Source organism: Salminus brasiliensis, chromosome 6 (assembly GCF_030463535.1).
Source record: "Salminus brasiliensis chromosome 6, fSalBra1.hap2, whole genome shotgun sequence".
Classification (NCBI taxonomy): domain Eukaryota; kingdom Metazoa; phylum Chordata; class Actinopteri; order Characiformes; family Bryconidae; genus Salminus; species Salminus brasiliensis.
The window spans coordinates 15,585,783-15,652,220 of NC_132883.1; the positions used below are offsets into that span (position 1 = coordinate 15,585,783).

General features: G+C 39.6%; 5 protein-coding genes across 7 annotated transcripts; all 5 read right to left on the reverse strand.

The window, feature by feature from the left end:
- Positions 1 to 347: 347 nt before the first annotated feature.
- On the reverse strand, positions 348 to 9,345 carry slc17a9a (solute carrier family 17 member 9a). The gene is made up of 13 exons (XM_072680937.1): positions 9,215 to 9,345; positions 8,300 to 8,497; positions 6,665 to 6,804; positions 5,488 to 5,587; positions 4,984 to 5,108; positions 4,278 to 4,392; positions 3,964 to 4,060; positions 3,279 to 3,366; positions 3,066 to 3,100; positions 1,575 to 1,690; positions 1,107 to 1,162; positions 724 to 753; positions 348 to 603 (listed from the first exon to the last, which is right to left on the reverse strand). Exons 1-13 carry the CDS (start codon positions 9,343 to 9,345, stop codon positions 434 to 436), a joined length of 1,401 nt encoding a protein of 466 aa, XP_072537038.1. The 3' UTR covers positions 348 to 433.
- Positions 9,346 to 9,605: 260 nt separating this feature from the next.
- Positions 9,606 to 14,168, reverse strand: gid8a (GID complex subunit 8 homolog a (S. cerevisiae)). Of its 3 annotated transcripts, none has more exons than XM_072680933.1 (5): positions 14,122 to 14,168; positions 12,643 to 12,807; positions 12,214 to 12,410; positions 11,909 to 12,106; positions 9,606 to 10,854 (listed from the first exon to the last, which is right to left on the reverse strand). In XM_072680933.1, exons 2-5 carry the CDS (start codon positions 12,761 to 12,763, stop codon positions 10,681 to 10,683), a joined length of 690 nt encoding a protein of 229 aa, XP_072537034.1. In that variant the 5' UTR covers positions 12,764 to 12,807; positions 14,122 to 14,168; the 3' UTR covers positions 9,606 to 10,680. The 3 variants fall into 3 exon arrangements, with proteins under 3 accessions (XP_072537034.1, XP_072537036.1, XP_072537037.1); XM_072680935.1 differs by lacking the exon at positions 14,122 to 14,168 and adding an exon at positions 13,794 to 13,864; XM_072680936.1 differs by lacking the exon at positions 14,122 to 14,168 and adding an exon at positions 13,598 to 13,715.
- Positions 14,169 to 18,279: 4,111 nt separating this feature from the next.
- Positions 18,280 to 20,660, reverse strand: LOC140556844 (uncharacterized). The gene is made up of 2 exons (XM_072680938.1): positions 20,085 to 20,660; positions 18,280 to 19,679 (listed from the first exon to the last, which is right to left on the reverse strand). The coding sequence occupies exon 2, from the start codon at positions 19,581 to 19,583 to the stop codon at positions 19,053 to 19,055; it is 531 nt and encodes a 176-aa protein (XP_072537039.1). The 5' UTR covers positions 19,584 to 19,679; positions 20,085 to 20,660; the 3' UTR covers positions 18,280 to 19,052.
- A 13,343-nt stretch (positions 20,661 to 34,003) lies between these two features.
- On the reverse strand, positions 34,004 to 42,406 carry ythdf1 (YTH N6-methyladenosine RNA binding protein F1). Its single transcript, XM_072681825.1, has 6 exons — positions 42,043 to 42,406; positions 41,223 to 41,247; positions 40,094 to 40,173; positions 37,763 to 39,409; positions 36,060 to 36,104; positions 34,004 to 35,896 (listed from the first exon to the last, which is right to left on the reverse strand). Exons 1-6 carry the CDS (start codon positions 42,067 to 42,069, stop codon positions 35,870 to 35,872), a joined length of 1,851 nt encoding a protein of 616 aa, XP_072537926.1. The 5' UTR covers positions 42,070 to 42,406; the 3' UTR covers positions 34,004 to 35,869.
- A 4,476-nt stretch (positions 42,407 to 46,882) lies between these two features.
- Positions 46,883 to 61,990, reverse strand: nkain5 (sodium/potassium transporting ATPase interacting 5). Its single transcript, XM_072680939.1, has 6 exons — positions 61,755 to 61,990; positions 56,348 to 56,485; positions 56,089 to 56,169; positions 53,591 to 53,788; positions 51,645 to 51,705; positions 46,883 to 49,738 (listed from the first exon to the last, which is right to left on the reverse strand). The coding sequence occupies exons 1-6, from the start codon at positions 61,806 to 61,808 to the stop codon at positions 49,725 to 49,727; spliced, it is 546 nt and encodes a 181-aa protein (XP_072537040.1). The 5' UTR covers positions 61,809 to 61,990; the 3' UTR covers positions 46,883 to 49,724.
- Positions 61,991 to 66,438: the final 4,448 nt, after the last annotated feature.

Below are 66,438 nucleotides of genomic sequence, written 5' to 3' on the forward strand. Positions count from 1 at the left end.
CGTATTTAAACACCTCCCACATTCCACCTACATGCTTCTTCTGGAAGAAATTTTAATCGGATGTAAAATTTTATTTTAATGGGTTTTTAATCCACTCTTAAGCAGTGGGTTGTTTCTGGCAGTGTACAACTGCTGAAAGGTTTCATTGGAGCCTCGGTGGAGGACCCTCTACCGCCGTCACCTGACGAACCCCAGAGAAAACTTAAACAACTTAAAACAGCTGTTTTCAGGTTCATTACATCTGTTCAAATCCAATGAAAGTCCACAGTTCATTTAACACTTTATAAATAATGGAATATGTTTTTTGAATCACCTGTTGCCACCGTTACCATTAAATCACAGTCCTGGTTTCAAACCCCAAGACAACCCCAAGACAGCTGTATAAAAGTGTGAGATACAGTAAATTTTTGCTACTGAAACAATAATACTGTGTTTAGATCTTCATCACGTCGGACTGATCCGCTTGGTCCAAGCGCTTTGCTTCACCAAATGCAAGGAACGCAGCAATCCCAGCGATATTCACCAGAGAGAGAAGAGTGAACACAATCGCCCATGACCCAGTGACCTCGATCAGATAGCCAGATGTATAGACCAATAGCAGACCTGGAGAGACGGCACACATTTGAAAGGAAAGGATGAAAATCACATTCAAGTTCTGGATCGAGTAAGGAGTTGATGTCACTTAACCTGCTTGGTGCATGTTTTTCAAGACCTTTTACTTACCTGTAAAGGCAGCACACGTGTTCATAATACCTGTGGAAAGATTAATGGGAAACACGAAATACATAAAACCAAATATAAAATGCATTGAAGCAGATGACGGTGCTAAAAAGACATAAATATTCAAGTAGCATGTAATAACACATTGTTTCTGTCCTGCAAAAACACCATTTTCATTTCTTATCACTTTTTCATTTTACACAATGAACAGACAGACAGAAATGCCTTGAAATCAAATACTTTTCCATTGACATCCATTGAAACCTTTATTAAAAGTGTTTTTCCTTCTCCTGTAATGTTGTTAAGATACATGTTGTTTGCATGTTAGTGACAAAACACACACCTACTGCACATAATAATTGTAAATTGCATAAAGACAGACTGACCGTAGAGTGCTCCAGCACATGACGGGGCTAAATCATGCACATTCACTGACACGCCACTAGATGGATACAGAAATTCGGTTATTGTTCATCATATAACTAACCTTTACACATATTTACCTTGTCCTCTGCTGGACGTGCTGCACACTCTCTTAATATATACCTCTTAAATATAATTTGTAAAATCGTAATAGTAACGTAATAGTAATGCATTTTTATTTATTTTCCACTTGGCTAAAATAACATTTTTACCACTCCTCCATGCAGACTTCTTTCTTTCTTGTGTTATTTCATCTTTAGATTATATATTTATATTTATACATTTCCTTTTTTAGTTAATTACATCAATATTATTGTTTTTGTACAATGTATTCTATTGGAATGTGTCCAGAAATATGCCTAATTGTGCAAAGTTCATTCATTCTGTTCAGTAAAACAGACACAAAATTGTCACATGTGGTTCCAACTGACCTGTTATGGAAGGTGGACAGGCCTATGGATGCTGAGACAAAGACCATAGCGTGGAGGAAGGCAGTAGCTTTACACAACAAAATGGTAAACATGCTGGCAAGTCCCATTGAGCAGAACTGAAAAAGACCATTTAATGAAATGTGTACAATTAATGTAACTGATAGACCCATTGTCCTGTACCAGACACTATGAACCCATGGTTACTAGTAAGATGATAAGATGACATAATGCAATCTGTATGCAGACAAATGTATAAATAAATAATCCATGTATGTAAATATCTACATAATATGGTGAGCTTAATCAGCATATTGGTGAAAATTCTTTACACATGGGGTTTGTCATAATGAATTAAAATCTTCTGCCTCACAGCTGACTGGTCATGGCAAGACACCCGGCAGATTTCAGCTAGACATAACTTGCATGCAGGAATTTTAGGACTTGCAGGCTGTTAGTACTTCTAACCATAAATAAATGTGGATATATCTAAAAACTTTCCCCTGATGCCAAATGATGTCAATCATCCATGATATATGTTTGTTGTCTGTAGGTTTTTCTATATTTTTTTTTTTTCAAATCTAGCCATGAGGCTAATGTGGCTAACAAGTAATGGAAGCACTTCATGCGGTTTGATTTCATACTGCCTGATGTGATGGTGAAGATGAGACAGAGAAGTACCTACATCATAATTTTTTTGTATAAAAAAAATACAAAAACTGTAAAATTCCTCGAGAAGCAAGTGTAACGGTCAAAACAGACCTAAATACAAGCACAAAGATTTTCCCATTGTATGTTGTTAAGCAGCCCCCTATGATCCACTTTTTAACCAAGAAAACCAAAAATTTACCCACACACTCCTGATCAAGCAGAGAAAATGGGTTTTGCAGATTGTTTTCCTAATTTCAGCTCATTTTCAGCACATTCCTTCACAGCGTAATGAAAAAGTTAATTCCAGTTGAAAAATGGCAAGGGTGGCATTAAAACATAGAATTACAGCTAATTGCAGGAGTCTCAAAGCCAATGCATTAGAGTTGGTGGCCCTGCATGAAGCTCACCTAGTGGCTGTAAGATTTTGTTAGCTACATTAGCCTCATTGCTCTTGTGCAATGAAAAACTTTGAACTTAGGATTGCTGATTGAGTAATCAGTTACATTACATACATCAACTGCCTGAATATCTAGGTTTCTGTGGTAGTACAATGCTTGCAATTAATTGCAACAGTGTGTCAATATTGTTGAGTTTGGGGTGTGTTGCAGAGACTAGGGCACTTGCGTCCTAATGGACCAGAGCACTGCAAAGCATTTGTCCTCGATAAACACAACCTACAGCAACCCATCAGGAAATTAGACAGGTTCAAGCCATCAGCTAATTACAACTCGACTGTTGAAACAGTTCAAATAGTGCCAATCTCTGCAGAAAGCAGGAACCCAGTCACCTCTTGTGGGCTAGAATGAATAATACAGGAAAGTGAGAATGTCTAATGTTATGTACCTGCATGGATTTCCTGACAGTCACTGTGGCAATTCCTGTGGTAAAGACAAACAGAATCATTATAACGGAGCTTAAACACACACACACACTATTTTTTGTTTTAAAGCAAGGGCTTTAAAGCAAGGGCTTTATTATTATTTTTTTTTAACAGCCCATGCTTTAAAACAAAAGATATACATGTACTTCAGATATTTTCTAAAGGACATGATTTACCTTCTCTGATGAGATGATCTGATATGATTCCACCGAATAAGGAAGAAGGTATGGCCATGAACCAGGGGATCACATTAAACACCCAGCCCTATACTCCCATACAGCACACAATGTTTAACTTGTTACAATAAGATACATAAGAACAGTGAACTCATAATTTACACAAAAGCATGTTAAATGATATTCTGAAGAAAAACAAATAACCAAGGGGGGGGGGGGGGGGGGGTGACTTTACACTAGGGTTAGGGAACATTGCAAAGAGGATTTGAGCGCATAGACACTACTCCAACTCATCAAATGGTGCTCAATCATCACAGAATGCAGTTCCTTTGCTCTATTGTCCAATCATGGGATAATCTGCACCTTTGCTGAGGCATGGTTTTGGGCATAGTGACCTTAGGCTGTGCAAATGCTGCAGAGTGTTCCATTCTATTGGCTATTGTGGGTTTTTTTTATGGAAATTATACAGAACAAGCTGTTTGCACACAAATAAGCATGTGTGCAGACCAGGTACAAATTCAAATTTAAATTCAAATTCAGTCATCATAAGAAGCATCTGGATACTATGGACATATAGTATACAACGATATGGGCCAAGCAGGTCACTATGCTGTACCGAGCTGAAACCACAGCAGTGAAGAGCAAGACACTGTTCCTTTGAAGCCTGTTACAAAGACCGAGTTACCTTTGCATGAGGATATGTGTCTTTGAAGAAAGTTGGTAGCCATGACATTAATGTGTAATAGGTACTGCTGTAGCAAAGATGTGCAAAGACCATAGCCCTACAGCAGAGGGAGAGAAGAAAAAGGGGGCAAATTTAAGAATTACACACGTGTACATACATACAGTATACATACATACATTATATAAAATGTTTTAGCCATATTGCCAACCCAGTGCATCTGCACCTATGGGTGTTGGGTGGTCATCTCCACAGCCATGTAGCCATAAATTCAGTAAATGAAGGCCATGAACACGTGCTTAGTTGTTCCCGCTTACCACACACAGGGCTGTTTGAACAGATGAAGCCAGGAGATCTGTAGGGATTTATTTTCAGATGCAGACACAGGGGAACTCCACAAAGAGGTCAAAGAGTCAAATGTGATTACTGGTCCTGTATGTTTTAATAAGACACAAAGACACACACACAAACATGTGTAATATTAATTAGCTTATTACTGCACCTCTATGCTGTATCAGTGAACTAAACTAAAATCTCACAATAGTCAAATTACTAGTTCACTCAAAGAATGACTTATAATAATCTAAATGTAAAGGATAAATACAAAATAATCACTGGCTGCGAAATGCAATTAAGTTTAAGCCACTTTTACTCAATAATTAAAATAAACGATAATATATGTGGTCACATGACAGGGGGACACCGTGAAAGACAATCTATTTATGGGTCCCAGATCATGGAAAACTTTTTAATTTAGGAAAGTAAATTTCATTCATGATTCACTGTGAAACTTAACACCAATAAATGAAATTGAAGCCTCTAATACAGCCTGTTTCATTCAGTTTGCAATCTCACAAAATCGTAATTATTTACATGTATTTGCCTATTCAGCCTACTGCAGCTTTGACTCCCCCCCCCCCCCCCCCCACACACACACACACAATTTTCGTTAACATTTTAAAGAGTGTTTCAGTCCAGTTCAGACTGCTTTTTAAACATATCCCCTTAAGCACTGGACTGTACCTCTAAGTAGCCATCTCCATACGCAGAAGACCCAAAGTGCAGCAAGGAGAGCAGGTCCATAGAACACATATTCCCAGCCATAACACTCCAGCATGACTGAGCCCACTCCACCTACCAACAGCATCCTGATACAGCAAAGGGGCAAAAGCATTAAAGCACCTATATCCTACTATTTAAGTTGTTTATGTAAAAGTGCCTTAAAGACTGGTGTATGTAAATGACATCGATTCTCATTGACTGCCCTCTTTAATTAAAGCAGTGTATAGGGACTTGATTTGTGACAACCAGAAGTGGCACAGTGTTTAATTAAACCGCTGCTGTTTAGTGGGTGTATACAGATGTGTGACATCACCAATATGATACATTCATTCAAAACACCAACATATTTGTACTGATTTTATATTTCACACCCACATCCACACCCAGATGTGTCGATCTATGCACAGCATGCAAATAAATGTTTATTATGTGTGGGTTTGTTTCTGGTCATTTCTGTGCACTCACCCCAGGTAGCAGCCACAGCCCAATGTACTGTTCAGAAAGCCTCGCTCACCCTCAGATACTCGCTGTGCACAGATGCTTGTGAGGGAAGGATAGTGCACACCTAAAACACAAGGAAGAGGAACACAAAGTGTTTAATTAAACAAACAATACTCTACTAAGATAGAATAGGCTTATAGAACTCTTTGGTCTGTTTATGGTACACGAAACATGTACTAGCTTTCAGCACCAGCTAAATACTCATCCCTACAATTATACAACAGTTATTTCTGGCCAGGCAAGCTGAATGATTGAGAAACATTAAAAACTACAAACAAATGGTTTGTTGACCATGATATTACTGTGCTTGATTAGTCAACCAACTCTCTAGATCTAAACCTCATAGAGAATTTATGGGATATGGTCAAGAGGAAGATGAAAAACACCCGATTCATCAATACAGAAAAGCTGAAGGCCACCATCACAGCTACCTTCAATAACATCTTAGCAGTGCCACAAGCTGATGGCCTCCAGGAGCTTCAACCAAGAATTAAGCATATAAATTAACATACTTAAGTCAGACATTTCTGTATTGCACATGCTTATTTGTTTGAATTTTTATGAGCTATAAGTCATACTGATAAGTAAACCAAAAAAAGCCAGACATGTCACTTCATGTGTAATGAATATTAAATACATGACAGTTTATCCTTAAATTAAATTCTGCACAAAACTTAATTTTAAAATGTACATTTTATTTTTTGAGATACACTAATATATTTATGTGCACCATAAACTGCAGATATAATTAATTGCAGTTATTTAGAATGAACAAGAGCACACTTGGAATCAAACCTTTAAGACAATGAAAAGATGGTCCATTATAAAACCAAAATGTACGAATTTCTATCTGACTCTCAGGAACCCCACCCCATTAATTGCACTACTCAGCCCCTGGCCAAAAAGTATGTCAGGCACTTATTCTTCCAGCTTGTTCAAACATGTGTGAAATTACATTACAGCCACATTAGTGAGCCTGCATCTGTCTCTTCTCCCCACTCACTCAGCCTTGATTTCTGTGAGCTAAATGGTAAATTATACGCATTCTTGACACAGTCTTGTGTCAAAAATGTGATTCCATCTCTGTTCTCCTACTTGTCTTTTCTTTTTTAGGTTTTCGTAGGTGTCTCTAGATGCTAACCTTGCAGTACGCCCATTAAAAACCTGGCGACAATCATGGTGAAGAGTGGGGGGAGTCCAGTGTTGGCCAGTAAAGGAGTGATGGCTGTCACAGCGGCCCAAGAAGAGGTGGATAGTAGCAAGACTCTTTCTCCACCAATCCTGGCAAAACATTGAACAAGTCATCAACTAAATTCTTCATATTTTGGTGAAAACTTTTGAATATTAAATATTCTCACAGTTACATTTCAGAAAAGCAGTGGTAGGTTACATGTACATAATCTGATAAGCCATAACATTAAAACCAATTGATTAATATTGTGTAGTCTCCCTTGTGCTGCCAAAATAGCTCTGACCCATCGACCATATCAGCTTTGGGCCATCATTATCCTGTCACCAGTTCACTGGATGTCCTTTCTTAGAGCACTATTGGTAGACACTTACCCCACATGACCTGCCTGGTATTTTGGTAAGATGCTCTTACTCAGTTGTCCAGCCATCACAATTTGGTCCTTGATACAGTCACTCTGATCCTTATGCTTGACCACTTTTCCTGCTACCAACACATCACCTATCAACTGATCTCTTGCTACCTAATTTGAATATCCCACCCCCGGACAGGTACAATTGTAATGAGACAATGTGACCTCCTTTCAGTGGTTTTAATATTATGGCTGATCGGTGTAAGAAAAAATAAACATCTAAATATGCATTACTAATATTTTAATGAGTACAGTAGTACAATTAGTACAGTAATTAGTAAGGACTGTACTAATTATAAGTAAGTAAGAATCTCTACACAAGTACATTCATGAGGGAAGAATTCATGGAGGAAGAATTTCTTACACTAAGAAATTCCACTACAGTTCTTAATTACTTATGACTCAGCACTTTGTATTTGAACTATTCTGCTTTTTTTAATATATATAAAGTGGACTTTTACATGTACTTGACTCCTTATTTCACTAAAGTAACAGTATTTGTGTTACATCTACAATTAAAGGTCCCATGTTGCCTCAGTTTTGTTAAGGCCAAAAATGTACCTTTTACTCATCTTTATTTAAAAATATCCTTACTTGTTGGCATAAAACAACCTTCAACTAAGACTTTGGGTGTAATGTTTAACATTTAGCTTCCTGTTCATCTTCAAGTTTCACTGTGTACTCTGTATATAGTTGAAATAACAATAAAAACCCACTTGACTTGATTGGCTTGAAAAAGTGTCTTCCTTGCTACCGAGAAAAAGTGTTGTTTCTGCTAGGTGTCCCAAAACCTGCAGTGTATTTAACCACAAATGAAGATAAAGGTAATAAAGGTAATTCTGTCCAATAAACGTCCAGTTTACAGTGTTTATCTCAGAGGTTAAGGTCTTATTTGCTTATGCAGAGAGCCTCATTTTAGGCACAAAAATTTGTCAATTTTTTTTTTTGATATTCAAAATGACCTAAATGGTCTAAAACTGAAATATATAGAAGTTATATAACCACTTAAATGTTCACGCTCATAAATACATACTCTTATAAGTACATATGTTCTTTAGCAGCTACTGAAACTGTGGAGATAAATAACCAGATAAACCTGCAGTTCAGTGGCTTCAGTAATAGGTAACATCTTGAAAACCTTGCTCAATTGATGCACATTGCCTAATAGTACTGACCTATCACTGGCATGGCCTCCTATCACTTGGGTGAAGCAGTAGCCCCAGAAGAAGGAACCCAGTACTAATCCGGTTTCTGTCTTGCTCCATCCAAATTGCTTTGCCATTGTAACAGCGCAGACTGGCATAGCCATCCGGGCCCAGTGGAGCAGGCAGGTGACCAAAAGCAGCATGAGAGTCCATGTTCGAGCAAGTGGCCTGTAAAGCAGTGGAACATAGACAGATTCACTCCCACTAGGTTAACTATAATGTTATTAATTCCTTGTCAATTCATTGTAGATGACGACAGCTTGTAACATTTGGACTGAATGAAGACCACTTAGCATTCTTTTACTAAGTCAACAACCTGTTTTTCTTGACAGGTTTCAGAGCAACCCAAACAGGTCCCTCCTTTGTATTAAATAAGAGTAAAAAGAAAACACAGACAAGTTTCTATCCAAATCATTTGTACACCAGAAAGGGTGTTGTTCATTTGGTAATGCGTCAGAGTTATCTACATTCAACAGACTTCAGTACATTCTATTTCTTATTTGAATGGTCACCATTGACATTAAGATTAATGAGTTTATGATGTGCACAAGGTCATTTGGTTGGCATATATATAAAGTTTGCATACACTCTTAAAAATAAAGGTGACAAAACTGATCTACAGCAGTGGTGCTCAAACCGGTTCTCAAGCAGTCCAGATCTTTGCTACAACTGAACTCGAAACAAAATTGAGTGGAACCAAAAAATGTGGACCATCTGAGGATCCCTGAGGACCAATTTGAACAACCACCTTAAAAAAACCTTTCCAGGAATAGTTGAAGTACTTTCTGTCCCTGTGCAGTTTTACTCTGAATGTGAAAACATGCAGCTCTACATGGTTTATAGGCAAATATTGTTAACATGTGAAAGTGCAAAAGTGCAGCTTACCTTGACCATATACCTGAACTGACATTGTTCGTTTCGGTCTTCTCAAGGCCGGCCGCGCACACATAGCTGGAGGGCTTTTTCACATTGTCCCCTTGTAAACTGAAGCTGACTGACTTCTCTTCAACTTCCATTCAGTGCGAACACTTTTCTCCTTCATGAAGTAATTGCTACAAGACTGAGGGTCCAACTACTAAAGAGCATGGATCGGAATGAAGATCCGACTTTATAATGCTGCAGGACAGGACTGACAAGTATGACACACAGGGCGGGGAGGAAGAGGGGGGGAAAAAAACAGGCTTGGCATCAAGCTTTGGTGAACCTACTGACTATCCACCATAAAGGTGGTGATTTACTTGATAGTGGATACAACAGCTTGAATGGTCAGACACGCTTTTGTTTCAAAAGAAAAGTTTTTATTGTACCTGTAAATCTGACTTTTAAAAACAGGAGGGACTGGGGAATGTGCTCTTCAATAAATAATGCTATAAATGACAATAATATCTAGTATGAATAAACTATGAACTTCAGCAGCAGTTAGAAATGTAAAACAAGAAAAGGAGGGGACACAGCCAAGTCATACAAGGCATGGTGGCTTTGTAGTGACTGAAATGACAATACAAATATGTGCATGTAAAGTTAAAATAGCTCATGATGTGGACGTCTAAAAAGACCATCCAACACACCCATCCACCTACTTGAAATATTTATACGCCTATATCCCCCATATGAGTAGGCCTGTTTCCATTCAAAGTGGAAACGCAAGGCTAGAATTCTTTAAGCACTCTGTAATGCAAAAAAAAAACAAAAACAAAAACAAAAAAAAACACAACCTAGCCTACACAAGGCACAGCATGAGCACAAGTCTATCAGTTATGGGGAGAGGACAAACCAAAAGACCTCATTCAATTCAAAAGGACCACAACAACAAATCAGTCATAAAACACAGAGACAAATTTGGTGTTATTTTCCCAGAGCGAACCAAACCAACCCATTGTTAACAAAGCTAGTTTCCCAATCCTGGAAACATTTACAAAGAAAAAACACATTTTAAAGCTTAACACTTTCCTTAAAATCATGAGCTGATTTTACCCGTCTAACCTATGGCCTAACTTAGACATTAAAAAAACTGCATTAATGAATGTGAAACGAAAAAGTCAATACTTAAAATCAAAATGAGGTGGATATCCACAAATCAAGAGGTCAATACAACAGAATTATTTAGCAAACCTGCAAGTGGGTGGATGGCAAATGTATTTTTTTTTCTGAAAGCATCTTATAATTATTTCATAATTAGCATATCTGCTCTCAAAAATAATACCATATACAGTTGATTAGGTTACTTCTCTTGTATGCGCATCAAAAAAAAAAGTGTCTTATTAATATTCATTTATATGATTTACATATATGGTCCAGTCACTGACCGCTTATAAATAAGGGGGGGCATTGGTGTCCATGTTTGTCAGTTTCTACTTAGGGTCCTCGATTGTGCCCTTGCTAAGGTCCGTCATTTTGGGATATTTGACTTTCTTCTGGTCCAGTTCGTTTTGCGCCCATAACAAGAGCTTCAGCAGCTTTGCCAGTTTTGGTGTCGACTCTCTATTCTCGTAGTCCAGCACTGCCTGGTTCACCTCACTCCAAACCTATAAGAGGAGACAACAGGATTACAGCAGGCTTACAGAAAAAGAACACAATGATGCCATCTTGTGGACAAGAAGTGGAACTAGTCTTCACTTCTGTAGTTTATTCACATAACCTAGAATGACACAACTGCTTATTATATCCAGCAGGTTTAGGACACACAAGAGCCGGACTAATAACTGTCAATACTACAGTTATACAGATTTATGTATTGGCAAACCTACAGCCTACTAACTACTAACATTGATGTACATTTTGATTCTCCTTTAAAAGATTAATCATTTATTAATCAAATTATAATCTAATCTAACACTATTTTTCTGAACTATAAGTAGTATAGGCTGTATAATATACAATGTAAAAAATGTAATAAGCACAATCATACTTTGTAGTCATACTATTGCTTTCATCATTGGAATTATGGTAACCATATTTTGCCATTTTAACAAAAATTTACAAAAAAAAACAAAAACAAAACAACCTCTTATGTTAAAGTGAAACAGATATCTACATATGAATGTCAAGTAAATAAAACTATGTATCGTAAAGTAAGTGATTGCATAAATATTCACACCCTAAAAAGTGACTGACCTAATTCAACAGAAGTCCAGGCAGTTGGTGCTAGTAGTCAAGTAATTGGGCAACAGTTGCCATATGCAGAGTCTTTTCCCTTTAACTCTGAGCAGTCATGGGTGTCTTGCCAGCCTATCTTACTGCACTGCACAGCCATTTAGATTGTGAGGACAGTTCGCTCTAGGCTGATTTGATGTGCCATGTTCAGTTAAATGATGGATTTAACTAAACTCAAGGGGATGTTCAGGGAGATGGAATTCTTTTTTTATATCTCTCCCCGACTTATACTCTTTAATAAGGGGGAGATTGCCTAAACATGCTAAAACAATAGCATTGTAATATCACCATGAATCAAATCATAAGGTGTCTAAAGATCCAACTGTTTATAAACTAACAATCAACTAATGTTGCAAAATTTGTGTGACGATCAAATTGATTCAAAGACATTTTTAATATCAGATTTATCTCAAACAGCACTGTTACCTTCTGCCGCTGCATCATGTTCAAGAGGTCTCCGAATGGTGACTCTTCAGGGTTGTCAAAAGCCAGCAGGGCCAAAGTTCTCTCCATTTCTGTCAGACACTCCCTGCTCTCCTCGCCCTGTTCCGCCAGCTGTGACTGTGCAAACTCCAACGCCGCCTCTGTCTCCCGCAGACGGATCAGCTCAATCAGATGCTGCTGCTGCAATGAGGAGGATCCAGCAATACCATGTTAACTACATGTCAGTATTTCAGACTTAGTTGGAGTGGATGTCTTCCCAGCATGACCACACAGAACAATGTGTTTACCTGAAGGTGGAAATACAGGTATCGGTTGGTGTCCAGGAGTTCCGGATGAAGGCTGTTGATGAGGGAGATGGCCTCCTGAATCTGCCCTTTTAGAATCATCTCCCTGATCTTTATCCTTTCGTCTAGCGAGTCCAGATCCACACTGGGCTCGATACCGGACTCCATCCGGAACTTCTCTGCAGCCTCCTTAAACCCCTCTAAACGAGACAGAAAGGAGCTTGTTTTAATTCAGGCATGTTCATTACGTTACCAGGACGTTGTGAGTTTGTGTAGAAACGGACTGGCCGGAAGAAATGTATTATTCCTCATCCCATCTCTGTGTGCAAAGTCAACATGTGTTAGACCCTAGATTAAAAACATCTCAATAGCTACATGATAAAAGGAGACTTGCATATCTACTCAGATAAAATCAGTCACAGACATACATACCCGTTACTAAATAGTTCATGATGAGGCGGTTCATATCTGCTCTCTGAATGTGAACATTGTTCAGTTTTTCCATCCATTCCTCCTTCGTGATCTCCTCAGGCTTTTCTGCGTAGCTCATCATGGACACGTCGCTTGAGGACCTTATCCGCCTATGAAACTGAAACTCTGCAAACAGTTCATTGCAGAGGTGGAGGAAAAAAATACAGAAAACTGTGCTTAATAATAATTAACATTTAATATCATATAAAGCTAAAAGCAATATCCACAGTTAAACAAACCGGCATATATAACGGTTTAACTTGCACATATATCTTATGGTTTAATGGTATTTATTATGGTTTAAAAACTAAAATATAAAAAAAAAAAAAAGTTTAGGTTAAAGTTTATTTATGTTGTGTCTGTGAGGCAATGAATAGTACAATACTGACATGAAGACAAATTAGCATAGTTGTGTGTGAAGTCATTTTACACTGGATCTGATGGGATTTTTAAAAAAAAATACATATTGCAAAACCACTGACTCCGGAAGAAAGGTAAACAGGCTTTTAACGAGTGCTTCAAACGTCTAAATTAAAATGTATTAAAATAAATGTAAGTGCAAACATAATTCATGCAAAACTACTAAAGTATTCATTTCTGAAATAAAAAAAATATTGATATGATTGATTGATATATAAGCCGTTCTGTCAATTTAATAAAGCCTGTCCTTAGTTTGAAAGGGACGCTGTTGTTAAACTGAGGGAACCACTGACTAATTCGAGGGACTGGATTGTTAAACTGAGAGGAAAAATTGATTATTTTTAGGAAACGTTTTAAATACCTAAACATTGTTTTTCTACCTTGATACTTTACAGGGTTCGTAAATTCAATTTAACAATTGAGTAGCTAGAAAGTAAGTAATTTTCCAAAGTAATTGATCAATATAATAAAAAAAACGGATGATTTACAGGCATACCAGATCTCAGCAGGTGAGTTAATGACTTTGTAATTGAAATAATTGATTTAGTGTAGCGAGGTCTAATCCCTGCAGGTTGGTGGTATCTGCCACCACGCCACAGCTGCTCTGCAGCGTTAGTGAATGAATGAGCTCTCAGTGCACAGTTCGTATTTTCGCGGTTAAGCTGCTGAAGTAAACGCAGAGTCAGACCTACCTGCTCAAACCTTTTTAGCTAGCTAGCTTAAAAAACAACATATGCTTTTAATACTTCTACATTTCTAACCAAATGCCATTAAAAAAGCGAAGCCTACGTTAAAAATAAAAAAATCTCTGTTGTGAAAAAGCCACCACCGCGGCCTCGAGAGAAAGCAAAACATTGAAGCCTGAAAGTCGCGTGCGGGCTTTTTTCGTGCGCTTTAACAGACACAGACATTTCTCGAATAGCTTTACAAAAATATACGTGCAGAAAAATGATGTGAACGTCTGCTAATTTTTTTGCTGAGAGAATCTACACAACGCGTCCAGTTTTATAAAATACTTACAAATAATTCTTCTCGATGGCACCGGGCCTGATACGGAGATCACGCGAGAGAAGACGGTAGCTCGTAACGAGACTTAGGGAGAGCGATGTGATTGGTTAGAGCAATGATGTCATGGTTGCTGTGGCAGAGCAGCTGGGGTTGCCAGTTAAACGCACAAAATCACGGCGTTTAAGAAAAATCAGTGATGGCAAATGTTAAAAGGAAACAAACAAAACTATAAAATAAAATACGATTTTTATTAGTTTAAACAAACGCGATGTTTTCCCTGTGTTAAAATTGTGGGCCAAACATCACATATGTGGGTTAAAATGCTCACAAGGGGACATGCTTTTATCAACAACACGGTTTCAGCTGCGTCGCTGCAGTCTTACAATCCGTCTGAATTTCTGTAGATACAACACAAAAATAAGAGACTGTAAGACTGCACATTTCTCACTGGTTCCCAATTTCACACCATTGTCTTAGCTTTATTACTTTACAAAAACAAACGATCCCGTAATATATCCTCTACTATTTTAGTTTCTATTACACACAGTGCATAATCAAGCAGTAATAGATTTTACCGTATATAAATGGCTTGTCTGTTGGACAAAGCATCTTTGGGGATTGTTTTGCCTCTGGATAGTAAGAGTAAAGACAAATCATAGCCTAAAAGCATTAGACCATAAGAGGATTTCTACTCTAAAAGGATGTAAAAGAAAGAATAGAAATGTTCAACCAGTAAGAGGTGGATATTAAAATGAACTGTATAAAATAAATAAATAAATAAAAAAACCCTATGAGACTGTTTATTACTGTACTCTCTTAAAATAGGGAGTTGTACAAGGGTTGTGAATGGCAATAGCTAACAACCATGAAAACCATGAGCACCATTAGAATAAGTGGCATTTAATATAAAGGGCCACAGGGTCACAAAGTCTTCTTCTTCTTTTTCTTATTATTATTATTCAGTATCAGAATCTCTTTATTTCACCAAGTATGTTACACATACAAGGAATTAGTCTTGGTGAGAGCAACACGTATGACAAGTAACAAAAACACAGAACACAGATTATTTACAGTATTAAACTAAAGGAAAATTACACTAAACAATAAATAGGATAGGGGATAAATTAAAAAAAGTAAAAAGTACTAAAAGGTAATAAAGAGCTGAAGAAGCTGAGAGATGTGAAACAGATTTAGTTGAACAATTTTATTATACATAGAAAGTTACAGATGACCTGAATATTTACAGTTATCTGTACAGGTGTGCAAATAGTCATAGTGCAAATAGCAGAGTGCAGAGTGTTGTTGTTATTGTTGGAATTAAATTACAGAATCAGTGTGAAAAGGGATCAAAACTCATGAAAATGACATGTGCTAATGTATAATAATAATTTTGTCTGTACTAATGATATTTGTAGGCTATTCTCAGCCAGTGCACACCGTTTAGTCCATAATGATGCACAAGCACACACACAGTGACAGCTGATGTCTTATACACTCTCACCTTTCTAAATGAGCTTAAATTCACCCAATCCTCTTATTACACACACACACACACACACACACACACACACAAAGAGAGACAGAGAGAGTTGATCCAAAACAAGCACTAAAATACAGTGAGGAAAAAACAGGCTTATGTCCACGAGCCTGACACCTTTATTCCAGGAGAGATCTACTAATGCAATCCCTCTATAAAAACCCATGTAAAAACACGGCGGGGATATAATTTTAGTATTGCTCTATAGTCCATGGTATTACTGAGATCATCTATTGTGTTCATCCTGAGAATAAGACAAAACAAGGTATTAACTTCTGCACTATATATTAGTCCCAGACTGACCCAATGCTTTGTTTTTTAGTGTTTTCAGTTTGATGATAATGCATACTGTATGTCACATTTCATTCAAAAACAAAAACACCCCCCCCCCCCCCACACACACACACACACACAAATAAAAACCAATTGTTGGTGTATTTTAGTCAACAATACAAAGCTACATGTTGGGTTTCAGTAGTAACAGAGCGCTTTTTAAATAATGTGTAGTGGACATTTTAGACCATTAAATGGGTGTTTATAATGTCTCTTGGTGAAAGCTAGCATTCCAGATAATATTTTAATGTTAAAATATTTGTGTATAAAGAATGTTTTATGTATATATAAATAATTTGTGATAACATTTTACACAATACCTCAATTTTCATCAGCTTTTTCTTTTATTTTTTTTTAATACAGTTGTCATACAAAAACACTTTTACATCTTTTACAAAAACCATGTATCTCCAAAATGTCAACTTTACAAAAGAAACAAAATGAAAAACAATTCTTAACTTTCAAGGAAAGTCACTGTAAAAAGATTTTATTCCATGTCATTTTGGAGCATTTGTACTGGTCCATTCATCATCAGAATTCAGGAAACAATATGTTAAATTAAGCAAATAATCAGTACTTTTCCCTAGGATATGCAAAAGTGTTCTCTGTAGAGGATATTTTCTGTTCTCTGTAGAGGAGTTTTATTTAAACGAACTCACTAACCCAAACTTTCGCATACAGCATAAATAAGACACACTTAAACCCATACTATGTTAGGGTGAAGGTAAAGCTCTCTGCCATTATTTACTATACTTATAATGATATATATAAATCAACTCAATATCATGGTAAGATGCTTAGGTTTTCTTTTACACAATTTAAAAATGAAAACAAAAATAACACCCCTTCAAACCTCAACTAACTAAACCCCAAAGCTTTTTAAAGGATATTGATAAAGTGGTACACTCCATTTTTAATTTGAAGAAACAGGGGCAGGGGTTGGCATGACCAAATGATAATTATTAATTTTTCTTATACATTCAAGCAATGAAACATACGATAACATACATGTATCATGTCTTAAAAGATCATGACATATCAACTCAATAACAAGAACGAATACAGGTATTGATATGAACTATATAATACATTGTCTAATTTGCTTAAAGATTTAAATATATGTAGATTCACAGATATAAAAAAAAACTCCTCTAGTAGTTAGCATAACACATATCAGTAACAAGACAAACAGTAACAAAACTTCATCTCATAAAAAATGGCATTACACATTGATTGAATACAGTATTCAATTAAATATTCATTTAAAACATAGGCGTATGTCTCTCAAAGTGATATATCTATCAGGTATCAGGGAGTGTATTCATAGCACTTTGTGTAACATCTTTTTTGAGAGGGAGTTCTTCTGAACTCTTCAGACGTGTGGAGCCTTTCATACCAAACATTAGGCATTTAACAAGCACTGCAGTAAAATACTGGGTGCACTGTGTGTATAGATGTTGCAAAGGGTTCTTTAAACAATGCAATGGATAAACCATTTTTGGTTCAATAAAGAACCATTTCTGTAAAAAGAAAGTGTAAAGAACCTTTATGTTGACTTCTTTAAACCTTTTCAAGAGCTAGGGTTAGACAGTTTATTACAATGGTTATTTACAAAATAGTTGGCACTGTTAGGCTTATGTCTTTTTTTAAGTGAAAAACATAAGAAAATCTGTTTAATTTGGTGGGAAATGCCAAATGGGTCATGTTTGGTGTGAAATGCTCTAAATTTCACACCAAACATTAATCATAACCTTTGAGGCACTTTTGTAAGTCGCTCTGGATAAGAGCGTCTGCTAAATGCCTTAAATGTAAATGTACATTAACTGGACATCTGAACACCTTCATTTTAAAGTGTGCAAAGCAAAACATGTTAACGTTATTTGACTGGATGAATAACTACCATGAACTGAACTGGCTTCATATTTTTCAAACCTTTAGATGGTGGACTTTAAGATGTTCTTGCTCTCTAAGAACTGCCTCTGGAGGTTTCTGCTCTGCTCTCTTTCTTCTGCCATATCTTTCAGAAATCTGTCTTCGCTCCACTGACTGAAGTTTTTTTTTTTACATTGATGGTATTTTTTTTTTAACAACTTCATTCTTTTTATTTAGTGAGTAAATATTCCATCCTTTAGGTAATGAAGACCTTCAGGGGCATCGGAATATTAGAGCCAAGTGTGTTGGATCTCTAGGAACAGGATTGATCACCCCTGTTCTGTGGTATCAATACCACAGATACCACAGGGTGCCTTCCAAGGTCTTGTGGAGTCCATGCCTCGAATGGTCAAATCTATTCTACTATACTCAATATAAGGCGGGCCGTTACTAATGGTGTGACTGAAGGTGTATATTAACATAAGTAAAATACTGTGTAGAACCAAACATTTTTTATTTACAAGTTATTTGACTGGATGAATAACAACCATTAACTGAACTGGCTTCATATTTTTCTAACTTTTGAAAGGTGGACTTCAGGACGTTCCTGTTCTCTAAAGAACCGCAGCTCTAGGCTTCAGCTCTGCCTCCCTCTGCTCTCTTTCTTCTGCCATACCATCTTTCATTCAGCCTTCTCTCCACTGACTGAAGTCTTTGCACAACTACTGATGGTATGTCTTTTAAAGACTTCATATATTTTTTATTTAGCAAGTATTCCAAAAGTTTTCCTCCTGAATGTGTTTTAGCATTTTTTTTTATGGCAGAGCTGTTCAATCGCGGCCCTGGAGATCAACCACTCTAATCCAACACAATGAAGAGCTTCAGGGGCATCCAAGTTCCTTCTGAATTAGTCTGAACTGTTGTTAATAGCAGAGGTGCTCCATCTTGGTCCTAGAGATGCAGAGTTTAGCTGCCGCACACCTGATTCAGGTAAAGCCTTCAGAGGTACTGACACTCCACATGGTGGGAGGAATCTCTAGGACCAAAATTGAGCACAGGTTCTGTGGCATTACTGCAAAGAAGCCTTTTCAGTTCCATTTGGCACTTTTATTTGCGAGAGTGTATAAACAAACATTTACCGACCTACATGAAAAAGTAAGCAAGTAAACAAACAAACAAACAAAACAGAAAGACAGAAATATCATCTCATGATCATGTCGCCCAGGAGCTCCGGCTGGTAACTGCCCCCTGCTGCTGCAGCTGTATTAACACTGTGTCCAAACTTCAGCTGCCCCACCATCCTGCTCATCTGCTCCAGTGCGCGCGCCTGCAGCAGGATGTGGTTTCTGGCCAGCAGCAGTGTGGCGATCTTTGACAGTTTCTTAGCTGTGGGTCCGGCTCGGTACGGCATGGCCGCTCTCAGCTCCTCCAGCGCCTCGTTTAGGTCGTGCATGCGCCTGCGCTCGCGAGCGTTGATGCTCACGCGCAGTGCGCGCGCCCTTTCGCTCGCGCCCCTCCGACCGGATGGCGCTTCTCGACAGTAGACGTCTCCGGCGCTCCTGTCCGGTGGATCTGCTGCTGGGTGGATAGTGTGGTCACTGCGGAGTTCTGATCCTTCACAAACACCGCGATGGACCCCTCCTGTCCCGTGACCCTCGCTGTGGGGCGGACGGCTGCTGAGCTGAGACCCCTGGGCGAGTTGGGGCAACTTGTTTCCTCCTCCTGTTTCCATACCCGGTCAGAAATACGCGCTGCTGTGACGTTCGTGCACCTGGATGTCGGGCACGCGCGCTACTTAACGCGAGGAAACAGCTCAGGGATTAGCAACCTGTCCAATCACATCACAAGAGGAGCCACCACAAACAAAGCACGTCAGGAAAACACGCGGTAGAAACAATAGCCCTCAGCAGCCCCATCTGATTCAGAGTAGTAGTAGTAGTAGTGATTTGGGGATGATAATATAGTTTTAGGATAAAAACAAGGCTCTAATCCTCAGCCTAAAGAGATCATAACAGGTTCAGAACTGTCCTGCCCACACATCTAGCTCTATGCAAACCCACACTCAGTAGAAAAGATCACATTATGGCACAGCAGGACACAAACTTACGCAGGGTCAGAAATAACAAGAATGTCGGTGCTGAGCTGAGCATGCTTTCAGTCAACTCGTCGATTCCTACAGCAAAGTCAACTCTGTACTGTGACCGTATTCGGACAGATAGTATTCAAGACTCACCATTAAGCCTGTTTTTGTGCGAGTAGTTCATTCAGTTTCAGAGTTTTTGATTACTGAGTTTAGATGTTCAGGATACAGGATTCAAACGTAGCTATATCATTCTAGTCACCACTTAGCTAGGCTGAAGTACTGCCTCCACATCATAGAGAGACTTGTAGCTATATATATTTATTATTTATACATATATATTTATTATTTATTTATTTATTTCTTACATTATGATAGATGGCCCTGTGTTCACATCTGAAAAGAAAAAAATACAAAAAGGTCGCTTATCTGCCTCATGGTGGAGTGTATGGGTGACGTAGGAACAGCAGAGCCACCATGCCATCTTGCAAAACCCTATAGTAGCTCCAGTTCTTTCCATTGTTTTTTTCCTGGTACAGATCAGGTTTTGATTCCGTGTGATACTGTTATGTAGACTGGCTGTTTGAACACCACTAACTACAGATTCTGAGAAAATCTGTACTGTTACTAAACGTGCTTCAGCTTCGCGCTGTATTTAGGTCTGTTCTGCCGTTACGTTGCATCTTAAAATGTAACATTAAGCGTTGTGAGGTCTTAGCGCCCTCTGCTGGGCTGGCATGATCACGTAAGCATTTCAAAGGCGTTGCGGACGGAGACTTTTTTACAAAAGCTGCTGGAGACCACAAGTATCCGAATTTCGTTTTTTTTTTTATATATATATTTTATATATTTTTTATATATATTTTTATATTATATATTTTTTATATATATATATATATATTTTTTTTTTATATATATTTTCGTGGGTTTAAATATTTTCCTCCACAAAGGGACGAAAATGCTAGGCCTCTATGGGTCGACAGTACCTCATAAAGAGAGATATCAAAACACCACGAAGAAGGAAGAAAACACAGAGGTTTAATCCCAAATGACACACTGCGCCCTATGTAGTGTACTACACGCTGTAGTTTTAGGACATATGTAGTTCAGAATTAAGAAAGAGGCGTCAGGGTCTTCATGAAGCACTTTTTTCCTCGTCCACAGGACAACACTGAAAACTGAGTTTTCAGAAATCTCCACCTTGGAGAGCGTTTTCAAAGAGCTCAGTTTCAATGACCAAAAATGGCGTTTATGTGGACAGGAGGCCAAATTGTAAAAAACAAAAAAAAATAATAAAAAAATATATAATATCTATATATAAAATATATAATAATAATAATATAATATAATAAAATATAATATCTATGTGTGCCTGAGAGAAAACCATATATTTAAAAAAAATATTCAGATGCATGTGGACGAAGACTAGACACAGTAAAAACAGTGCCAGGTGTCAAAAAAGTTTATTTTTGGCTAATAAAATTCAGGTGCTACTCAGACTGGATGCATTGCAGAACCCTGTTTACTTTATGTAATTTGTATGATTTCTACTTTCATTATTTGTTTCCTCATTAAACCCCTCTCCACTGCCTGATATCTTCCTCTTCTTACCGCACGCTCCCTCTGTCTTTCCTCCACTATTTCTTTTAATTCCAGAAAGGGGCAGTGGGCGGCTGATTGTCTTTGTATGTTGATTTGATTTCTGTCTAATAGACGCTATTATAAATGACAATATTCCTCCCATTTGTGAGAAATGCCCTAAATGAGTCAGATTAATTAGTCATCATTTGCAAATGCAAATGGCTGTGTGTTGGAAATGAGACGCTGCCTGCTTCTGGAGCGCTCTGTATGGTGGTGGGGTGAGGTGAGGGGGGGTTGATGGAATGCAATCAAGCATTTTGAATTAACCAGCAACACATCTGTTTAATGGGGGAACGCTGATGGTCTAATTTGTTTTTGCTAACAGTATTCTTGTAAACATTACTCAGATTCGTGATAAATATGCAAAGAGACCAGTGAATCACAAAGCATGCATCACCTCGGCGTGGGGGTGGTACAAAAAAATGACCTCATGGATAGACCAGCCGAATCTCAAAAACATTTGGAATGTATGACAAAAGCAATGTGAAGTTGTCTGGCTGTGTGGTGGCTCAGCGGTTAGAGCTCCAGGCTGTTGATGACAGGGTTGTAGGTTCAATACCCAGGCTCAGCAAGCTGCCATCGATGGGCCATTGAGCAAGGCTCTTCACCCTCTCTGCTCCCTGGGTGCTGCAGCAATGGCTCCGGACATGTGTGCTCACTGTCCACTGTGTGTGTTTCTCTGGGGTGTATGGGGTGTAAAAGCCGAAGCCAAATTCCACAAAAATGTCACAAATGGTGTCTATGGTTATCTTTGTCTTTGTAAAGGTCCATCAGAATGCTGATTAACAGCGCTACTCACATGTTGTTTGATGATCACTGTCACTGAAGATACTTTCAAAGATCGAAGTTTGCTAGCCGCACAATCTTCACTGCTGTAGTACCTGTATTTTCCAGAGACACACAAGTAGTCTTGCATAAACGTTTTGCTTGCATAAATACATCAAAAACATCTGCTATACATCAGTATATGATGCACACTTACCAAAAACTCATTAGAGCCTTTTACGCTCTCAAAACAATTTTTGGTTTCATGGATTCTACACAATCCTGGAAACATTCCTTTGAGATTCTGGTCCATGTTGACATGATTATGTCATGCAATTTCTGCAGATGTTTTAGGTGCACAGATGTTCTCTTGGATTCACCTGGTGACTGAAAAGGCAACTGAAGAACCCTGGACTTATTGTCATATTCTTGAAACCACTTTGCGATGTCTTATGATGCATTATCATGCTGGAAGTAGTCCTCAGAGGATGGGTAAAATGTGGCCATAAAGAGATGAATGTGGCATTCAAGCTATGATTGGTATTAACAATAATGAATGATTGTACCAAGCAAACATCCCCCCCTCTGTTACACCACCTCCATCAGTAGTAAGCAGTTGGGGTTCTTGGAATCAAGCTATAGGCACCAGAGTCTGACCCTGCCTTCACAGAAATCATCATCATCATCATCAGATCTGGTTACGTTTTTGCAGTAAACCTGTGCCCACTGCAGCTTCAGCTTGCTGTTCTTGGCTGACAGAAGTAGAACCTGATGTGGTCTTATGCTTTTTTTGCTCATGTGTTGCGTATTATTAGATGTTTTTCCACTCATCACAATTGTAAAGAGTGGTCATCAGAGTAACTGTAGCCTTTCTTTCAGCTCGGATCAGTCTGGCCATTCTCTGTACACCTGTTTAATCAACAAGGCATCTCTGTCCACAGTGCCGCTGCCCACTGCCCACTGGATGTTTTTTTTATGACACTATTCTGTATAAACTCTAGAGGCTGTTGTGGTGGAAAACCCAGGAGATCAACAGTTATAGAAAAACTCACCCCGGCCCGGTGAGCATATGGGCACATGATCAATGCTCTTTGACTGCTAGAGTAGTACTGGAGCTACAAGTCTATTCATTGTGAAATGTAATGGTAGCATTCTTCTTCATTTTGTGTCATTTTAAGTTTTTGATATTTGACACCAATGATATTCAGGAAACCTGTTCTCACAACTGTGAAGCGCACTGTCACATTCAAAAGTTTGGAAACTCTTGTTTTGTTGATGTTCTAAGTTAAAAATAGATTCACAGATTTGCTGACTTTAATCATAACATAAAAAAATAATTAATAACATGAAATTTGTCCTATGCCCCAAATTTAATTTTCATATATGTTATTAATTTAGGCACTCGTTGTGCAAAAGTGTGTTGGATTTATTTATTTCCACTAAATCCACAAAACCATGGGTACACAAACCTGCATATCTAAACATCCACAGTGTAACCATTGTTTGAGATCTTATGGGCTCCTATTTAAGAATGGGTCAGAGCTTGTCTATAGCATTAAATAAAGGTGTGAAATGAGTGAAAACCTTAACCACGAGGTTATAATACATGTATAAGATGTCTATTATTAGTGTATAATACGTGTTCTCTTGTTTATTTGATGATACAGTCAAGTCTTTGGTCTGAAATAGGTCCAGAGCTCAACTAAACATTTGGTTTCACAGTGACCGTTAAAATCAGTCTCACAATGGCAAACAAGAACCCTACACACACACGCACACATCACAGAACAGAGTCAATGAGCTGCCCATATCAGGAGCCACGCACAGGGGGAGGGGTGACACAAGCCTCGGAGAACAAAGAGTAAGAGAAATAGATGGGCCGAGGGATGGGGCCTGCGAGTAACTGATATATTAATATATGGAAATTGAAGCACGCATAAGCGTGGCAGACACACCCATCTGCGAACGCACAGATGCAGACACACCCTCATAGCAGCATTTGCATATGACCTTCCACCTCCAAGAGGCGCCTAGACTTTTTGCCCTCCAGCTAAAGCGAGCATCGGAGCATCATCTGAGGGCGCAAGGCACGAGTAATCTGACCCAATAAGGAAAAAGCTCCCAGCAAGACCACATATCTTGTAGATTTACACATAAACACACACAAAAGGGTACAGGCAGTAGTTCTATATAGAACTATAACAACTCAAAGAACCATTTGGATGCTTAAATGGTTCTTTGCTGGAAAGAAAACTGATAAACTCATCATAGTGGATTAAACTCAGAACAAACCAGATCTAGTGCTGAATTATTATTTCTATATATTCTTTTAAATACTTCCGAATATTTAGAGAATAACCAGTAACCAGCGATAAAATTGTCTGTGATAAAGGCCCTAGAAAGTGATTACTGTGCTTATGCCACATACAAATAAGAATAGTCAGTAGAGTCTGGTGCCTATGAGAATAATACAGGATAGTGTACTCTTGGATTTACTGTTCACAGTCTACATTTAAAATGAGACAGAATATGAAATCTGATTCACTATAATTGTATTTTATTATACTTTCATTATTATTACACTTGCAAGTATGACTTGCCACAATTGAGCAATTTAGCCTGAAAATAGTGTGTCAAGGATTAAACAGCACTCATCATCTCTGTTCTCTGAATTTGGCAGACTGTGAATCTCCTTCAGATGTGAAGAAAGTGATTCAGTAATGATTCATCGAAACAGAAACCAAATCCACAGGACGAAATGTCAGCACTGTCTAAATGTTTGACTAAATGTCAGTATGCTTTCTGACAAACCAGTGAACTAAAGAACATTCACCAAACAACCAGTGGCATCGTTTTGTTGTGCCTTACTCAAATCTAAAGTGGAACAATACTACATACAAATGAGAACTGAAGACCTACACATGCTATTATCTGAACCTGTGATACTCTAACATTCAAATATTGCCCTTTTTAGATTGTGTCACTTCATAAATGGACTTACAGAAACAGTGTCCCTATTCTAAGATGTAAACCTGTCTTTTAATGTGACCATTTTTTGAGGAAAAACTGGCTGACCTGCTGATATGTTTACAGTGATATTAATAGGAACCATTATATTTTATTTATTGTTCAAAAGGAACCTCAGTTTTAGATCTGATATGTTGATAATGGTAAAAAATAGTTCATCCAAAAAAGAAAATTCCATTAGAATAATCTTCTACCTCTCCGTCATGAATGGATTTTAAAAATACATTTAGGCCACAAGCTTATGGCATAACTATTGTAAAACACTGTCTCAGGCAGCAGGCAGTGTATTTGTAACCAGTTTGTTAGACGTTTTGTTGTTATCACCACCACTTGGAACAATTTAGACTCATTGAGTTTCTCTAGACCTGAGCATTTTTCCATCCAACCACTCTTAATCGGTTTATGTCTTTACAATTGAATTATGTGGACATTTTCAAAATGAGTTGAAATTTCCCTTTAATATCCATTGAAGGTAAATGTGAAGTGACTATTATGAAGAGTTTGTTGCAAATAGGCCAATAAAACGAAAACGTTTGGCACACATTAAAACATCATACTACCTTTGGGTCTCAGAAATATCTTATATTAGATACATCCTTTAAGGTCATATTCGAAAGTGCTTATATCTATTTTGAACCCCAAAAACACAAACATCACCAAGGCAAATCTCTACGGCCCTGCTTGTCACGTCACTCTCCAGATCGTCTGTGCTAAAGCATCATGATATGGGCCTGGTATGGCACCCTCACCCTTTCACCTCGGGACGCCCACTGCACAGTCCACTGTTGGCGTTGAGGAGAGGGGGGGTATCTGTGTAGATAGTGGGGTGAAAGAGAAGCCCGTTGCCGGGCGACAGAATTGTGGTTGCCATGGTGAATTTGAGCAGAGCAGCTGGGCCAATCATCCGAGACATGTGGGGCAGAGCGGGTCTCGTGCTAGCGAGAAATATGTATGCACACGTGGGAGGACGATTTGGGAAAGAGAGGATGAGGAGGGAGGAAGGTGGTGGGGAAAGAAAGGGGGGGGTGTTCAGAGACGGTAGAAAATGAGGAAGGGATTTATTTATTGTTCACTTTTGGGGTTTGTGACCTCTGCTAATCATTTTTTACATTTTAAGTCAGGCCTCAGGAAATAAAACACAAATAGACACAAGCAAATCTGGCGTGTCTTCTCTTAGGTTCACACACACACACAGCTTCATAATGGAGAAAAAACAGTGTAGCATCCCTTACTGATCATGCCAAGGATGGGATTGACTGCAGCTGTGCTTGCAGTATGTATGGGAAAGATGTTAGCCACTGAACTACCCCTTCAGCTTGTCCAAGGAAGCATCATTTGCTTTGCCAGCTTGCCAACTTAGTGTTCTCTTCCATGAGTGTTCAGCTGTCCAATGACGTTGTGTTAGCAGCAGCTCATCAAAGCTGTGGTTAGCTGGCCTCATGTGACTCACGTGCTCACATTGTCGGAAATAACCCAAGGACCACTGAAGCACAGGCCTGCTTTGAACTGGAAGCTGCCGGTGTCACTGTCCACAGCCAACTGATATTTACATGGACATGGACTGAAAGGCTGCCGTCCCATAAAGAAGCACCTGCTCCAAAAATGACACCTTTAAACTCAACTGAAGTTTGCAGCTGAGCACGTGTGCAAAGAAAGAGTATACTGGAGGATAGTTTAACGAACGAGATGAGACAGAGGTGTTTAGCAAAAGGGTGAGGCCATAAGCCCTAAGAATACTTTACCAACTGTTTAACTTGGTGGTGGTAGCATCATGTCCTGGGACTGTTTTGAAGCTGAAACATTGCACAAAGTGGATTGAATAATCTTGACTCCATCAGAATTCTTCAGCATAACCTCAAACCACCATCAGCTAGGCAGCTGAAACTTGGACACAACTGGGTGTTTCAACAGGACAATGACCCAAACATACATCAGAGTTGATTGTGGGAAGATTAATCCTAACATAAAGCTTATGGAATGGTTTTCCCAAAGCCCTGAGCTCAAATATGTGGACTGTGCTTAAAAGCTGGGTACAGAATTGGGTATGACAAATACATACCCCCCAGGACCGATTCAGGGCTAATTTTTGTTTTTTTTTTGTTTTTTGGAGGGGGGGGGGGGGGGTAATTATCCTGGTAACATTGGAATTGTGGCTTGTTGGACAATTTCACATATTTGCTAAATGGTAGGGCCTAGGTTCATCCATTTATTGCTTTTCCTTATTCTTGGATGCAACCATTCAACTTGTGAAAGCGGTTTCAGGAATAATGGCATTTTACTGTGCAGGAACACCTGCAATCAAGGAGCCGTTCTCACAGGAGAAGGTTTTTAGCCATACGGGCGATAAAATTAACCAATCACACAACCCCACACATAGCCGGCCTCCACAAATCGATCTCACGCTCAGACTCAAAACCCAACTTGTACCTGGAAAATCAGAAACAAATCAACCATAGGGTTTTTATGTTGTTGTGGCACTACCGCTGTCTCTGAATCACCCACACACTCCTGATTAGACAAAGAAAAGGAGTTTTCATAGCTTTTTCCAAATTTCAGCACAGCATGTTCTGTCACACTGTAATAAAAAAGTAATCCCAGTCGTTAGCTGACAACAATCAAGCGCAAATTAAACACTGCAAACAGTGTTCTCTGAAATCTCCACCCTGGAGAGTGTTTTGAAAAACCTTCGTTTTCAGACACCTAAAATGCTGTGATCATGTGGCTGGGAGGCCAAAACACAGAGAAATAAGAGGCGAATTTTTTTAAAATATCTGGATACGTGTGAAAGGCAGAAAGGCTTATTACACACTAAGATGTATTACTCTGTAACTACAGGGACTTGTACAAACTGGTGGGGCTATTTTTTGGTTAGAACACTTTTGGCTTGCCTGGCAGGTCATAGGCTTTTTAAGGGGTTAAAATCTACAGTGATTATACGAACTGGAACTATGAATATGGTGCTTGATGTCGGAGACTTTTTGCTGAGTAATTTTGGGAATGTTTTGGACAATTTCCAGTCCATGTAGAGCGTTCTGAGGTAAAATAAACCCCAAAGAAAATGCATGTATTCAGATATAACACCAATTAACCATTCAAAGGTTACACATGCCATTAATATCACACAGGTTCACAGGTGGTTTGTTGTAGAATCTGCAACCCCTAGTTTCCCTTTCACACCAAACCACTCTGAAGGACTCTTTACATCTCAATTACTGATCTACACAGAGAAATACGAGGAATTCCCGTTAAAATAAAGATTCCAAGCTGCAATCTTCAATTCCCGGCCTGACCTTTTCTGGGCTTAACGCAGCAGAGCAGACCCGTGACTGAATGTGAGCCCTGAACGTATAGCTTTGCATGCTTTACCTTTAGTGTAGAAAACAATATGACTCCTTCACATCTGTGCATATGTAAAGCCCCCCTCTCTCTTTCTTTCTCTCTCTTTCTCTCTCTTTCTCAGCTTCCTTCTGTGCTCACTGTGCCTCTTAATGAAGAGGCCCCGGACTGGACTGACCACTCAATGCCCCTTAGACCAGAGGGGCGCCATTGTAATGCAGAGCCAGCTCCTCCCTCTCTGATCCGGGGGAGGACAGGGCCCGGAAAGCTGAGACAAACACACAGAGAGACCCTGCAACAGCAGCGGCACCACCGTTGTAGCACACGGTTTTCAAGGAGCTGGAACTTCACCCTGGACTGGGACGCGGCTAGGCCCTGACTGGGAGGGGGGGGGGGGTGGTATCTCATCAGACCTACGGAGCAGATTAAGGCTAGCACAGTCTTTCAGAGAGTGACCTGCTGCAGCCTGCTGACCAGCATGGTGAGCTGTGGAGCTCAACAGAGAGTTAACCTCAAGGATATGGCATATGTAGGATGAGATTAGGTTGGGGCGGGTTGGGGGGAAGGGGGGAAGGGGGGTATTGGGGTGGTGTTAGGAACCGGCAGGTGCCTGCATGCGCCATTTTAGATGCACAGTGCTGCCTCTGCAGCTTTTTAGCCGTTTTAGCTGATTGCACGTGCTGTGTGTGTGGTCTGCAGTGAACAGTAGTGCGTGCAACTGAGCGCATTTGAGGAGCCCACTCATAAAGCTACTGTGTGTTATCCTCAAAACGAAGAGCTCTGATTGACCTCTGGACCAGCTCCTTTGTGTTATCTTCTGCTGCGGCGACAGAAGAAGGTCTGATGGAGTTTTTTTTTTTTTTCCGGACACAAACACACACACACACACACACACACACACCCAGGCACACACACCCGGCGCTTATGAAGAGATTTCTCCGCTCTGTCACAATGTCAACGTTGCTGGTTTTCAAGGGCATCCTGCTGCTGAGGATTTGCTTAGCGGGTAGTGTGTGTGTGTATGAGTGTGTGTGTGTGTGTGTATGTTGGTGCATGGGGGGGGGGGGAGATGGTGATGACGTCACCGTGTCCCGATGTAATCCGCTCGCGTCGAGGCTCCGCGGCAGATCAGCAGCAGAAGCAGGGCGAGGGAGCGGGCACGCGCAACCCGGCGGCAAGGCCACCGCGCGACGCTAACGCCGCAGGACGATGCGCAGGATGGGGATACGTGGTTATTAATGTATTTATTTCTTTTATTTTCCATTTTCTTTTTTGTCGTTTTCTTTTTTCTTCACTGCGCAGCCGCAGCGCAGAGCTCGTTTTGTTGACGGGCTGCGTGAGGAGCGTCCGCGCCTTTTCGCTGCGATCAGACGTTTTGGATGATGATGATGGTGGTGGTGGTGAAGGTGGAGGGGGGGGGGGGGGGGGGTTGGGGGGTGTTAGGCTGCAGTGGGGAGGGGCGCTGAGGGTTTTTTTTTTTTTTTTTTCTTCTTTCTTCTTTTCCTTTTTTTCTGCTGAAGAACAGCAGCCCGGCTCGAGGATGCTGCTGCTGAGAGGAGAGGAGAGGAGAGAGAGAGAGAGAGAGAGAGAGAGGGAGAGAGAGATCCGGCTTGTTTACCGAGGGATGCGATGCGACTGCGGCAAACCGATGAGAACTGAAAATCGCTTTATTTATACGTTTAGAGACGCGGCTGCCTGGTTTCGGACGCCTGCTGTACCGCGGAGAGCTCGATTTCTCACGATTGAAGGTGAAAACGCGTAACATTGCTCATAGAGAGAGAAAACGAACAGCGAGAATTAGACGTCGCGTGCTGTGAGTGTGTGTATGTGTGTATATGTGTTTTGTATGTTTGGTGTGTGCTGGTATGCTGTGGGGATGTTCAGAGAAACAGCAGTGCCAGCAGTGATGCAGAAGGGGGGGGGGGGGGGAAAGAGGGACAATAGCCGTGGCTTGCTTTGCGTTGGAGCTGCGGGGTTTGTGTGCAGGCTAACGCAAAGCCCATTGCGCATGCGCCGCCGGCCTGCTCTGCTCTCCCACTGAGAGCCTGAGAGCTGAGCCTCTTCTGCGTTTCGACGCTTTTATCCCCGCACTGATAAGCTTTCCGAGACATATTCCTTTCTCCTCTCTTTGTCCTTGTCTTCCATCAGCCTTTCAGCGCTCTCATCGACGCCCCCCCCCCCCCCCCCCCGGGACTCTGCCTCTCTGCGTGTTCACGGCGGACCTTGATTTAATGTCCATACAATTAAGGCACGCGGTGAATGCCAAGAGAGGGTCCTCCAGCTCTGCGGAACCGAGAGACGAAGAGACGGACACGGGCACGGGTTTTGAGGGCGAGGCATGATGGGAATAGTAATGCAGGAGCTGATGAACGAGAGAGAGAGAGAGAGAGAGAGAGAGAGAGAGAGAGAGATACCCTCCTCCCTTTGGAGATAGCTTTGCCTTTCATACATCTGTTCCCACTGCGGTAAAGATGAGCATCAGATGGTTAATGAGCTCTGAACTCGAGTCTCGGTGGGTTAAAGAGATAGAGATTACAGGTTTACAGTCAGTCTCGTCGCTGCCTGATTTTAAACTCGACAGAAAAGTCAGCTCCGTTGGTTTTCCATTGATTTATCTTTTAGATCTTCTGCAGAGGCTAATACGTTTTCCTGAGGCTAAAACGTATCCTGGTGCAATGCCTGTATTAGCAGCCTGATATACTCCTAAAAATCAGTTAGTCGATCACTCTTAGGCAGTTCCTGTAAAAATACAACGGTACTGCTGTAATATGATGACGGTATGCCTAATAGTAATACTATCATTACAGGGACTGTATTCGAGGGATAGTGTTTGGCTTGTGTGCATTTCCCATTCTCGGGCTCAAAGCTTTCAGAACAGGGATTAAGCTTAGAATGGAGCTTCCTCACTGAGTCCAGGACTAGGCTTAATCCCTGACCTTGCAATATGGTCCAAATGTAATTTCTGCAGATCTGAAAGCCAGTAAGATCGAATTGTATATGTTCTTAATCTTCAGACTAATCTCATGCTTCTGATTTCTTTCTGCTTCTTAATAAAACGTTTCCTAAATGACCATGGCTATTAGAGACTACTTCAGTGATCCCTTTTCACTTTCCTTTGTCTCCTTCAGGCCATTGGCTTGTTGGAGAGCATCAGCCCTTCCCTTTGGTCTCAACGACTGAAGCACTTTACCACTCAGAAGAGATGATTTCCGTGTGCTTCTTAAATAGGGCACGGGACTCTCAGTGGGCCCGAGTGCTGAAATGCGCAGAATGGATAGGAAATGGAGGCCTGTGTGCTCAGTGTTGCTGACTTTCAAGTGTTAATGTATTCAGAAGAGTACTAATGGATTTACTAGCTTCGTTGGTTTCCATCCCCTCCGTCAGCCCAGGTTTACCGTGAGCTTAAAAGGCCCATAGCCTACACTTTTAATATTTTTCCTCCAAAATGCTCCAGAAACGGTCATAATTCATTTTAAAGCGACCCTTCCCCCCCAAAATGATCCCTTATGTCGAAACAGGCCGTTTCCGTTAAAATATCTTTTAGACGTTATATAATATAAATGAGCTCTGCTCTGATTGGCTGTCCCGCTGAAGCACCCCGCAGAACTGCGGTATAAATGGGCGGGGCTTAACTGTGGTAGGATAAACAGGCAGAGATATGTAAATAAGCTGGTTCTGGTGACGTCAGAAAACGTTTTTTTGCAGTTTATATGGTCTGCAAGAACCAAAGGAAGTGAACAGTGTTTTTTTTTTTTTAGCTAACTTTACCAATTTAGTACTTTACGTACTACTCAAAACCTATTTATTTTAGTAAGAAAGAGGAAACTCAGTTTTCTAGGGACACCTAACTCACCCAGTAATCTACTGTTGCTACAAAGAGTATGTAAAGTGGGCTGTTTGCTCAAAATCATAATTCTGAATATGATAAATGATCAATAATACAATGTAGAATAAAAAACAAAGTCATTATGAGCAAGAAACCCAGCTAATGATCTCAGACTGAGCAGCACAGGTTAAATAAAGGGGTGCAAGAAGTGTATTCATTTCACCTAAACAGAGAATGTGGCAAATGGTGAAGTGGTCCTGTTGGTATAATCACCATTGCGTAATGCTAAGTGGCTACTCTCAGCTTACCTGTACTATTAGCAATGTAAGACTTTGGGAGCGGCGAGAGGGGTTAGCTTGGTGTTTTTCTTTAGTAAACCCTTTAAAGAGAGCAAATGCAGCTTATTGGCAAAAATATGTCTGGCATCTGTGGTTAACTTTATTAGGTCTGTGCTGAAGGCTAACATAGTTAAACATAGTCTAAGTCACCCACGTTTTTCATTTTGCTGTTTAGACTAAAGAAACGAATTCTCTACTACAAACATGTCTTGGCCAATCACCTTCAATCTACTGAGCTATAGAAATAGTGTAGATTTGCATTTCCAGAACTCTATTGCTTTGAGGTCATAATGAGATATATTAACCTCATCCTGCCTTCCTGACATATAAATCTCAGAAGAACCGACTGCAGTGCAAAAACATGATGGACGTTGCTAAACCCAAGCCAATCTGTGGCCTAGCATGGAATCACTGTATGGCATGTAAGGAGTCTATTATTATTATTATCTCCATTACAAGTTAACAACAGCAAATATCCCACATATCTCCCTGTTCACATGCCAGTATCTGTATAATAAGTGGTTTTAATTATATTATATATATTATTATATATATTTTAATATTATATTACATAATTACTTTTTAAATCACTTACATATGAGGACATGACACAGTGGGCGCATCAATTGCATACTAATTTCTAATACTAACTAGTAAAAACCCATCTGGAACAATTATTAACAAAAAAAAAAAAAAAAAAAAAAAGATGGCTAATGTAAGTACAGCAGCAACATTCAGGAGAACTTGCAGATGCGTATGTTGGCAAAGCAGCACATCACTTCCTGGTAGTAAGAAAAATGTTAGTACATTAATATGTGTGTGCAAATCAGCCAAACCCGCACTATTAATATTAGTACGTAGCCCCACAAGAAGAGAGAGTTGCAATGCTCATAAACATACCATTTCCCTTACTGGCACAAGTATTTCCAGCCTGATTGGACAGCTGCTCTGGTCCAACATAATATTGCTGCAAATCTGATTTCACATTTTAGATTGTGATGGTTAAGCAGGAGGGAATGTGTGGAGAGGGGTTTTTATGCAGGTTGAGGTCGGACCACACAGCTAATGTAACTTACGCAAAATAAAAAGGACAATAGAAGTCCTACATAAGACTTCAAATCAAGGCCCTTGAACACCAGTTACAACATATAGTATTATTTTAATAATGACCATGATCAAATCTAAGAACGTGATAGATAGTGACCTTCCATACAATGCATATTCATTTCAGGGGTGACTTAAACGTTTGCCTTGTAATTTTTTTTAGTATTTCATATATTCTCATGAATAATTTGTTATATGATTATATAAATCTGAATCCCTCACAAGATACACACCCTCTCTTTCACGCACAAACACACACACGCACGCACACAAAACAGCAAGCAGGTCCTAAAAAAAAAAATATTAAAAAGGAAAAAAAAAAAGAAAAAAAAAAAAGAAAGAAAAATCACGCACAGAAACCATATACTCTTTTTTGTCTTGTTTTTTTCTTCTTACTTTTAACAGTAAATCAGTAACATTAATTTTTCAGGTTACACATTTGAGGCGTTCTCCGTTATTATATGCTCCTACGTTAAAGCTTAGCATTATACTGAGGACAAGGGGAAAGAAAGGATCAATAAACTGAGTTCTGTTAAGAAAAGGACAAAAAAACAAAACCAAAAAAACAAACAAACAAACAAAAAAAAAACACAAACAAAAAACATAATATACGGGAAGTGATGCACCTAAACCGATTTCAAAAAAGCAGTGAATGCTACATTTCTCTCAAATTGGCTTAAACAAAGAAACAGCGACCTCTGCTGGGCATCAGTGGAACAGTACAAAGTTACAATGCTGCTTCTCAAAACAATAAGCAGAGTAGAACAGAATCATAGCACTTGGCTCAGAACCATAACTCAAACTGTAACTGTTTTTTTTTTTTTTCTTCAGTCCAGCCAGTGATGATGTTGACTTCCCTTGGGTAGAGGGTGCATGGGACGTCTTTTCCCTGATTATGCTGTTGAGGTATAGTACAGCAATTATTTAACGGTTTTGATGACGCTATAGCTTTAAAATGTTAAGGCTCCAAGCAGAAAAAGAGAGAAAGAAAGAAATAACAGGAAAAAAAACAGGAAAAAAATCAAAAGCGTTGTGACCGAAGTGACGCGCCACAAAAAAAAAGGAAAAAAAAAAAAGAAGTTATAAGCTAAGTGTTACATAATTCAAAAATATAGTTTTCTTTTACATCAACATTATCTTTTTCAAGACACATTTCATTGTCCCTTATACGCAGTTGTACATATACTCCCCAGACCTTCCACAGTCAACCCCTTTGAAATCCCCACACCAACAACAAGGATGTACAGAACGTCATCTCGATTGTACGAATTCAAACTGGCCAACTACAGTTACTGATGCTGGGGGAGCAGCCCTGGTGGTTCTGGATGGTTCTTCCTTCTTCTGATTCTTCTTCTTCTCCCTTCCACCTAACCAACTACCACAATGTCATCACATCCTCTCAAACACTCACAAAACATATAATCACAGGCTTTTAACACTCACTCAAGTCACCTTGACGACTCTCACTGCCAGCGTTGAGAGGGAGCAGGGAAGAAGGGGGCGGGACCAAAGCAAAGTTAAATGGTAGGTGGGGGGGGGAGTGAAACAAATTAAACAAACGAAAGAAAGTGTGCAGACAACTGTTGGTCAAAGTCAGGCATGAAAGGAAGGAGGGAAGTACGTGAAAACCCAACCGAATGACAGAAAAGAAGAGACAAAGAAGACCACGTGTGCCGTTAATCAACTTCATCCTCCACGGAGCCGGAGCCGGAGCCGGAGCCAGGAGAGCAGAGGCTTGAGTTCGACGCTGGCCCAAGTCACCAGAATTAAATAGAGAAAACAAAAACGACTGTTCATTTTTTTTTCCTTTTTAAATTTTGTCTTGTGTCCTCTTTTTAAATTTCATTTTCAAATGGTCAGTCCTAAAACAACCGTTGATCAAGCTATGGGGGTGCAGTCTTCTATTGTTTACTTCGATTTTGGCGTTCCTGGAAGAAGGCAGACAAGATGAAGGATGGTCAAGGTGATGCAAGCTACATGCGTACATGCGTCTACTACATTGACAAAACATATCTGTATTCTGCACACACAGACTCACAACACCCCCCACCCTCCCGCACACTCAACCATCCCAACCCCTCAGTCTTTTACCTGATCCAGTCGGGATCGATTCTGGATTGGAGCAGGTTCATAGTTCTGCCAAGGTAGAAAAAGAGAGGAACAGTGATTAGCATTCCTCACAACACACTTAAGTCCACCCAAGGAAAGAAAAACCTTAGTCATTTGTAAATAACACATTACAGTGGAACAGACATTAAGTGCTGTTAAAACCATAATCATATTTTATAGCATGAAACTTGCGTTAGTAAGTGATGGCAAGATAAGGGCCTTGACTGATCACTACAATGCTTGTATTTGATCACTCCTGTTTTTAATCTATAAACTCAAGCATAAAACAAAACATGAACAGAAAACTGTAGACTCCCTTATTCTGATCAGCCTTCATTAGGATTAGCATTTAAAAGGAAAAACCCACCACAATGCCAAGGATGAACCATTCTAGAAAGCTGTACATAAAGCTAACTGTAAATAGCTGTAATTTCAGTGAAATGGTACACCATGAGTTAAAAGCAGCGACTTTCATTTCTGCAGCACTAACAACCCCAAAAGCAGAAAGACAGAGTAAGACCATCAGTCATCTCTTGCAAACAAGCTGCAATGTCACAGGGTCCAGGTACACAGTGCCCTACTACAGGCATCAAAACACTTAAGTGATGTAACCGAAACGCCTTGGTTTAGGCTTTAATCAAAATGAAAAATGAGCCAAGCAAAGAACTTCCATACACTGGCCACTGCTTGTTATTTCAAGAGCGCTCAAACATTTTGGCCTGATGAGAAACTTATATACTGCTGATCAGAACTGCTCCCCCAATGTGATTTACTCAAAGAAGTTATTCCATCGATTCAGCAAGTGGTTAATTTTGCAGTGCCAGTTAACCGTTGAGGTTTGGAGCAATGGTTAGATTCTATGATAGGGTCCAACAATTCCCTATTTACAATTTAACAATTCCTAATTAATGGGGCAACTAACTGAGGAGTTGAATCAGGTGATTTTGTGAATGGAAATTACAGAACTGCGAGGGACTAAAGCCCCGTGACAACTGATCTACAGCCTCTAAAATGGGAAATATGGGCTGGAGAAGATATCCAATTCTTTGCGTCTCTACATATTTGCTGATGCCAAATTAGAAATATCAGAATAAAAAACAAACAAACAAACAAAAAAAACATGGTTGGCAATACGGTTATGATTCTGATGGGATTATGAATCCCTATTGCAGATTGATGTGTTGCTCATAAGCATAAATTATAACAAGCAAATATGCTACCAAAAAAGGAATGCATGCACACTTGTAAGGACTCTAAATGTAACACACATAGTGACCGTGATCTAGGAGTTAGACACCAAGCACTGTGACAAATATTAGCTGCATTTTATTAGTTATGCCATTTAAAAGCAAACGCATCAAGGGCTCGTTGCCCAGAAACGGATTAGGCCTAGTCCTAGACTAAATTCTACTTTCATTAGAGAAGCACCATTCAGAATGCTCTGTATACCTCTTAAAAGCTTGTCTGGGAATTTGGGACTAAAGCTTGTAACACCACCAGCATATTCAATGTCATATGTCACACTCCCTTAATTTAGTCACCATAGTACTATTAGCAACAACATGAACATGCCATTTTCTTTAATTAAAAAAAGCTGTTACACAATGCGACTGTATTGTACAGCTATAATGGACACTCATTCAGAGCAGAGATGAAAACAGGAGCTGATTAAACAAGCGAATTACCTTTCTCACCACCTCCTCTTCCTCCTGCCGTTTCTCATAGTGTGAGAAGTCGTCGAAGATGGAGGTGGTATGTTTGTAGGTGGCGATGATCTTCAGCACCTGCTTGGCCTTCTCCAAAGGCACCTCCTGTGTGTCACGTGAGTTGGTCACCGGCTTGTTGTCGTTGTTCTCCAGCCGGATGTGCCTGAGCTGACTGTTGGGCACGTCCTTTACAAATAGCCAGTCCACGTCAAACTTGCCCTTCCACTTGTCCTGCGCCCAGACGCCAGCACTGGTACCGTAGTCCACGGGCGAGCGCATCTCGGCCACGCCACAGAAGTGCCCGCTGCCGTTGACGCTGAACAACAGGTAGACGGGGCCCTTGCCATTGATGGCCCGGAAAGCCGCGTCCAGACGCTTGTTGCCATGCTCCGTACTGCACCAGATCGAGTACTTGATGGAGCGATGAATGTCGTCCTCAGAGTAGCTCTTGATGATGAACACACGGCCATTCTTTAAGTTCCAGTCAAAGTCCTTGGGATTGTAGCTATGCGCCGCACGCAGCTTCTCCAGGACCGGGTGCGACTCAACTGCGTTAGAGCCTGGAGGTCCGCCTCCACCTCCATTTCCCACACCCCCACCACTGGAGGAGCCACTGCTGTCCACACTACCGCCTCCGCCATAGCCTGGATTGCGGTTGCGTGGTGCAACCCACCGGGTTTGAGGGGGTGGAGCTGGGGCGTGATTCTGGTAAGGCTGAGGAGGAGGTGGGCCTGACATGGCCATTTGCTGAGCAAGCGACTGGGCGGAGGGCATGGGCGGCTGAGGAGGTGGTGGGAGCCCATGGGGGTGAGGGGGCAGATGGCCGTGGGAGAGAGGCGGCTGCTGCTGCTGGTGGTGGTGGTGGTGCTGGGGAGGCAATGGTGAGGCCACTTTGGTCACAGGCCCCTTGTTGTCCCAGGTGCCAATGTCCATGTTGTGTTTGATGGGTGGTGGCGGTAGAGCGCCCCCAGGCATAGGCATCCCAGGTTTGGTTTTGACCTTCAGTTGCTGAGGTTTCGCTGGTTTACTCGCGATTGCTGCCCAGGATGTGGGCTTGGGGGGTGGCATACCTATAGGGGTTCCACCATTACCTGTGGCTACTGCTGCTGCCACTGCCCCACCGCCAATCACTGAGCCCACGGTCTTGACACCTGAGCCACCGCCTGTGACGTCACCGCCAATCTTTAACCCAACCATGCCCTGTTCCAGACTGTTCATGCCTGGCGCCTTGCTCAGGGTGTCACTGTGAAAGCCTGTCTGCCCATCCGGCACCAACGTACCACCAAGAGAGCTGGGTGGGTAACTGTAGCTGCCCCCGTAAGCAGAACTCTGAGTTTGCTGACCCTGAGAGCCGCTGGTGCCCCAGGCTGAGAAAGCAGGGTTTTCTGGGAAAAAGTTAAAGCGGTGGGGGTAGATGCTACTGCCCAAACCTCCCGGCTGTCCAAACACAGTGTCATGCATGAAATGATGGTCTCCATTGCTGAGGGGGGCATAGGGAGTGAGATAGGGAATCGGAGGATCACCGCCAGTTGACCAGGGAGCCTCGCTAAGGGGGTAGGGGAACCCAATGGATGGCGCATAGTAGCTGGAAAGGTAGGGGTCAGTCATGGATTGGTAGCTGTTGTTCTGCAACACACAATTTTGGAAATTTGTAATTTTGTAATAAAATCAGAACAATAAACATGTTTTCCTTCGAACATAAAAGGATGTGATCATATCTTTTCAGCCTTTAAACAGTCACAAACGTAGCAGACAATTAGTCTTGGGTCACAATTATTTTACACAGTTGAAATCGAAATTATGATGCACCAATTAGCGAATTGAGAGTCATATACATTTGTGTACAATGTTGATAAATTGGAGAAAACACTGGAATGTAAGACAAATTCCTTGTATGTGTAACATACTTGGTGAAATAAAGAGATTCTGATTCTAATCCTTAAATGTGAGCAATGTGACTCAACTTTAGAGAGTTAATATTAATAAAATGCAGAAATAGGCCTACAAGCACAGTAGCCCAGCACTGCCTAAACTGTTCTGCTCTTCTAAAATATCAATCAAATTTAAACATCTGTCATTTTTTTTTCACATTAAACATCTTTGTTGATAATAATGATTCCAGCATCACTGTGCATCCCTACAGCTAATTGTGGCCAAAAAACAAGACACTCTAAAAGAGAAGGAATATTACTTCAGACATAGAAATCTAGACAAATATGACACATTCAATGATTTTCCTATGTAAAACAATTGTCACTTTTGTCTTTTGGTACAAAAACACAAACAAATCCACAAAGAGAATTTTCTCACCGGATTAGATTGGCCAGTGAGGTAAGTTTCAAAGTCATTGTCATGGACCGTTTCCTTTTGGTGAAGTGAGCCGTTTTGCACTAAAAGAGAAAAAACAAAAATGAACTCAGCTGTAATAAAAAAAAAATACAATTGATTATGTTTTCCTAATTTAGTCATTTAACCAAGTAGTTAAACTCTTTTGCACTGAAACATATGCTACTTATTCACTATATTACACTGACAATACGGTGTCAATTAATGAATAGGGACAATGTTCCTTTATACCCTAATAACACACAACAAAACAGAGATTGAACCCTCAGATTCTAGCTCTGCTTTACCAATGTGCTTCTTGCAGCTGAGGAACATTTTAATACACAAAGTATAAGCAGCAGCTGATCTGACCCATATAGCCAGCTCATTCACTCAAAAGAGGAACTGCAGAGGTTAAGTCATTATTTACCTGGAAATGAATCATCTGAAAATCTGACATCGTGATCATGTGTTCAACACTTCATTCATATCTTAGTGAATCACTCAGGACAAGTCAGACAGCGAGCACCACAGGGAGACGCATTTAAATGGCGTTACTGTTTGGGATTGGGCAAGAGTATTGTGTATGAGCCATAAATGTGTCACTATGTAAGATGTAAGATACTGTTTCTTTTTAATAAAGACATTTGTTTGTCACATTCAGGTATGAAAGCTACCAAAAATGCCTCGCCAATGTCCTGTAAAACCAATGAACGCTACATCAATCAATCAATCACTCCAGTGTTAAAATGTCATACTTACGATGATCATACAAGACGGTAATTGTTATTCCAGGAAAGGTTCAGACTGATGAGCTACTACCACATAAACAGCTTGAAATTTCACAACGCTTTCGCTACGGTTACCGAGAAAGAACACGGACACGCACTCCCGTTAGGCCACTGCAATGAAAATCGACTCCCCTCCCCGCACACACACACACACGGACACACACATACAGATGTACGTGACTACTAAGAGATGGAAACGACCAGTCCCCCTGTACAACCTCTTTCCAATCTTCATTTACCTTTACTAGACTGACAGCCCAATTTCCTGACTTGCATGAGCCTGAAAATACGAGGCACCGCTACGGTTAGCCGTGCTAGCTTACCTTTAGCATCTTGTCCTTTTGACGTCTTCAGATTCCGTTGGCGCAGATAATACAGGACATATGGAGGGAAACAAGTTACACATTTTATTAACACCACAGTTTTTAGAAACACTAGCTAGCTACAGAGAGTATTTTACCAAATATTAGACACATAGCTAGCTAGCTAGCTACGTTTCTGCTTTCCTTTGCAGGTCGGCCTGGTCTTTTAGGGTTAACTTATCTAGCGTTCATCGTTAAACAAAAAAAAAAAAAACGTCAAATGTAGTTACAAACTTAGCCAAACTGACATTTATTCGTACTGCCAATTAACATTCATCCCAAAGAAAAAAAATAATAACCTAGCAGTTGCAATGCTACGCACCCTGGTGTTAATTTCCCTGGTAAACCTGGTTTACTTAAAGGTTTACTACTAGCTAGCTTACATAAGCCAGCTAGCTATAGCTAAAGAAGGCTGCTAGCTAGCTAACTGGCTAAGTTCGTTCAGTGTAAATGAAGTTCGGTCCAGTTGTTTTACACCTAAACCGCCAAGTACGTGACTGGAACGTGTCTGTAGCTAACTAGACATTTTCAGCGCGTATTTAGCTGGAAATATTGCCACAAGCAGCTACATGTAATCGTGTGACTAAAGCAGCAAAGAAGCTACAGTGCCAGGCTGCCCGTCTGCAGTAGCCGCTGGCTAACGTTAGCTAGCAACAGCGGAGTGGACGCGGAGCGCCCGTTTCTAGCAGCTCGAGCCGAGGCCTCAGTTGCGTTTAGAGCCGGGAAGCGGGCGCGTATAACCACACATTCCTCCGGCAAACGTAGCAGCAGAAAGGCCTACCTGAGGATCAATACTGGTGGTAGACATAATTCATCAACAGAGCCCCTGTAATTGCCAAGAGTCTCGAAAACTGTCGGCTTGTTAAGCGTATTTCCAAAGACCGTGTTTCCTTCTTCGGTCTCTTTTGCAGGCTGCTATTTTTTCCTCACGGCGCGATCCTCAGCAACTTCCACGGCGAGATTATGCCAATCCCGATACTGGAATACACCACAATGTGGGCCGCGCGTATTTCTGCGCTTACTACAAGGTCCGGTGTTTTAGATTTAGTCCAATTCCGATCCGCGGCGTGCTCTTTTGGAGGTTTTTCCTACTCCTCGCAGCCTTCAGTTTATTGTGCAGCCCAGTTCACTTCCCCCCTGCTCCATCCGGGATCTGCGCTCAGCGGACTGACGTCACGGAGACCGGGTGGCCACGCGGCCTGTCTGTCTGTTTTTCTGGACTTGACTCTGCGGTCTGTGTAGCTCTTTTAACTTCGCGATCATTTCAGATATATAGGACGGATATTAGTACAGTGTAGTGTCGTCGATAATATTAAAAAAAAATAGCAGCGTTGGTTTTCTTCACCCGCATCAGGTAGGATTAAGGATTTTGCATAATTTCTGGCTAGGTGAAGAGAGTACATGGGATGAACATGTAATCAAACTGTACGAGGTGCTTTTACCTCTCAGTCAATGACAACATTCGTGCTGATGGACCAACAGGCAAGCTCTGTTGCTTGTGTGTAATCTACTGTTGTCTACTGTTTCAAACAATTGTTGGGACAATCAGTAATGAGGTCAAAAAGGATATCGTCTCTGTCCAATGAAGAACGTGTATCTCCAAATGGTGACTTTCCAGGAAAAGGCAAATATGTTCTTCACTTTGAATGGAAGCAAATGTTAAATAAGAGTTTGTTTCAAGTAGTTGAAGGCATTTCTACTGATCTATTTACCCAGAGTTATTTACACGGTGTACAGAGCAGCTACAGGGTTAACAAATGGATAAAATTGGAGAAACATGTTTTTTTTTTATTGGACAGCAGTGATATGAAATATCAGTATTTTTTAATGTCAAAGATGGAAATTCCAGTACTATGACAAGACTACTAAAGAGGAAGCCTTTCAGGAAAATCCCAGCTGACCACCACCATCAGTAGAACATAGGTTGGTGAGCAGACTACAATGTCAGATTGATGTAGAATAGTGATGATAGCTGGTGTTGACATTTTCATGGTTTTTAGTTGTGATGTTCAGTAACCAAAATCCAACGCCTTCCAAACCTCTTGTCAACGTCACGTTGACGTTGAATACCTACATTCAGTCATGAATGGTATGGTTATCAAAATTCAAGCTCTAACACTGGAGCTTGACGTCAACCCCACGTTGGGTTTTGACACGATTTTCACTTTCCACTGAAATTCAACGTCTGCCCCATGCTGGAGGTTGATGTCATGGCAATGATGGGTTTTGATGTTAGTCCGATTTGCACAACATCATTCTGGCATCTGATGGCGTCCGGTACCTGCTGGGATTGCTTTCTCCCTCACCTTTTACCATGACCATTGGAAACCTCATTACATTCTTCAAAAGCAAAATTCAAGAAAAACAAAACACAAGAGGAACAGCCCTACTTAGACTGGGACACCTTTAAACTGTCAAACTGATACTCTTAATTCTTTTACTCTACGAAACATACTAGGAAACATATGAAGGCTGATACTTACGTATGTTCTCAAACATATTCTAGATTTATTTAGCTTTTAATATGCACGATTATGGCTGGTATATGGCTGGAGTGTCTGTGAAAGAAATTTACAACCTAAAACTATCCATCCTGCTTTGTGGTTCTTGAGAGGCCAAGTAAGTTATTTATTTCAGAAAAATCCACCTTCTGGACAAGCTTCTGGACCTAGCTGGAAAACATCTGGACCTGGGTGGAAAACCTCTACTGGCTGGTAGTTACTATTGACAATCGTAATCATTAGTGAGGACATGTGAACAAATAGGAAAAACAATAAAACAGTATTTGCCCACTACAATGGAGTTTAGTGGCCGTCCCATTTAACCAGCAATACCATCCCACTTTACTTGTGTGTTAGTGAAGTGGGAGAGGATAAAGTGCTTATAATGAAAAAACATGTATAAAAAGTATAAAAAAGTATATTTATAGCCCACATTTATAAATCTTACAAATAAAAATTCTTAAGCTTAATGTACCAGTCTCATATTGCTATGCCATTTCACTCACCATTGATTTTCATGATCCTGGTTCAGAAATGAATCCAGTTAGTATGTAGTATGTAGACTGTAGTAGTGAGTTGATTGCTTGCATGAAAATATGGACAGGTTAAGCCTGCCACTTTTTATTTATTTATTTTTTTTAACCAATTTTCATTCTAAATAAATACAGAAAAGGCAAGGTTAGCAGAGCTGGAGGACAGTGCAGAGCTGGCTTTGTAGAAGACCAGTAAATGATTTACATCACTCCTGTGTGTGTATATGTGTTGTGTGTTGTGTGAGATTTAATATGTATTACATAAAACTGAAGCAGATTCGTTGTTTCCTGAAATGGTCTGTGAAATGCTCTGTTTACTTGATCAGTAGGAAGTGAAATGTGCTTCCAGTGCACTGATGACATAAGTAACAGTAAATCATTTTTTTTTTCACACAGACACACACTACACACACACTTAGAGGGTGGTGAAAATGACAAAAAAACATCTTTGGAAATGACTAGCATCTCGTAAGCAGTAAGATGGCTTTGAGTATTTGCATGCCCACAAATGTTATGTGTGTTACGTGAAGTGTGTTACGTGTTCACATAGGACACACATCATCGACCCATTCTTTAACCCAACTTTACACTAAAACTACCCTTTTGATCGAATGAGCCTATTTCACTTTTTTCAGTTAGAAACAATACACCTTACTGAGCATCAGACCAGATAAAAACCTCTCTTTTCTGTTGGCCCACATTAACTACTCCAGGAAAGAAGAAGACAGCTCACCCACACACTGACTTTACTTCTGAGAATACTCATCCCTAACCGAACCCTGACCTGATGCCTCATGAACCTCACCCTAAGCATGTTTTACTGTAAGGAGGAAAGCAAAACCTATTAACTGTAATGACACACACACACACACATATATATATATGTGTGTGTATAGATAGACTAATATGTGTAAACTTTTAGTTTTTACACCTATTAGTACTTTTATTATTATAGTATTTGTGAAACTGTAAATATTAAGTTAAAATTGGGATTTTATTTTAGGAACAGCTCTTGCTGTGCTCAACAGGCTAGAATAGAAATAGTTATTTTTTAACAAATTTGGATTCTGGTTATCATTCTATGTTAAGATTTACAATACACGCCAGTTATTTAACTCATCGCTGCAAACTCGATTAAATTACTAGTTGGGTTCCACTTTCAGTACAACGTCAAATACACTGAGCCATTTCTGTGTATTCAGGAATTATTGGTCAGCTTGCTTCAAACTTCTTCTGCATTCATATCAACAAACAGGTCTTTTTACAAAGTATGTTCAAATAACTATATACAACTGGAAATTCCAATAGTTAGGTCTAAAGTTGGAATGACAGCTTTCAGTTACAGTGCTCATTTCATGCATGGAATGATCTGCAGAAACAGCCAACAGATTTATTTAGATATTTAGATATTTCTTTGAATTTGTATATACATATGTTTGCTCTTGTTAAATTATTTTTGTATGTATGTGTATGTATGTATCTTTTTTCTCTATTTGTTGTTATTTAGGATGTAGTGTCTTTGTTTATGTGCCTCCAGAGCTCACTTGTAAAAGAGATTTTTAATCTCAATGACTATCCTGGTTAAATAAAGGTAAAAAAGAGAACATTTGTCAGTGTATTTGGTTTAACTCTAAGTATCTCTAAGTATATTTAAGTAATGGATGTGACATTTCATAATAAAGATTGTTTTGGGAGGAATTTTGGCATAATTTTCTTGGAGTTTGTGATCATCCTTTTGAATCTTCTGTGCAGGTACGGAATAACAGTAAACTATATTTCTGGTTCACTAATTCAATGTTCCTGATTCCAATCGGTAAAAAAGAAGCCAAAGGATCCATGTGGTATTCTAAAATGACTTCTAAATGAGGCATCTTTAGAAATTTCAGGCACAAAGTAACTGTAAATGTTCAATATACACTGATAACTTTACACTCTTAAAAAATAAAAAACATTTTTGAAAAAGAAAAAGAGTTGGGGGGGGGGGTGAAGAACATTTTAAAGGTTTACAGAGGTCAATGTAAAGGTTTACCAATATTAAGGTTCTTCATAGTCACAGCTCCATTACAAAAACAGATCTTTATGCAATCAAAAGTGGTTCTCCTATGGCATTAAATAACCCTTTGTAGCACCTCAATTTTTAAGAGTGGACAAAGAAGGATCTGAAGGATCTGAAAGATCTAGGTAAAATTGGTCAAAGGAAATCTGAAAAACATTACATTTATGCTCATTTGTTTGTGGAATTTGTTCATTTGACGGAGAAAAACAGTGAAACAGATATTCAGGCTAGCTTACTGAAAACATTTCGGCACAGCGTATGTGTTATAAAGGTAGCTAGGTGTTGTAATCAGAGTTTATGCACTAGTGAGGTTATGAAACCTGCAGAGTCAAGCACTTTTAAAAGTGTGCCACTTTACCAGACAATGTAAAGCCAGGAAGAGGATGTAAAAGATAATGAACCCTCGGGAGAGTTACCTTCCTCGCAAAGTATCTGCTGTTTAATTTCTCTAGAGTCCCTGTGGCATTTGTGAGAGAAAGAAACAGGAGTAGGTGAAAAGAGAGGCAGTTTCTGTATTTAACACCACATCGTTTATCAGGTACAAGGCATTATCACTCTTAAATCTCACACAGCAAACTCAAACGGAATAGATTACACAGTAGATGCCTATCTACTTTGGTGTCCTATTACCTTACCATAGGTAATTGTATTCTGATAAGATGAAGGGAGTGTAAATAAAAAAATGATTTTAACATAATTCTCCAAAAAAAAACAAATTTAATCCACATCACAGACCCGTAATTACACACAGTAACAGTCACTGGCAAGTCAAAGTGGAGTACAAACACAATGAAAACACATTTACAGCCAACCAACATTACTTAGTGAATTTTGTCACTGCTGAACTGCATCAATAACGAAATAAAAAGGTGGACGTCTCTAAATAAGGCCATGATAAGTGGCAGTGCGTTAACAAGTGCTACCTGAGCGTTCTCGCTGTGGCCACTAGGTGTCTTCAACAAGTCAACATCTGTAATAAGAGTAAGAAGTGAACACTATTCATTTCAAAACATCACACAAACTGGACCATAAGTGTGTATGCACTTGTTCATAATAAAAAATAATAGGAATACAATAATAATCAAAATCACTCAAATTAAAACAGGAACAAGAAATGTGACTAAATATTGACTAAAAAGTAGTTCAATGCAATAAGTAGCTGTGATGGCTACATATTAAATGTCCTCTATTTACATATTTAAAAAAATTAAAACATTAAAGTGGGACCCTACATACAACCTCACCTTTGCCTTCATTTACAGGCGAATGTGTAAACACGCACACATACAATGCATTCGGAAAGTCTTGAGACCCTCCTGTTTTTTTCAATTTGTTATGCTGAGGCCTTGTGCTAAAACTTATGAAAAGGTTCCTCGCTCAGTCTGTACTTAATACCCCATAATGAAAAAGTGAAAACAGAATTTTAGATGGTTTTTTTTTATTATTATTATTAAAAGGAAAAACTAAAATTGACATTAGTATTCTGAGCCTTTGCTATGTTAATTTAGCTTTCTCTTGATCCTCTTTGAGATGTTTCTACAGCTTGATTGGAGTCCACTTGGGGTTAATTTAGTTGACTGGACATGAACTGAAAAGACACACACCTGTCTATGTAAGGTCTCACAGCTGACAATGCATATCAGAGCAGAAACCAAGCCATGAGGAGATAAGAACTGCTTGTAGAGCTCAAAGACAGGATTGTGTGGGGGCACAGATTTGAAAAAGGCTACAGAAACATCTGATGCACTGAAAGTTTCCAAGATCACAATCAAAACTAAATAATCAGGAGAGAAGGGCCTTGGTAAGAGAAGAACCCAATGGCCATTGTGGCAGAGTGTCTAGACAGAAGCTACTCCACAATATTCTCTGTTCTGATAAAACCAAGGCTGAACTTCGTGTCTTAAACCAGGCACTGCTTACCACCTGCCCAATTCTATCCCTACAAGTGAAGCATGGCAGTGGCAGCATCATGCTGTGGGGGTGTTTTTAGCAGCTGGGACAGGGAGACTGGTGAGGGTTGAGGGAAAGCTGAACTGAGCAAAGTACAGAGATATTCTCAATGAAAACCTGATGCAGAGTGCTCGAGAGGATGCAATATTTTACTTTTTCAATAAATTTGCAAAAAAATGCTACAGTTCTGTTTTCACTTTCTTATTATGGGCTATTGGGTGCAGAATGATGAGGGGGGCCATTGGACAAATCAAATTGGACAAGGCCACAACATAATGAAAAAGTAAAAGGGTCTGAAGACTGTACATATGCATTGTTTATGCAGACACACATATACATATTGTCACTGTCACGCAAGAACCTCTATTCTTCATAACTACAACTTTACAGGAGAAAGAAAAAACTCCTTTATTTTTGAATGGGAGTTGATGTAAAAAGATTTTATTCCAAGTAATTTTGGAGCATTTCTATTGCCCATTCATGAAGTGTGTAATCTTAGCTTTTGGCTAAACAACAAGAACTGTAAGATCATGCATGTTAATGCCATGGCTTAACCAAAGGGGATATTGGCAAAAAAAAAAGAAAAGTGGAACAGTTCATGTACTTGGGAAGCGTCATAGGCCTCAACTGGGACGTAGAAGCAAATGTCAAGTGCCGCATCCAGAGGATGAATAAGATCTGGTCCTCTACATCCACCTCCCTTAAAATCAAGCTTTGCCTCTTCACCTCAATTGTCACTCCGACTACCATCTACACTAGCAAGACCTGGAAGGCATCTGAAAGAATCAACAGGCGTTTGCCTGTTTTCCAACTAGGATGCCTACACAGAAGCCTCAAGATCTGCTGCTACGACCACACTACCAATGTGGAAGTCTTTCGAACTGCCATACTCAAATAAAGTAAAAAAAGTGCAAAAACTGAGATACAAGGTTTTTTGGGTGACAGCAATGACATGTACACGTATATATTGCAAATAAGTTATTACTTTCAGAAGTAGTTGATCTTCCAATGTTATAGACATTTAGAAAAATGTAAGAACCTCTCTACCTTTATGTCAATGTATGGGAAAAAACACAACAGGATAAGGTTCACAATATCTACAAAAATATATGTATCTTATAAATGAGTCCTTATCAGTGAGGTCAGAGATCAGAGAAATGTGATGAAAACCAGTTTTTGCATCACTTAGATGTTCACTAGTTCATTTGACACATGAATCAAGTGTACATTGGAAGTTGCTCTTGTATTTTTGATATGTGCAGAACGTGCTAAAATATTCTGGGCAAGGTTTAAGTGTCTTAAACACAAACATGAGTCGTTCATTGGGTGATTGCTTATCAGGTATGTTACTGTTTCTTTGGAGTATCTTGAGAAATGGCTCCATCTGCTCTTCCTTGTCCTCTTCTTCTTCTTCACACGTTCCTCACTTATAAAGATCTGAAATAATAAGACAACACAGAACATGAAATTTAACTGTATTCTGCTTTTCATTTTCTGAGATTTAGCTTCTGGGGTATAACAACACTAAACTACACAAAAGGTTATAGTTCTGAATACATACACTTTCAATGATACACACCGACCAACACCTTGTTTCTACAGACACCGTTTATTTTATCAGCCCCACTTACCATATAGGAGCACTCTGTAGTTCAGACTGTAGTCCATCTTTTTATCTACATACTTTGTTAGCCTCCTTTCACCCTGTACTTGTTCCTGTTCAATGGTCAGGACCCCACAGGACTACCACAGATCAGGTATTATTTGGGGGATGGGTCATTCTCAGCATTGCAGTGACACTGATGTGTTAGTGGCATGTTAGTATGTGTTCAAGTGCATCAGACACATCAGTGCTGCTGGAGTTTCTAAACACCTCAGCATCACTGCTGGACTGAGAATAGTCCACCAACCACAAATATCCAGCCAATAGTGTTCTGTGGGCAGCATCATGTAACCACTGATGAAGGACTAGAGGACAATCAACACACACTGTGCAGCAACAGATGAGCTTTTGCTTCTGACTTTACATCTACAAGGTGGACCAACTAGGTAGGAGTGTCTAAGAGAGTGGACATTGAGTGGACATGGTGCTTAAAACTCCAGCAGCACTGCTGTGTCTGATCCACTCGAACCAGCGCACGTCAGTGTCACTGCAGTGCTGAGAATGACCCACCACTTCAATACTACATGCTCTGTGGTGGTCCTGTGGGGTCCTGACCATTGAAAAACAGGGTGAAAGGAGGTTAACAAAGTATGCAGAGAAACAGATGGACTAAAGTCTGGAATTATAGAACTACAAAGCTGCTAAAATGGACAATGAGCGCAGAGACAAGGAGGGGGTGTTAGTGTTATGGCTGATCGGTGTATAGTACATTTGCTCCAATGTAAAATCATTTTAAGAGGCTTCATATTGTAACATTTACAAAAGAATATGGGAAAGAACCAAGTAAGAATCCATATGGATATTTAAGTGGGTCATGGATTTATGTAGAAGCATTGCCTTTACTAAAAAAACATTCAGAACCCATGCATGTTGTCACTGCACAAATACTTTGTTTTATTTTTACACTTATTTCTAATTCACCCCATTTTCTACCCCACTTTGGAATGCTGACTACCCAATCCCCGTTCATGTCGTTCGCTGTACACATAGCACTTGAAAGGTGAAGACACCTCTTTTTGAACTGCTGCTGATGCAGGTAGCCAGCATGCTCAAATGAAAGCAAGGCTCTAATACAACAGCTAACAGATCTGTGCTGACCAACATTACAATAGGAGTGATGTGGGGAGGAAGCACCATCAACCCACCCTTGAGGAAGCAAGGCCAGTTGTGTTCTATCAGACAGCAGTTGTGCTGCTGATGGCAAGCCGCATGACCGTAGATGCAGGATCATAGTGGCAGCCCCTTAGCCCTATGGGCCACTCTAAAATGTACTGTTATCTTAAAATAACAATAAACTTCATCTGTGGCATATACCATTATAGCACTCCCTTTCATATATGATTGATTAAATATACTGAACCAAAAGGGTTTCTGTTTAGCACGTTTATGGGTTTTTGAGCAACCACTTGCATCCCCCCTGTGGTGTAGTAAATATGAAAAACTTTCCTCAACACTTGTGCACCAATATGTATCTGTGTAGGAAGACATGATTCTCTCATAGTCTATTTAAACTAGATGTGGCTCCAAACCAATGATCCAATTTACCAGTGAAATCGACTGACAAGACCCCTAGAACGCAAAAAAACAAAATAAGGATACGACACAACAACGTCAAAATCAAGAAACTTGCAAATATAACAAATGAGACAACAAAAAGGCTTGCTAGCTTCTTTTACTTACAGGTGTCCTCTTCGTCATTGAAGACGCTGACCACGTAGCAGCCGAACACAAATCCCAGCAGCTGTGGGGGGACACAGATGAAACCATTTATACATTATAAGATACACACATACTCCAAAGAACAATCTTGTGTACGTGTGTGTTTGGGCACAACAGTGCCGACAGTAATGCCTGGCCCACACTACAGGATGATGTGAGAGAAAATGTGAGAGACAGATTCAGTCATTCTTTAGTCATCACAATCCCTACACAACAATAATTTGTGCACAGCAGCAAGACACAGGCTATATCCCGACTAGTGCCTTCACTAGGGTTTAAAGAAAAGTGATTTAGGATGTAGCCACAGATTACTATGCTGCTGTGCTAGCTTTAATTTGGCAGCATAAAATAAACAATTAAATATTTGATCTGACTTAGTCTGACATCAAATAAGCTAAAATAATTTAAATATTCTATTCAAGCTGCTGGTCACCCTTCATCAGTTATCTGTCTTTCACAAATGACAAGGGCTGCAGTTAGTATTCCATCGATTATTCCATTAAATTATCAAGTAATTCGATAAGAAATACTTTTAAATACTTTATTAAAGACCAATTGTAAATATGTATACACATGGACAAAATTTTTGTACCCTCAGTTAATGAAAGAAAAACCCACAATGGTCACAGAAATAACTTGAATCTGACAAATGTAATAATAGATAAAAATTCTATGAAAATGAACAAATGAAAATCCGACATTGATTTTGAACCATGCTTCAGTAAACTTAGGCCTGGACAAAAATGATGGTACCCCTGAAAATAATGTGACCATAGGGACATGTTAAATCAAGGTGTGCCCACTAATTAGCATCACAGGTGTCTACAATCTTTTAATCAGTCAGTGAGCCTATATATATAGGGCTACAGGTAGTCACTGTACTGTTTGGTGACATGGTGTGTACCACACTCAACATGGACCAGAGGAAGCAAAGGAAGGAAAGAGTTGTCTCAGGAGATTAGAAAGAAAATTATAGACAAGCATGTTAAAGGTAAAGGTTATAAGATCATCTTCAAGCAGCTTGATGTTCCTGTGACTACAGTTGCACATATTACTTAGATAACAGCAGAACACAGCTAAAAACACCCAAGAATGGCTACGAGGAAAACACGAGGACTATTCTGAAGTGGCCTTCTATGAGCCCTGACCTAAATCCTATTGAGCATTTTTGAAACATGTTGTCAAGAAAAGGCATCCTTCAAACCTGAGACAACTGGAGCAGTTTGCTCATGAGGAGTGGGCCAAAATACCTGCTGAAAGGTGCAGAAGTCTCATTGACAGTTACAGGAAACGTTTGATTGCAGTGATTGCCTCAAAAGGTTGTGCAACAAAATATGAAGTTAATTAATATATTAACTTAAAAAATAATTTCTGTCCAGGTCTGTTTATTTTTTTTTAAATACTTCTGTTGAAGCATGGTTAAAAAGCAATGTCTGACTTTCATAGGTTAATTTTCATAGAATGTTTATTTATTATTACTTTTGTCAGATTCAGGTTATTTCTGTGACCATTGTGGGTTTTTCTTTCATTAACCGAGGGGTACCAACAAAAAAAAACCTCCTAAAAAACCTTTTTAATTTTTTAAAAATGTTTATTCAGTTGAACATACTGTAGCTGTCCACACAATGCAGTCTTTACAACACTGTGATTTACTGAAAAATCATAATAATTATCATTATTACTATTGTTATTTATTACAAGGCCTAAATATCATTCTGTACATAAGAGTGGCTACCGTACATTTATTTAATATGTTGAGGTGTTGTCATACACTTGTTAACCCTACTCACTGCAATCAAACTTATCTGCATATAATAATAATAATAACTAATGAATCAGAATGTAGTGTGGGCCAGGCATAACTGGGAATACCCTGCAGACTTTGACCTGCAGCTTACTGTACTTACTGAAATGAGCAGTTGCAGTGCACTGTGCAGAACCTCTATGTACTGGTACTCCAGCACGCAGCCTAGTGTTGAGATCAGAGCAGGGCTGTCTTCACTCTGCCACTTAGCTGCTGGAAGGTCCCTGTTCTCACAACCCGGTCCATTGTCCTTCCACCAGGAACCATGTGAGGACAGCCCCAGAGACATGTAGTCACTCTCCTAAACAACACAGTAATGACAGATCACCACAACTGTTGTAAGCAGTATAAAGCTATGGAGAGCTTCCAATTCAAAGCCCCATAAAGCTATGGATTGGAAGCTATGCTGGGAAATGACAGTCAATTGACTAATTATAGTCAATAAATATTTAAATAAAGATATATTTATTTCAGCTAATAGTTCAGCCACCTAAATCAAGATTAGGCTAATTATGTGCACATAGTATATTAATGCAACACTGTTGACCCTTTTAATTAGGCTGATTATTAACCCCTACTACTATGGATCATTTAGTAAGTACTACAAACCTAATGTGTAAATTAGACTATGTGTCCAAATGTTTCTGGACATCCCTTCTAGGAAATGCTTTTCGCTACTTTATGTTACACCCATTGCTGATGCAGATGTACAAAGGCACACACACTGCTTGTCTAGTCTCTTTTGAGAAGCACTGTCAATGGAATAGGACTCTCTAGAGCAGATTAACATGAACCTATTGGTATGCCTAATGCCAAACGTGGGTAAGAGGGGTGCCACCTTTGGGACTGACCTCCTGACCTCACCAACATTCTTGTCGCTGGATGCAATCAAATCTTCACAACAATGCTCTAAAATCTAACAGAAAGTCTGCCCTGAACAGTAGAGACAGTTACTTCAACAAAAGCAGAATAAACTCTTTTTAATTCCCTTCATTTTGGAGTACCCAATGAATGAGGAGGCGTCCCAATACTTTTGTCCATATAGTGTATTACACAACATGTTTTAAGTGTTGCTAATCTTTGTCCAACCATTTATTCATAGATACATTAATCTATTAGTAGCTATACTAATGTGTAATATGCATGTGCATTTCCAGTGGCACCCACACATGTGGTTGGCCGTTACAGGCTGTGTGTCTGTGACTGTGAAGAATCTGGGAGGAGAGATGGGCCTTTACTAGTTCAGAGAAAGAAAAGCAGGTGGTAAAGGCATGCACACTCTACCAGCTGGCAATGTACATTGCTCATAACCAAGAATGTGAAGACAGTTGTTCCTGAATAGTCTTCAGAAATGACTCACACCACAAAAGCTCTCAGTTGCACACCTAGGTACAGCCTCTGTATTTAATTCAACATAAAAGACAATATTGCACAACGAAGGACAATATACACAGCTACTCTGCCATTTATTACAGAAAAAATGCAAACTATAAAAGGCTAGAAGTCAACATTTTTGTAGTTATTTGTATAATTGTCTGTTTACAATTTTTTAATAATGTTTATGTCACTCATCTGGCCCTTCTAGATGTTCTGTAAAATACTTCTGATGTTTTATAGACATGGTTTCCTTCAGTTAACCTTTCCATGAAGTATGTGATAGATAGTGGGCCGTGCAGTCATGTGGAGGTCTGATTTGCCTTTCTTATAAGCATATGAGCAGTTCTCTCTGATCGTTTTCTTGGTCTTCCAAATCTCATAGGCTCTTATAAGCATGGCCACATATTGCAACTGCTCTTTTACAGCGAGCTTGAATGCATTCTCGGTGATGAGACCAGCTGTCAGACACTGGAACTCCTTGATAGCTCCTGTGATGCCAGCGAAGATGAAACCGAAACTTCACATGTAGCACTGCTCTTTTGCTCATGCGTTTCAGTTTAGGAGCGTAAACTGTTCAAACAAATGTCAGACACAGGTCACATTAAATTGACTGTGTGAATAGCCTAAAAAAACATTCAACAGATTTGATGAGAAATCGGATTTGGGCCACTTTACCTGCTGTGTGAACATAGCCACATAGACCTCCACAGTAACTGTGCCTTTTCTTAATAACATTCTGCAATGTAGAAACCACAAGCAGGTTTTTATAGCCCTCCCCTCCTTTGTAGACATTGAGTACTTTCCTTTTCAGATATTCAGACTAGGTGTTAGTACGAGGTTCCATGTGTGAGTGATAGAATTTGTAAAGCTTGGAAAAAGACATGATTCAGGTGACAGTTCCTAATTACAGTTGGTGCCATGACTCAAGCTTGAGTTGCTTATCAAGATCTGAGACCTTGTTATATAAAAAGGCCTTTGCAGCACTTAGGGTGATTTAGATTCGATTTATGTTATGAAGAACAGATTAGGATTTACTCTAATTCTTATGTTTTATGTTTCATTAGATACAGAGGCTCTGTTTACTCTTTCTCAACAAAATGCACCCTCATAGTAGGTGTATCTGATAAAATGGTCATAAAGTCAAGGCACAAGTTATTGGTGTATTCTATAAACCGATCACTCAGTGTATATGAATAAATGTAGTGAAGATTTGGGGCCTTTTACCTTAGAAAGGCCTCCCAGATCAAGGTAAAGGCAACAGATGAAGATATTCCATGTCACCCAGAGGACAGTCCAGGCTATGTACTGAGAGAGAATAAGAAACATATGGGACTCAAAGTCATGCCATGCCATGTCAAGACTGTATCTGTTGACGTACTGATCATGAGGTCTTTCAACAGAAAACTGTCGGTACGTTCTTCATGCACTACACAATTTGTAAGTTCATGTACTATGTGTCGTATGCAAAATCAACTTTACGTACGAGTATAACATAACGAGGGTGGTACTGGATGGCCCCAAAGAGTCCAAGTATGACCACGATGATGTGAAAAAAGTTGACCAGGATGGGAGTCCACTGGTAACCCAGAAAATCAAATGCCTGCCTCTCCAAAGCAGTGATCTAGAAAGAGAAAGATAAACAGAGAGAGATAACGTTTTTTTCATAAGAGATTCCTAATATCAGGTCTGGGTCAATAACAAACAACAATAATGAGCCTTGATTACTCTTGTTAAGGCTAATACCAGTACTAACAACCAATCATTTGACTTTTTTTAACAGATGGTTTAGGCACCAGCTCACCTGATTTACTGTGATTAAGCACTGATTTACCAAACCAGGTACTGGGTGCTAACTATATATATATACTATTTTAATAATACAAGACTTACAGGCTTTGGAGATGTTTTAATTAACAGTGAAAAATCATGACATTTTGTATTATTTTTTTTGCACAGTACTGTATGTGAATGCAGGGAGTGTAAATCAAATGTGCATCTACATGTAAATGCAGCAGAGTATGTCCAGTGTAGGGTTACAAATCATGCTCAAAGACTTTTTATTGCAGTAACAGTGATGTTCTTGCCGATACATGGAATCAAACCTCGTAGAGATTGAACAATGTAGTGTTGCATGATGCTTTCAGAATCATACAGACAACGACAGATGTTTAGATTTGACCAATATTTCTCAGAAATACTTAATGACCTTTATTGCAGATTAAAGAAAATGAATGGAAGAGAAGAATGAACTACTGTGTTTAAATGTCTGAATGTGATCAATTCTATAATCACTTCAGATCCTATATAAGATGCTCAAGTAGCTCACTTGACTCAGTGTTTCAGTTCTCCTTCATGTTGCTTCTATGTCACAGACAGACATGGACGGACTTACATGATACATCTAGTAGTATTTTTTAAGGGGACAGTACATGAACACACAGTAGAGGATATAATAACAGAATGAAAAAAAAACGACATGTGCAAGATTATATCGATTAGAGGTTCTGAATGTCGGTTTTGTTTATCTGCCCAGCCCTAAACAATAGATATTAGCATTGGCCAAGAATTCCCATTCTGTTTACACCTGGCATTAACATGCGTTTTTGGTGATCAGATTACATTCGGAATTATAAAAAGCCAGATGTAAACACCCCCGAGACGCATTGTGACCAGATCACGATCAGATCACTGAAACCACTTTGGAGGTGGTCAGAGATGGATCTTGTCCACATTTAATACAAGTGTAAACGGAATGTAATCAGATTCAGTCTGGCAAGCGGAAATATGCCTGTAATATCCCAAGTAATAATTACTGTGGATCTTGGCTTCTCACTCCCTCTTGTTCCATCTCTCTTGCATTATCTTTCACTGTGTGTGTGTGTTTGTCGTGTTCATGCTTATTTACCTGTAGATGAGAGCAGCATTACAGAGTTTGTTCTCTTCCGGTCTAAATAGTCTGTCGCATTTTCTGATAGAGCCGTGACAAGAATGCAAGAACCGTGTATTGTTTCACAGCGTTGAAGACCAACACTGGTCCTCTAAACTGTTCACAGCCTCCCGGAGCAGGACAACTTTGAGGAGAAACAAAGTTTCTACAGGAAATAAAATAGGAATGATGTATGTGCTGGTGTATTAAATCATGATATTAAATCAGATCTCATCTCTAAACACGCCCTTTATGCAAGGCGTAATGTATCTATTTCAAGACACTACGTGTCTTATCGCCAATTATCATCTATAAATTCTATAAAAAATCATATATCATCTGCTTTTATATTGTGCCCCACCACAGCTTATAAAACAGTTGCACTCATTTTGCCTCCCGGAAGAAAAGACACTGACACATGTGCCCTGATCCCAGCGATCCTGAAGACCCCCATCTCCACTGGGTCTCCAGAGATGCACAAAAGAATGCACTGCCTTTATTTTTCCACATGCTAGCTTTTCACTCAATGTTGCCTAGGTAACAGAGCCAAGGGGGTTACAATGCTTGTCACGGAGAACGCGGGAGAGAGAGAGCGACAGAGAGAGAGATGGATGGGGGGGTGAAGGTTTAACTTTGAGGTCAGCCACTTGATCACTCATCTGAGAGGTGATGGATGTGGAACTGGGAGGGGGGGTCCTTTTCTCTTTCATAAAGCTCTACAGCAATCATAAAACCAGGGCCTACAGCTCCCTTCCACCGTCTACCCATCCCCCCAATGCACACACCCACCCACCTCTCCCTCTCTCTCGCCATTACAGTGTGGCTGCCTTCTATACCAGCAAGCCTTAGATCAACAATTGGAGAAATGTATATGTCCTCCATAAGCAATAAGACTGATCGGCATTAGAACATCTACATTTAAATATTCCACATGAATGTGCTTGTATGAATACATGTATTAAGTTAATCACACAAATGAACTGATAACAAGGTACTATACTCTACTGATTCACAATTATTGTACTCAATAATATCCAATGACAAAATATTGAGACAAAAAAGAGCTTGTCCTGCTTTTGTTGAACAAACTGTCTCCACTCTCCAGGCATGTCTTTCTACAAGATTTTGCAGCACTGCTATGAGGATTTGATTGAATTCAGCTACAAGAACATTAGTGAAGTCAGGATATGGGATGAGCACCACCCCACCTCATCCCCAACTCCCCAACTCATAAAAGTAATGGGTGGAGCACCATCATTCCAGAGAAAACAGTTGCACAGTTGCTCCACAGCTAAATGCTAGGGGGCCGGGGTGGGGGTAGGGGGTTTATACTTTAAACTGCATACATTTTTCAATACCATTAAAATAAGGAGTGGCTGAAGGCATGTTTTATGCTAATTTGCTAATGTTCCCTAAGTTTATTTAAACATTCAACCTGATAAAAGAACATTTATTCAAAAGCTGTGCACATGCTTCTGGGCCAAATAAGGCCCAGTAGAGCTACAGGTCACCTACGGCAATGGCAAGTGCTTCGTGGGCCAAGACTGACCCAGCTGCAGCAGTCACATTTAAAGTTCATCTTAAATGTCATAGCATTTGAACTCTGGACCACATGTGGTCCACAAGCAACCTGCCATGTGAAATATTCGCATAGCATTTGTATTTAGGCCAAAACTGACCCAAGTGTAGCCAGTTGTGGCCCTGTTCAGGCACCAGATTCAGACAAAGTCATTGTCATTGTTCCATATCAGTGTGGGCCGTAACTCATTTGCTATCTGAATAGAACACATTAGCCACATAAGAACATACTAGTAATGAAATAATTAATTGATTTCATTAATTATGAAACACAAAACATGTCAATTTCATGTAATATATTGTATTATTACCTAGCAATATAATTCAAACACCACAGACTGAATGATCGGAACGTCCACTGTATTGGTGCAGGTGGAAACTTTATCTACTTGGACAAGGTTCTTTATCCTTACGTAAATATTCAAGAACCCCTTTTCAGTTTATACAGAACCCCTTTGTCTTAGAGTATAGGACTATAAATCAGAAACCTAACCAATGAAGCCATCAATTATAGCCTGACCTCTTTTCACTCAAATAAACACATTGAAGTTTTCACAAAGATCTAGTTGTGCCTCTAAATGAGTACACATTATTTAAATATGTATTTATTTATAAAATATCTAAAATTAATATCACAGGATCATATCTAGTGGACAGGGAGTGCAAGAAATATCCTTAAATATAATTATATATACACACCCACTAAGCTCATGCACCTGTTAATGAGCAGATACGTTTGGTAGAACTGCAAAAACACCCACATTTTTAAGTTTATTAAGTTTATTCTGAGCTTTTTGCCAAATGAAACAACTGTGTGAACTATTGGAGGAACGACCTCAGAACTGGCACAGGAGCAAAACCACACTTTCTGCTTCGTGCCTACCACCCAGACCACCAATACCTCACCACAAATTGTATTTGTACCAGTAAAAAAGCAAGTATATGATAAAAAAAAGATTCATGATGGCTTAAAAAAACATTATTAACAATTATTAATAACAATTAATAATACTTGCCAACCCACTGCAGTCTATCCTGAGTGATACGTGGTGTTCTCCACATTAGACACGGTTAAGACACTTCATATCAGTGGACTACTGTCAGCATCACTAGCTCAAACCTCAGTTTGCACTTCACTTCATATAGTATCACTTGCTTTAAATAAGATTTAGGCGAGTGATGCAAACTGTAGTCCAGTCTAATAGAGTGTTTTACCAAGAGGTGTTCCAGCACGATCAATACATATAACCTCAATATTAATTAGTGATGTGTTTTGTAGAACATAAATGAAAGGGAAAAAATATTTTTGAGGAAAAGGTTAAGCATTTAAAATCTGTCAGCACTATTAATGCAACAGGCACTTATACAATACTTCAAAAGGTAACACCTCAGCGTTCGGCCTACAACTCTGAGTAATGTACTTGAAGCGAAAATTGAAATAAAAGAAATTTAGACATGCAAAAATAACGGAGATCTGAGTCACAGACAGATGGATTATGTGAGTCATGGATGTGAGATACAGCAGACAACCTCAAAAGTTCTGCAGTTCATGTAGCTCAACCCCTTAAAACACCTGTTATTACAAACGTCTATTACCAAAGAATAGCCCCACCAGTCCCTGTAGTTATTGAGGGGTTAATAAGTCTATGTAATAAGACGTTAATTAAAGCACTGCAGACTGAGGATCAGTATATAGGCAGGAGTGTGTCTCCTGGGCCATGAGGAAAAACTAATGCACTCTTCATTAATGCAAATGCATGAATCCCCCCAAAACTTCTTAACTTTCAGTGGATGTTATTGGACCTTTTTATTAGTCTATTCATCATGACAATTTCAGTCAGTATAATAAAATATAAAAAGTATAATATATATATATATGTATAAAAATATATAAAAGTATATAATAAAGTATAAAAAATATATATTTTTAAATAGGCTAAATCGTTTTTTGGCATTAGCGATATCAAAATGTTGAGAACTTGGACTAATTTGTAGAGATAATACTACGTTGTGGTACGTTTGCTATCCACCATATCGTTCAAGTACAGAAAAAAAAAAAACGCACGAACCCTTCATCCATTGTAATTATTAATAATTTATGGGTGACTTTTTGGTTGTATTACTATTACTACTCGTTACTGTGAAGCTGAATTCATAGATACGGATCATCCCAACCGGCTGCTCACCTCAAACAATGAGCCGCTGCCGGAGACTATAAGCCTTCGACCCGCCTCCTGAGAACACACCTCTCCTCTACCACCCCGAAACGCAACACATGCCTAAACTTTTAGAAGCCCATTTATCACAGCCAGCTGAAGACACTTTGACTTACTCAAGAACTGAACACGACAAATAACGTTTCCGAGACACAGCCACAGTCTCTTACCAGTTGAAGAGTGCACAGGAAGATCAGCACGCATCTCCCCGAGCAGCACCCCATTCTCTCCGCCTCCGAATCGAGCAGCAGCCCACAGAAGAGCACTCAGCCCGGCCGCTGGCTCACTTTCTAATCCTACAAAAATACAGCCACGGCGTTCATTTTCAACAAGTCTAGCTTTCACGTCCACTCTCAACCAGCAGCTACTCTTGTCTGTTAGCTCCCAGAACACAGTCAAAACACAGGCTCTAATAAACACTGGGTGGAGCCTGACTGGGTGGGAAGTAGGGTTGCCAGGTCCAGCAAGAATATCCAAATGCTGAAACTAGCCCTATTTACTTTTCCACATTCGACACCCAAAATGACTGATGACTGTATTAAAGCCTTTTATAATTAACTGGACCCCCGCCCCCCTTTTTTTGTGTCCACAACATTAGATTAGACGTTTAGGAATACGTTTAGACACATACAGATACTTTTACGTGTCTGTATTGACAACCACTGAAAATACATTTTCTGGAGAAGGCTTCAGCTGCAGACCTCAGGAGTTCCGTTATGAATTAATACTACTGTTTAAAATGTAATATTAATATTATTTTAGTTTACACATACAACTGCACTCTTTTATTGACTTCGATTTTAAACTTTGCTGAAATCATAAAACCATAAAGAGAACATTTTAGACACTTTAAAACCTATAGTTGCCACTTTTGCTACATTTATAAGAGTTAATTATGAATATGTTAATATGAGTGTTAAATTGGATTGTTTTGTCGGCTATTAAGCTTTTTTTTATGGAAAATCAACTATTTGCGTTTTGGGAAGATGGTTGTGTTCACGCTGCTATAATGTGGCTCAAATGCGTCTCAGATCTTCTCCTGAATTTACTGTAGTCGTTTCTGCAGGCACTGGGCTGAATTTGTACATCGCACCTGTTTGCAGTACAAAATCGTCTATGTCCAATGAAAAACACGCATGTCCAAATTGGTGATTTTACATACTTCACTTTGAATGGACGTCAATGTAAAATAAGAGTTTTACGGAGCATTTCTATTTGTCTAATTAAACAGAATTACAGCAGGGCCGGCCCAAGTCTTTATGGGGCCCTAAGCAGATTTTCATTTGGGACCCCCCATTCCACCACCTCAGCACCAGATGCTTCATCATTCCCTAGGAAGAGAGATTTTGTGAAATACGCTGAAGCGACGCATATTTACATTTGCAATTGCAATTGATTTACCTAGTATCGGTGTTACATGTATAATAGTATTTCGTTTTATTCTATATACATATATATATATATATATATATATATATATATATATATATATTTTTTTTTTTTTTTTTTTTTTTTTTTTTTTTTTTAATCATCATATATTGGTAAGCGCTATCTGTCTAACTGTCCTACCATATTACGTCATGATTCATGTGCTTGGCGGTCCGCCCATAATTTCATCCTACCTGGACGTTTTTTTCCCCCACGTTTTTCAGTGCAGTAAGATAACTTGGTATTCACAATGTTTTTGCTTTTCGTTAATGGAAACCATGGGGGAAACTATGCATGTTTGCGTGTTTTTCACTGGACAGCAGCGTGTTATTAAAAAAAACTCCATGTTTTTATTACATTCCACACTAACCACATGAATATGATTAAGTCGGGTGAACCAGTTTCACCTCGGAGAGACTTACCGCCGGAGTGAGCAGGAGTAAACGGGGTCACAGACTCTCTCTCTCTCTCTTTGTTGTAGTAGACCGTCCCTGCCTGTCTGTGTGAAAAAGTCAAGATCAGTATACACTCACAGTGCCGTTCCTTATGGTTTTCATGTTCTACTGTCTACAGTACTCTAAGGTTTTGGAGGACGCGGACAATAAAGCAAGTAGCCCATTATGGCGGGATAACGTCCAACCTGGCAACTGTGGTGGGAAGGGGCGACGCTACAGGCTGGGCGGAGCAGTGGGTGGCGTCACTCAGGGGTGTGATTTACAGGGCTGAGGGGTGGGGTCGAAAGACTGCAAAGGCAGTGTAGTTAAGTGATCTTACAAAAAGAAACGTAGTTAGTAATTGTAATAACAAATAATAATAATAATAAAAAATCACAAACCATTGGAATGGTTCACATTTATTTATTACAAACAATATTATTATTATTATTATTATTATTATTATGAATAATAATAATAATGATAATAACAAATAATAATAAATAATTATACATATAATAATAATAATAACAAATAATAATAATAATAATAATAATAATAATAATAATAATAATGATGATGATGATGATGATGATTATAAAATATTATAAAATATTTCTGAGCAGAAACGCTTTTATTTTAGACCATTACTTCATACAGAGTTTCTTTAATGAGCTTAATGCTTTTGGACTCTCCTCTTCCACTCATCCCACAGGTTTTCTATGGGGTTAAGGTCAAGGAACTGGGATGCCCACAGCAAAACCTTGATTCTGTGGTCAGTGAACCATTTTGTGTTGATTCTGTAGTGTCCTTTGGATCATTGTCTAATCATTGTCTGGAAGAACAAAGCGGCTCAGTTTGAGCTTCCTGGCTGAAGCAGGCAGGTTTTGTAGCCAGTTCTTGATTAGAATATCATTGCTGTATTGTCTGGTCTATCTAGTGATGGGTGACTAAGGGCTGTGTGTGACATTTACCCCAGTGAAACAAGACATGGACGTGGTTGTGCCTTTACGTGTTCCTAATTGTGGAGTTTACCCAAAATTACACCTGATGTCCATGTTTGTAGATGCACTAGGTTTATGTCAGTACATGAAGGTCCATTCATTTATTTAACCAGTGACTGTTTTGCCAAACAAACTATAATCAAATGGCAATTTATATAGCCTAACTGACTTTACAAAACATATTCCATTAAAAACAAAGACAAAGGTCCTGATTCAGTTCATTCTCTTCTGCATGGTTTGTAGATTGTGGTGGTGGTGGGGGGTGGGGGTGGGGGGGGTACAAAGCACTTCGTATTATATCTGTTCTCTTTGTTTTGATACAGCAACAGCTGGTTAGCTTGTTAGCAACATGAGGTGCTTTGCTATGCTATGTTAAAAATGTAAGATCACTGAGGAACTTTAAAGGTTTTTCAATTTGAAACTCTGGAGGAACCTCTTAAGGTGCTTTGAGGAACCTTCAAGGAATCTTTTTCTTTAAAAAAAATTCAAAAGGTTGCACAAAGCACCTTAAGAGGTTCCTCCTTAGTTTCAAATTTTGAAAAAACTCCAAAGGTTCCTCAATGATTTTACATTTTTAACATAGCATAGCAAAGCACCTCATGTTGCTAACAAGCTAACCAGCTGTTGCTGTATCAAAACAGCTTTGTACCCCAGCAAAACAGCTTTGTACCCCCCCCCCCACCCCCCACCACCACCACACCACAATCTACAAACCATGCAGAAGAGAATGAACTGAATCAGGACCTTTGTCTTTGTTTTTAATGGAATATGTTTTGTAAAGTCAGTTATGCTATATAAATTGCCATTTGATTATAGTTTGTTTGGCAAAACAGTCACTGGTTAAATAAATGAATGGACCTTCATGTACTGACATAAACTTGGTGCATCTGGAAACACAGACTTTGGGTAAACTCCACAATTAGGAACGCGTAAAGGCACAACCACGTCCATGTCTTGTTTTACTGGGGTAAATGTATGAGGTCACACACAGCCCTTAGTCACCCATCACTAGATGGGTAATCACTGATACCAATACTCAATATAAAACACTAAGAGACTGCAAGTCTCTCATTGCGGGACTAGATTACCAGGGACTCGTCTGCAACCAGGAACTGTACCTTCTCTTTCCTTTGTTTTTTCCTGGACAGATTCGCAGTCTGGAGGTTTGTTGCTGAGTATTATGAAATGATTTGCCTGTTCCGTTGTTCTAGCTTGTGGAATTGGCAAACACCTCTAATAATAATAGGCATATAAGGCATAATTGGTTATAAATGCCTCAGATCTTATCAAAAAATAAACTGTACAGTGCACAAACTTACATCCTTTCTTTGAACTACTTTTAACAAATTAAATTAGCAATTGATATAAAATAAAGGTTTTGCACAAGAAGGACTCAAATGTGACACTGATATGCATTGGAGAGGTCACTTAAAAACCCATCTCCAATAGCAAAATAAAGCCAAATAAAGATCTGCTTGTATTGTAGTACTGCATCAGTTATAATCATGATTATGAAGCCCCCTGGTGGCAGGGTCCCTAAGCTGCAGCATCTAAAGCCCACTGAGTTATGGGTGCTGTAAGTACAGTGTGTGCTGGATCAATAGAATTACATCATCACTTTCAGAATCAATACAACCAACAATATAACTGCCTCCTACAAAGTTGAGCTCCAACCCAAATCTCTAATATTCACACTTTCATCTCTTTGACTGGGTATAGTAGGTGTATTAGTTTAGGGCTGGAAATTAATTCTGCTGGTTGACTAGGTCAAGTAGCTCCAGTAGAAGGTTAATTTACATTATTAGTCACTTAATTAAACAATAAGTAACAAAAAATGTCAAATAAAAATGACCCAATTTTAGATTGCCCAACCCACTCGTTAGTCTCTGAGTCAACCCACCCCTCCCCTATCACATAATGATGCCCCCGAAACTGGGAGGGTGAGGACAGACACATGTGCAACCAGCCACTGCCTCTTTTGAACTGCC

Excerpts from the sequence above, each read along its gene's own strand:
- LOC140556844 (XM_072680938.1), bottom strand. The coding sequence starts at position 19,583 with ATGGAAACAGGAGGAGGAAACAAGTTGCCCCAACTCGCCCAGGGGTCT.
- ythdf1 (XM_072681825.1), bottom strand. The coding sequence starts at position 42,069 with ATGTCTACCACCAGTATTGATCCTCAG. Across the intron at positions 40,174-41,222 it reads AAAAGGACAAGATGCTAAAG|TGCAAAACGGCTCACTTCAC; the intron begins GTAAGCTAGCAC and ends TTTCTCTTTTAG. Across the intron at positions 35,897-36,059 it reads ATCGATCCCGACTGGATCAG|GAACGCCAAAATCGAAGTAA; the intron begins GTAAAAGACTGA and ends GCCTTCTTCCAG.
- slc17a9a (XM_072680937.1), bottom strand. The coding sequence starts at position 9,345 with ATGGAAGTTGAAGAGAAGTCAGTCAGCTTCAGTTTACAAGGGGACAAT. Across the intron at positions 6,805-8,299 it reads GGAGGCCATGCCAGTGATAG|GATTGGTGGAGAAAGAGTCT; the intron begins GTCAGTACTATT and ends ATGTTTTGCCAG. Across the intron at positions 604-723 it reads CACGTGTGCTGCCTTTACAG|GTCTGCTATTGGTCTATACA; the intron begins GTAAGTAAAAGG and ends CCGTCTCTCCAG.
- gid8a (XM_072680933.1), bottom strand. The coding sequence starts at position 12,763 with ATGATGAGCTACGCAGAAAAGCCTGAGGAGATCACGAAGGAGGAATGG. Across the intron at positions 12,107-12,213 it reads ACCTGTATTTCCACCTTCAG|CAGCAGCATCTGATTGAGCT; the intron begins GTAAACACATTG and ends TCCTCATTGCAG. Across the intron at positions 10,855-11,908 it reads ACATGATGCAGCGGCAGAAG|GTTTGGAGTGAGGTGAACCA; the intron begins GTAACAGTGCTG and ends CTCCTCTTATAG.
- nkain5 (XM_072680939.1), bottom strand. The coding sequence starts at position 61,808 with ATGGGGTGCTGCTCGGGGAGATGCGTGCTGATCTTCCTGTGCACTCTT. Across the intron at positions 56,170-56,347 it reads ACCCTCGTTATGTTATACTC|TACATAGCCTGGACTGTCCT; the intron begins GTACGTAAAGTT and ends ATTCTCTCTCAG. Across the intron at positions 53,789-56,088 it reads ATCTGGGAGGCCTTTCTAAG|GAGAGTGACTACATGTCTCT; the intron begins GTAAAAGGCCCC and ends TGTGTTGTTTAG.